The sequence below is a fragment of the Scaptodrosophila lebanonensis genome, unplaced genomic scaffold (genome assembly GCF_003285725.1).
Source record: "Scaptodrosophila lebanonensis strain 11010-0011.00,11010-0021.00 unplaced genomic scaffold, SlebRS2 tig00000001-arrow-pilon, whole genome shotgun sequence".
NCBI classification, from domain to species: domain Eukaryota; kingdom Metazoa; phylum Arthropoda; class Insecta; order Diptera; family Drosophilidae; genus Scaptodrosophila; species Scaptodrosophila lebanonensis.
In genome coordinates this window covers 29,341,338-29,413,426 of record NW_022060529.1, presented here as the reverse complement: position 1 = coordinate 29,413,426, position 72,089 = coordinate 29,341,338, and the positions used below count along the sequence as shown (strand labels likewise).

At 38.8% G+C, this 72,089-nt stretch overlaps 4 protein-coding genes across 10 annotated transcripts; 3 read left to right on the top strand and 1 right to left on the bottom strand.

Moving 5' to 3' along the window:
- Positions 1–284: 284 nt before the first annotated feature.
- On the top strand, positions 285–754 carry LOC115633993 (protein PET100 homolog, mitochondrial). The gene has a single exon (XM_030531515.1). The coding sequence runs from the start codon at positions 354–356 to the stop codon at positions 582–584; it is 231 nt and encodes a 76-aa protein (XP_030387375.1). The 5' UTR covers positions 285–353; the 3' UTR covers positions 585–754.
- Positions 755–18,791: 18,037 nt separating this feature from the next.
- LOC115632830 (transmembrane protein 164) lies at positions 18,792–22,734 on the top strand. 5 transcript variants are annotated; one of them, XM_030530096.1, is made up of 4 exons: positions 18,792–18,891; positions 21,361–21,700; positions 21,751–21,943; positions 21,995–22,734. In XM_030530096.1, the coding sequence occupies exons 2-4, from the start codon at positions 21,371–21,373 to the stop codon at positions 22,522–22,524; spliced, it is 1,053 nt and encodes a 350-aa protein (XP_030385956.1). In that variant the 5' UTR covers positions 18,792–18,891; positions 21,361–21,370; the 3' UTR covers positions 22,525–22,734. The 5 variants fall into 5 exon arrangements, with proteins under 5 accessions (XP_030385956.1, XP_030385964.1, XP_030385979.1 ...); XM_030530104.1 differs by lacking the exon at positions 18,792–18,891 and adding an exon at positions 20,505–20,639; XM_030530119.1 differs by lacking the exon at positions 18,792–18,891 and adding an exon at positions 20,669–20,776.
- Positions 22,735–23,332: 598 nt separating this feature from the next.
- On the top strand, positions 23,333–52,726 carry LOC115624658 (sterol regulatory element-binding protein cleavage-activating protein). Of its 3 annotated transcripts, XM_030519442.1 has the most exons (7): positions 23,333–24,236; positions 44,499–44,852; positions 44,922–45,105; positions 47,399–49,718; positions 51,724–51,923; positions 51,994–52,348; positions 52,409–52,726. In XM_030519442.1, exons 1-7 carry the CDS (start codon positions 24,016–24,018, stop codon positions 52,585–52,587), a joined length of 3,813 nt encoding a protein of 1,270 aa, XP_030375302.1. In that variant the 5' UTR covers positions 23,333–24,015; the 3' UTR covers positions 52,588–52,726. The 3 variants fall into 3 exon arrangements, with proteins under 3 accessions (XP_030375302.1, XP_030375319.1, XP_030375310.1); XM_030519459.1 differs by lacking the exons at positions 44,499–44,852; positions 44,922–45,105 and having other exon boundaries at positions 24,138–24,236; XM_030519450.1 differs by lacking the exons at positions 23,333–24,236; positions 44,499–44,852; positions 44,922–45,105 and adding an exon at positions 46,324–46,377.
- Positions 52,727–57,533: 4,807 nt separating this feature from the next.
- Positions 57,534–61,779, bottom strand: LOC115625761. Its single transcript, XM_030520924.1, has 5 exons — positions 61,620–61,779; positions 61,161–61,498; positions 58,114–59,314; positions 57,896–58,053; positions 57,534–57,838 (listed from the first exon to the last, which is right to left on the bottom strand). Exons 2-5 carry the CDS (start codon positions 61,344–61,346, stop codon positions 57,725–57,727), a joined length of 1,659 nt encoding a protein of 552 aa, XP_030376784.1. The 5' UTR covers positions 61,347–61,498; positions 61,620–61,779; the 3' UTR covers positions 57,534–57,724.
- Positions 61,780–72,089: the final 10,310 nt, after the last annotated feature.

The following is a 72,089-nucleotide window of genomic DNA, read 5'->3' as shown; positions in this document are numbered from 1 at the left end:
CGGGCATAGGGTTGGAACCATACACCCAAGGAGAAGTTCCGATGAGCCAGCCGGCGTTGCCCAACGGAATAGCGTAATCGTAACATGTGCTACCCAAATTACCTTTTTTACGCATGCATCTACGTTTCTTCATTTACATGATATACCGTTGCAAGCCGCATGTATATGAATTATATTTATCGAATAGTCTACAACTGTTAAACATATGGTTATCGAACTTTTCGACTTTATTGTCATGTAGTTATCAAACACTGCAATTTAATTGTCGTTATCAAACACTTATATATTCAGCTGATTTTGTTGACAGCAAAAAAATATTTGTAAAGAAATAAACTATCCAAAAGCATAAAATTATGGGCAGTTGGGTGTTGGAAGTAGCAAAAATGGGGATGTATGTGGCTTTTCCGGTGGCTCTCTTCCACATCTTTAACCAACCAGCCTACTTCGAAGAATGGGTAACCCAAAAAAAACGCGAGCTCTATCCTCCGGAGAGCAAAAGTCATCATGATGAGTTGCAGCGTGCCATTCGTGAACACCATCAGAAACGCGACGCCCAGATGATTCGTGCTCTAGAACAAAAGTAGAGGCAATACTAATATTGTGGTTTAACATTTTTTGTAGACCATAATCGAACGGTTTTATTTTTCCTAATAAAATATATGTATGTATATTAATGTGCATATGTGTGTACCCACTACATATTCATATGAATGCGGACAGTTGGAGCATGTAAATAAATTTCAAATTCTATTGATACAGTTGCTAGTTATTCAAAGTTAAAAATGGGACTAATCTTAGCATGGCATGGTCGGCATAGTTCTGGCAGAGCTTGAAAAATCTGCAAAATTGGCATTTTGGTGTAAGGGTTCTTGTAAGCATTAAATTTCGGATTTGGGGCGGATATTTGTTTTATTAAAATCTATTGAGTTCAGGTTGAATAACATGTTTTAGTACTTATCTAAAACTTCTTCCGCAGATTCATAGGTAGTAGTAGTAGGCATTGTAAAGTTTTGGATGTCGAGTTGATGGATTTGATTTTATTATTGAATACTTGTAGTATTGTTTCCTGAATATTTAGGGTTGGTTTTTCTTTTTGCCGAAAATAGATTTTAAATATAGCACAAAGTTATCTAATGATGGCGACGTGGTGTCTCTAGTATTTGTAAGGCTTCTATCTATAAGCGCTTTGCATCTATAAGTGGTATTCCAGGTCTCATAATTGTTGCTTCTTTATGAATTCTCTGTCATTTATTTTAATGGTGTCTTCCAAAAATGCACTACGTATGTGCCCTTCAGTTATTGATTGATATTACTTTGACAAACGCTGCTACTGAAGTTGTTAATTATTATTATGCAATTGACTATTTCATCTATTGCTTAAATATGGTCCACGTTACTATAGCCACGCAGCGATTCCTTTCGCTGAGTTTTTTTGTTACAATTTTTACACTCTGCACATGAAATGTACAAGAGTATATTAGGTTTGCGGGAGCTGAAAAATGTAACAGGCAGAAGGAGGCGTGGCAGACCCCACAAAGTATATATATTCTTGATCAGCATGACGAGACGAGTCGATCTAGCCCTGTCTGTCCGTCTGTCCGTCCGTATAAACACCTGGATCTCAGAGACTATAAGAGATAGAGACACCAAATTTTCCACAAAGATGCGTTATGTGTGTATTCTATACGAGTTTGTTTTATTTTTTGGATTTTCCCCCCCACTTCCCCCCTATGGGGGTTTTCCCGATTTTCCATTCGTATAATCGCCTATATCTCGGAGACCATAAGACCTAGGAACACCAAATTTTAGTCCAAGGTGCCTTGTGTGAATACGCAGAAAATGTATATTTTGGAATTTCCCTCCCTCCCCCCTCTCCCCCGCAAATCGTAACTCCCGTATTTCTTGGAATTTCGAAATAAAATTTTGCAAATACCCCCAGTTAGTAATTATGTGTCCGTATGCCAAGTTTCACTATGATAGACCGATTTACCAAGTAGTTATAGCCATAAATATATTTGCTGCTGCAGCGCTGCTCAAGCGCTGCCCGCGGCTGTTGTTGATGTTGCTTACACAGACACGAATTGATGCGCATAGGCATACATACACTCACACAGACGCAATTGCTATGTAAATGTGCAATTATACACCCTTTACGTGAGTTCGAATACCGAGAGAGGTAAAATCGATCCAATTTTTTTTAAATTTATTTTTTTTTTATTTTCTATAATTATTGTAATCATATGTACAGAGTATTTCAAAGCCGGGACACCCGACTTTAGTTTTTTTACTTGTTTGTGGTATAGCTTTTTATAGCCTGTACCCAAAGGGTGAAAGGCTATACTAGTTTTGTGTGCATCTATGTAACACACAGAAGGAGGCGTGGCAGACCCCACAAAGTATATATATTCTTGATCAGGGTGACAAGCCGAATCGATATAGCCATGCCCGTCTGTACGTCCGTCCGTCTGTCCGTCCGTCTGTATGAGCGCAAGGATCTCAGAAGGTACAAGAGCTAGCACAAAGCTACTGACGGACTAGCTAGGGTTGTGCCGAAAGGGAAAGCTGTGGCGGTGAACAGGGTGGGTATCTTAATCAGACCAAACCCAGAAAAAGCCAGATATAACAAGAGATGTACAGTGGATCGCATCGTCAGATATCATGCTACTGCACCGATCACTGCAAAGCAGACGTCAGGATCTAGTTAAAATCCAAAAATCCTCTTGTTGTCGAAGCAGGAGCAATTTCAATTTTAACGTAGGCATACGCTGTTGGAAGGCAATCCACACTTACCTGCACCACAGCAAGGCAGCCACCACTGTCTTAATGCTTCGCCTGACAGTGGGGGATGTGGACATATGGTAACGGTAAGCTGCATACTTTTATTTTATCGAAGAAATAAATTCACGCTAATATATTTTCTCAATTTAGGCCCGCTGACACTGACAGTATGAAGTTAAAATGAGGGCACTACCGTTCTCTGGATGGATTCGTACTATCTTTCCTCAAACTACCAAAGCAATCGCCCTCGCAATTGTTTAAGCACTTGTTAGAGTGCGCATAAAAAGGTAAGGTAGGCACAATCCTTAGAGGAGGTGAGAGTCTGTAATCCTACATAATTAGCAGTTATTATAAATTTGTAATACGGAAAACCACTACATCTGTGCAACAAAGCACCACTTCGAGGTGTTATACTTGTATGTTGTTTGCGTCTGACTTGCTTGCTAATAAATATCATGATTGGAGGAGTTAGATGAACATTCGTTCTCGGACCACAAACAGGGGGGCAACTAAACTGGATAGAATAGTTGAAATTTTCCCCAAAACCTTCTCCGATGCGCATAGCAAACCCGGTCCTAACACTGTTTATAAAACCAACTACATACATCCTAGGCTGGACAAACTCACACTAAACTAAGCTGGAGAAGCTCAACGTCTGCTAACTTTTGTCCGTCTAAATACTTACTTCACCGAACATATGTTCTAGAAAAAGTGTCCGCCTAAGAGGGGCGTGCAGATAGGGGAGGTGTCCGTCAAGAGAATTGTCACTGTATATATATACATACATACAAGGTGGGTTCCAAAGTAAGCAGGACTTAAAAAAAAAAAAAACAGAACAAATGGTTTTTTTGATCGTACATTTAGATTTAACTTAATATTTTCAAAGATCATTCATTAGGTACAACGAATAAATAAATATAAACTTTTTATGAAATTTATTCATTGGCGCCCGAGCAGGGACTTCGGTTTTCTTAAGATTATTTTCTCGTTTGTTTGCGGGCTTTGTGGCTTGGTTTTTGTGCGCGGTCGTGTGATTACTACTCGTTTGTTTGGGGCTGGTGTCGATTGGATACCATCCTGCTACATTTATTTGGATTTGGAGCTTGGTGCCTTGGTGTTCTGGATACCTTCAACTGCAACTGCTCGTTTGGACTGTGGAGCTGCTGTCTGCCCTACTTGTGGTACTATCCTTTGGCTTGGCTAATGGGTGATTGTCGCTCGGAATCCAGAGAAGTTTCGGTGGACTCTTTCGAGAGTTTACAGGCTTACTGTGCCAACAATTGAGCATAAAGCTCTAAGAAGTTTAATTGCTGCAAATTTATGCAAGCAAAAGGTGTTTAAAACCTATTCACATACGTACATACATATGTATATATAGTACGTGTATGCTTATGAGGACTCAATTTTTGGCACTTAAACTATTCTGTTTAACAACTTTACATGCACAAATACATAATCATACATATGCATGTACATACATACTCGCCAATAACCACATATTATATACGTACATACATCATACCTTGCACAATTTAACACATTATACACCCTCATAAACATAATTATTAACAAAACCTCGAGGCAAAACAAACAACAATAATTAAAAAAGGGCTGTTAAGCTGATTTTTAACATAAAAAACAAATACGTAATCTGCGTGCATTTCAGTTTGTCTCTTGCTGTTTTAGCGCGTTGTTATTTGCGAGGGCTGTTAGGAAAGTTCGGTGTTCATTTTCTTTGAGTTGCAATTTGTTTAGGGTTTATTTTATTTTATTTATTTATTTATTTATTTATTTATTCCTAGTGCTACAAGAATGATTCTTATAAATTAATGCACTAGTCACATTAATTAAATTTCCTTAGATATTATTAAAATTCAAGTATGGTTATACTCCATGTCGGAATCTGAGAAGCAACAAGTAATAGCTAAATCTAGCACTAAACTAGTACAATGCTTGCAGAAATTTGAGAAGGTTAGCGCTGATATTGCTCGTATGAAAACGGCATTTCAGTTAAAGACAATTTCATTTGAAAAAACAGAACTCGAGTGTCGTCTCGAGCTGTTAGAAGGTTACATAAAGAAAGCTATGGCGCTTCAGGCAGATTTGGATAGTCTCAATCCAAGTAACGATAGTAGAGGGGCACTTGAGGACTTGTGAATTTTAACTAAGGCGTTGTATGTTAAGGCAACGAAACAAAAAGTTGAAAGTCAGACTTATCATGACTGTTCTATGATGGCCAGTCAACGATCACAGTTACCCAAAATTCGGCTGCCTACATTCAGTGGGAAAGCCTAGTTCATGACGATCCTTCGTTGACCAACGTCAAGTTTAATCATTTGGTGTCGTGCTTGTCAGGTGAGGCTCTAGGAGTTGTGAATCCGTTCCAGTTAACGGACTGCAACTACTCGAAAGCCATTGCTAGCCTCAAGTCTGTGTACGACAACAAATGTTTGATATTTTTCGACACTATCTCGCAATTGTTCGGCATCCCAAGTATGACCAAACCTAATGCGTCTAGTTTGCGGTCCATCATTGACACTGTTTCTGCCATTTATGCGTCTTTAGCTTCGTTGGGAAGTAAAAAGGACATTTCGAACGCAATGATCATACATATGGTTATGGCCAAAGTTGATCATGTAACCAAATCTCGTTTTGAGGAACAGCTCGATTATGACAAGTTGCATTCTTGGGATGACTGCGCTAAGCAGTTAAACAGGCGTTACCAATATTTAGCGGCTAAAGAGACAACTCGGGTTCCAAATAAACCGCGAGTAGAACCTGCAAGAAATAGTAAAGCTTCGTTTTCTTGCACAAAGGGTCCTTCAAAGCCTTCAAAACCGATTTCGGAGTGCACATATTGTAGTTCTGCGGATCACAATATTTATTCTTGCCCTTCCTTCGGTTCTATATCTGTTATGCAGCGATTTGAGTTTTCTAAGACTCAAAAAATGTGTCTCAATTGTTTGAATGTGGGTCATATAGTTTCCAGCTGCGAAGCTTCCAAGTGTCGGGTGTGTTCAAAACCACACCATTCGTTGTTGCACAGATACACCTCCAGAAGCGTACTTATGTCACGTTTTAAGTGCCGATCAAGTAATTTTTGCCACAGCAGTGGTAAAAATTAAAGATAGATTCGGCCATTACCATCCTCGTGTATTACTTGATGGCGGCTCACAGTTGAACCTCATGACTGAGAATCTTGCGCAGCGCCTTCGATTAAAGCGTAAAGACACAGCTGTGAGTATTGTAATGGCAGGTGGAACCACTACTGGTAGTAGGCACAAGGTGTGCGCTGATATTCAATCTCGTTTGAATTCTCACAGCTTCGGCACTGGTTTTTGGGTTCTTAAATCCATATCTACTTGTCAGCCTGGTAACTTTGTGCCCACATCGAATTGGAAAATACCCGCAAACCTTGAGTTGGCTGACCCAGAATTCTATAAGCCAGCCAAGGTTGATATTGTCCTAGGCGCTGAACTTTTTTACAAGTTATTATGCGTTGGGCAAATCGGGCTCAATTCTTGTCTTCCATTGTTGCAGAAGACATTGCTGGGATGGGTTGTTGTTGGTAGATATACAGGGCAAATACCTCCTCAACAATTCAGCGTTAACGTTGTCGCTCAAGTTAATGATTGTTCTCTCGACACCTTAGTTCAACGCTTTTGGGAACTCGATCGGAGCCCAAATGAGTCGAAGGCTGTGCGCCAGACAGCTGAACAAAGGGCCTGTGAAGCACACTTCACAAATTCAGTACAGTGCCTGTCTACAGGTCATTTTCAATTCGAACTTCCGTTCAAACCCGATCCCACTGTACTAGGTCTTTCCTTTCGAACTGCTGAAAGGCGGTTCCTACAACTTGAGCGTAAACTCACAAAAGATAAAACTCTCCATGATATGCACCACGATTTCATGAGAGAGTATCGTGATCTTGGGCATATGTCAGCCCTTGAATCTCCTCCTCCAGGGCAGCACTATTATATTCCTAATCAATGTGTCCTGAGGCCTGAAAGTACCACCAAATTGGGTGAGGTGTTTGACGCTTTTAGTGAGACGTCAACGGCTCTATCATTAAACGATACGTTAATGGTTGGGCTGACTATTCAGAGGGAGCGTTATTCAACATTTGTAAACTTTCAGTTGAATAAAACGCAATAACTGCCGACATCTCCAAGATGTACAGGCAAATAAACTTGTCTGAGAAAGACAGAATTTGTCAGCTCGTTCTCTGGCGAGAAAGTGCGTCGCATGAGCTGCAGTCGTTCACGTTGAACACAGTCACATATGCTGCATCAGCGCCATTTTTAGTTGTGCACTGTTTGTTTGAATTGGCCAATATTTATGCTTGATGACACCATGTCGCGTTAAATGTCATTAAAAATTGTTTTTATGTTGACGACATGCTGGCTCCTCAATATGATGTATTTCGTTATCATCTACATGAAGATAGCTTTACTTCGTTGAAGCCGACAAAGCGGAATATATTATCTCGTTTGTCTGAGCAACTTGGACAAGAACAAAAATGTAACGGACTACTGAACAATTTTTTGTCAAGAGCAGAATATGTTCATTTAAATACCTTAAATGCCTTCCTACTGGTAACTTATAAGGTGAAAACATATGGGTAGGTTATGCACACACAAAATAAATACAATTGGAAACATTATATTGAGCCGGGTTAAGACGGGCAATACCTGCTAGTATTATAATATATGTATAGCAACTAATTTTAATAAATAAATAAAATAAAAACAAGATAGAACGCTACAGTCGAGCAAGCCCGACAGTAAAATAGCCTGTACTCTCCACAAAAAGGAAAAATTAAAAAAAAAAATTTTTTTTAAATTAAATTATTAAAAAAAAAATGAATGAATTAATTAATTAAAATTAATTAAATAAATTAAATTAGAATACATGTTTATGTTCAGTATTAACAGCATACATTTACATCACGTACCTATGCGTGTTTATATGCGTGTATGTATGCAGCACAAAGTTGAACCAAAGCAGCAACAACAACAACTGCTGCGGGCAGCGCTGCCGACAGAGCTGCAGGCAGCGCATGAGCAGCGATTTTACTTATGGCTATAACTTTCTTCAGAATTGACCTATCATGATGAAATGGCACACGGACACATTAGTACTAACTGGATGTGCCTACCAAAATTAATTTCAAAATTCCTAGAATTACGGAAGTTATAAGAAAAAACACGAATTGCGGGGGAGTGGAGGGGTGTATCAGAAAATATAAACAAACTCGATCTGCCTAGGGCTTATAGGAACCTTGATACCAATTTTGGTTATCCTAGCTCTTGTACTTACTGAGATCCTTGCGCTCATACAGACAGATGGACAGACAGACAGACGGACATGGCTATATCGACTCGTCTTCTCATCCTGATCAAGAATATATATACTTTGTGGGGTCTGCCACGCCTCCTTCTGTGTGTTACATACATGCGCACAAAAGTATAGCCTTTCACCCTTTGGGTACAGGCTATAAAAATTGCAATATGCCAAATGGCATACGGTCACATTATCACTAACTGGAGAAAATCACGATTTGCGGGGGAGAGTTGGGAGGAAGGGAAATTCCAAAATACACATTTTCTGCGTTTTCGCAAAAGTCATCTTGGACTAAAATTTGGTGTTCCTATCGAAAATCGAAAAAATTAAAACAATTTTCCCACATTGCCCGATTGCCTCAAAGAATAAACACTTTTGGAGGAAAGATTAATATCTCGCCGCCTTCCCTTCATGGCCATAAAACCCCTTGGATACGATCGCCAAAGTGGTCTTAAAGGAGCTGTTGTTAATGCCCCAATTCCAGTTTCAAACGTGATTAATTCTCTTCCACGAGCTTGTCATGAAGCAGAGGTTGCTCAGCTGGTTTCTTCTATATCCATTTATAGCGTATCAAGCAGACAGAGTAGTTGTTGAGGAAGGTATGCAAAATATTTCTGAACAGGCAGACTCAAACTTAGAGAGAGATAAATCCAGGAGGGAAAGAAACATTGTCAGACAGCACGCATGCACAAAAAATCTCTGTGCGTATCACAATTGCTCCTGGTTGCAGACTTTTATTCAGAGGAACTGTCATTTCCAACCATATTTGCTGGTAAGAAAAGAACAACTTCACAAAGTTTTACAACAGTTGTTAGATCTGAGCTTAGAAATGTTGATAGGAGTACTTGTAAAACTGATAAGTTGTTCTACAATTACAAGAAGCTAAAGTTGATTCATATACGTAATAATACGTCTATTTGCTTACGTAAGCACAGCGCCCCTCACGGCATCACAGCTGTAATGCACTCTGTGAAAGCCATATGGATCAATTAATAAGTCACGATGAAGGTTATACGGTATTAAAAGGCATTCGCACATCTCCTGCTCATTGGGAATCTGAAAAAAAGAAAATCATGGACATGATACGCCAATTTGGGCTCCCTACTTTTTTATAACTTGTCGGCTTCTGAAATTTCAAAAGAAGTAGCATCGACTTTATCCTGTGAAGAAAAGTCACGTTTAATAAGAGCAGATCCCGTTACTTGGGTAAGATATTTTGATTACCGTATTAGGCAGGTTTTGAAATTAACGATAAAGGAAGGCGGAGTTTTTGGTAGGCATAATGCTGTTAAATATTATTGGTGAGTTGAATTTCAGCACAGAGGTTGACCTCATATACATGGCATTTTTTGGCTGAAAGATGCTCCTATCGTCGATTTAACTGACGATACGTCTTTTCCTCCAGTAATAAATTTTATTGACCAATGTGTAAGCACAAATGTTCCGTGTGCTGAGTTAGCTCAGTACATTGAATACCAGAAGCATGACCATTCTAACTCATGCAAGCGAGAAATAAGGGGGAAACAAATCTATCGCAAAGGGGTATTTTCAAATTGATGCGTGATGCTGTTGCAGAAATTAATAGAGGCAATTGCAGCATTAAGCAAAAGCTACAGCATATAGGTCACAAATTTTTTTGTGGTACTGATATGTCTGCTCACAAAGCCGTTTACTGCTGTATGGGTATGTGTTTTTCGGAGACAAGTAACGCAGAAAGATATATAAATACTTCGTTAACAGAGCGTCGTGTCAGAATGCTAAAGCGTAGGCAACAGCTTCAAAATTTACGTGAAAATTCAACCGATATTTTCGTGGTAGGATTGCTTGACCATTATGTTCAGCGTTCGTCATAATATTGACAACGAAGAAGAAGAAGCGAAAAGAAAACTCCATCTACTTGTATAATATGGTATAGGAGATTCAATATTAATAATGATAGGCAGGGTTACTTTAAAGAATTAAAAATGTTATACTACCCTTTGAGAGATGAGAAGGTAGAGTTAATAGATTTAGATTGTGAAGAGTTTTGTAGTAGTAACAGGGAACAAATTGATACGAACATTTGAAAATATAATGTTATCGATGATAACGAATTAGAGTCTGCACTTAATAGAATCAGATACAAATGAGGAGAATTTAGATAATCAGGTCGTATTAGATGAGGAATTTAGGATTTTAGCTTTTCCCGAAATTAGCTCTCAAATAAACGTTTTGAATATAAGTGCCAATGTAGAAGTCCCAGATGCGTCCGATGGTGTTTTAAGGGTAATTAAACTCCCACCAGTTATATCCGCCGAAAATATATTAAATTTAACACGATCTTTAAATTTAAAGCAGAATGTATTTCTAACACATGTTTTGCATAACGCAAAATCAAAAACTGTGTTTTTTGAGTGTGTTGGTGAGGGAGCGGGGGTTGGCAAGAGCAGGCTTATATCAGCACTTTTTCACTTTAACTTCGCTATATAATAGCATTCCTGGATGTAATCCAACTTCTGTCAAAATTTTATTGCGTGCTTCGACAGGAAAAGCTGCTTTTGGAATGTGCAACTTTGCACTCAATGTTTGCACTCCCAGTTAATCAGTCTGGGACAACTTTTAAGGACAGAAACCAATTCCGTCGTCGGGATTGTCCGATTCAAGTATATACGGCCGACTGTTGACAAGATGTTCTGCCTCTGCAAATATGGTTTGAAGTGTTTTATCATTTGGGTTTGAGTTAACCGACATCACTTCTTCGATCGCCTTTTGAAGCAGCCCACTAGTCGCTCCCAGCATCCGCCAAAATTAGGCGCATTAGCCGGAATAAAGTTCCAGACAATTTTACTGCTGGCCAATGTGGACCTTATCTGTTGAGCATCCATTTCTTCGAAGGCCTCCAGTAATTCTCGTGATGCACCTTTAGTTGGTACCATTGTCAGACCAGATTGTTTGTACTTCACCGCGTCGTGCCATCCTTCTTCGTAACGTTATTATGCAAGAGTCTGTATTCAAGGAATGAGCTATTTCTACGTTGATCGCTCGGGTTGTCAGGCACGTGAAGATGACACCATAGCGTTTGTGAAGAGACTTTGAGATTCTGGTATATTGTGACGTTTTGACATAGAAGGGCCCAAAATAGTCCACTCCTATGGCAGTGAAAGGAAATTACCCATTTGTGGTTGAATAGGTTGCGCCTTTTTGCGTTTGCACCAAACACAGGTCTGTATTATTGATCGAATGACGTAGTTTATTTTTGGCATCCAGTACTTTGTCTTGAATTTGTGTACGACGACTTGCATGCCCACGTGTTGTGCATCGACATGCAGTTTATATATTAACATCTTGGTAAATTGGTGCTTACCATCCAGAACTATTTGATTTTTTGTTATTGATGGAATCTCCTTTGCACGTTCGATTCGACCAGCCACTCGCAAATTTGATTCTCATCTAAGTATATGTTATACTTTGTAAGACGTAGATTAGGTGACGCTTTACGACATTGAACTCTTACAATGTCATTTGGGAAGGATTGAAGCTGCACAATTTTATGCCAAGTTGAGGTTGCCCACTCAATATCAGCTACATCCAAATTTCTCGATTTGCGGTCCGCTTTAACTTTTTTCAAACAATTGTTGATGAACCTGCCGACCCAAGAAGTAGTGCCTACCAACTTTGTATATTTGGAGATTCTCTGCAGGACAGTGTTTAATGGGTGTTCCTCTTGTTGCACAACCATTACGATTTCCAGCTTTTTATTTGGCTCCTGTGGTAATGTTTTGTTTGGCCATTCAGATTCATGCTTTTGGAGAAATTCTGGCCCAATCTGCCATCTCTCTCATTTTTGCTGTTTTATCATCATTTTATGTCATCACGTGTTATGACATCAGCTATGTTGTTTTCAGTTGAAATCCAATGCCACTCAGATTTTGTCGACTTTTCACAAATTTCTCCCACTCGATGAGCAATAAACACGGCAAACTGTTTTCGCTGCGTATCCAAGTGCGGTTTGTGAGTCTACCCAAAAGTATCTTTGAGCAATATTGCTTTGCAGTTCTTGCTGAATTGTTCCCGCCAAGCGGCAACCCAGCAATGCAGCCATCATTTCCAACTTTGGAATCGTTAAGGATTTTAATGGAGAATCTCTTGCCCTGAATGCGACCAGTGTCACGTCGAATTTCGGGTCATCTCTCGTATAGTAATATCTTAGATATGCAGCGGCTACGTATGCCTTTCTGCTGGCATCGCTAAATATGTGAATCTCAATGCGATCGGCCTTTTGTAGGTTGACACTATAGCACCTGGGTATTTTGGTGTTTTTTATAGACGCCAATGCTACAAGCCATTTTTGCCACTTTGGTTTGAGATCTTCGTTGATCACATCATCCCAGCCAATGCCGGATGTCCATATGTCTCGCATAAGAATTCTGAATTTTATTGTTATGTTTGTCATCAGGCCCAGTGGATCGTATACCGAGATTACGGCTGACAATACCTTCCTCTTTGTAGGAAGTATATTGCCCATTAATATGTCCCTGCTCACGCGATGCATGGTACTCATTGAGTATGTAAAGTAGTTGCCACTTGCGTCCCATAGAACCCCAAGAATCTTTTCTTGAAGATCAATTTTGTCGCCAAACATTGGGACGGCGCTGCCAGAACGAAGTGCCAATGGAATTTGGTTCATCACCTCCTCGCTATTAGCAAGAAATTGTCGAAGTTCGAAGCCAGCTTTTGCATGAATATACCTTATAGCTTTTATAATGCTATTTACTTCCTCGATTGATGATTTCGAATCCAAATAATCATCCACATAGTGATTTTCTATAATAGATTTGACTGCGTCTGGCTATTCATTTGCGTATTTTTTGGCGTTGTAATGTTTTACAAATTGTGCCAAAAATGGTGATGATGTTGTGCCAAACAACATGGCTTTCATCTGGTATACCATTGGTTCGGTATTTGTATTTAGGTTTCTCAATAAGAAACACTGAGCTGCTGCATCGTTGTCAGCAATGCGAACCTGGTTGAACATTTCGCAGATATCTGCCACAAATGCAATTTTATGTAGCGAAAATCTCAATAATATGCCAACTATTGATGTTGTCCAGTCTGGGCCAGTCAGCAAATTTCTATTTAGCGACGTACCGTTACACTCAGCAGCCGCGTCGAATACGAGTCGTAGTTTCCCTGATTTGCTTGGGTTGCAAACTGCGAAGTGTGGTAGAAACCATAGCTTTGGGGACTTTAGAACTTCCTTGTCTTGCAGCTCACTTGCGTAGCCCTTTTGCAATAATTTCAGGATTTCAGGACACCTCAGACGCTGTATGGCCATTGCCTTGCTATCTGGGAGTTTTACCTTATCGTTTTTCCAAGGTAAGTTGGCGATGTATTGGAGATTGTTGTGAATTATTGATGATTCAGTCATTTTTACTGCCAGTTGATTTATCTGCGATTTATCAATGCTTGTTACGCACACACCGAAGTTTTCCAGACTAAATTGGCGCTTGATCATTTGTTGAAGATTTTGATCGTCCATCTGACAGAAGACGAAATTTTTCTCTCTTGAGCCCACTTCCACTGGACCATGTACTACCCAACCTAGTTTGGTTTTGGATAACATCGGTCATATTTCATCTCCATTGATGACAGCTCTTGTGGTGATCAAGTTGGCGTGGCGTTGTCCTATTAGTAGCAATGGTGCGTGGTTTTGTAACTTTTTAATGTTGACCAAGTTTCGTGACAATGAATTAAACAGATTTTCGTAGTTGATTTGTTGCGAAGGAAGCTTTAAATCGTTTATTAGCCATACATCATTTAATTCGTGTATTGTGCCTCTGGTATCACTTAGCTTGATATTTGCTCGCTCTGCTGTTGACTTGTATCTATATACTCCACCTATCCAGCTAAAGCAAAAGGGCTCATTGATTCCTTTTAAACCGATTTCATGAGCCAAACTCATATCCATGATTGTGGATGTACTTCCTTCATCCAAAAAGGCAATTATTTGTTTGGAATGTTTTTCTCCGTGAACTGTGACTGGTACCATTTTAAGAAGGACACTCTTCTTTGGTTCTGCAATGACTCCGCTAAAATTTTGCGGTGCCACTACCTTTGCCTCGCTTGCCTGTTTGTGTAGCAGTTGTGAAATTTCTCGCAATTATCAATTTTGCAAGCCTCTCTTAGATTGCATTGACCTTTATGAAATTTCAAGCAGCAATAACACGCTTTATGGCGGTTTGGGAGATCCCAGCGTTTCTTTACAGTAGAGTTGAGAAGACGTTGCATTTGATGACGTCGTGTTTATCCTCGTTGCAAATAGAACAAGTTGCTCTAGCCTTTGGATTTGGATTGGATTGGATTGCCAGCTCGTGATTTTCTTTTGCTGTATTGTTGTAATTATGTCTACTAAACGTACGAAGTTGTCGTTTGATGAGTATTTCGGTTGTAAACTTTGTTGCAAATGTTGCAAAATGCACGTCTCTCAAGCTTTGCGATTTTAAAGAATCAATGCGCTTGATTTGAGTATCTTTCCACTTTCACATTTTTACTTTTTTGTTAAAGTTTATTATTTATAGCGGACTGCATAACTATAGGTGGTATCACTAATATGATCCGGCTCGAAGGACCACTTATGTGTTGTATGTTTATTGGTACATCGAAATTAAGTTTTTTAAGCAACGACTTATGCGCACATTTATTTTTTGTTCTTCCCAACTTCTTCTTCTTGATCAGAGTGACCAGAATGGCCAAACTCAAAATACTAAACAATAACGATAAATTTCTTAATACTAGTTTTCGCAGCGACAAGAGGCATCCTTATATTTATTAAAAATTAAATATTCGATGATTACATATATAAATTTCCGTCTAACCCATTGCGTACATTTTCAAGAGAATTTGAGAGCTTATTTCAAAAGCACTCATTTTTGAATAGCACGTCTGTAGTTTTAGGAGATTTTAATATGTGCCTTTCTAGATCTCATGCCTACAGGACATATCAAATCTGGTTAAGGAAGCAATTCAGTTCTCTACTAGACTTGAATTCACCTACCACTACTTATAACACACATATTGATTGGGCATTTTCAAATATTTTAGAGAACAGACCCATTGCAAACATGTTTAATACGCTATATAGTTACCATGACGCAGTTTCGGTCAGTATTCGAGATGTTATTTAAAATAAAATGTATAAAAAATTAAATTAAATAAAATAAATTATATTATTAATGATCTGATTGATATATTTTTTGTAGTTTAGTATGATAGATCTGGTCTGGGTACAGAGTATTTCACTGTCGGGCTTGCACGACTGTAGCGTTCTCTCTTGTTATTTATTTAATTACACCAGTTTTACAAATTTTACAAGATTTTGAAACCCTAAAATGTACATATTTTCATATAAAATATCGTCCAATTTGTCAACTGACATTTTTACCAAGAACATATATTAAATTAAATAAAATATTTTTAAACTAATATTTTTAAATTAAATAAAATATTTTTAAACTAATATTTTTAATTAATTTAATTTAAATGCCAACTGACATTTTTACCAAAAAATTTTAAATTAATATGCAAGTCAATCAAACAAATCAAGTAAAAAATAAAATAAAAATAAAATAAAATAAAATAAAAAAAATATATGTCTATGTAAACATGATCACAGTCAACCAAAGCACCAGCATTAACAGCCGCGGGCAGCGCTTGGGCAGCCCTTGAGCAGCGCTGCAGCGGCAAATATATTTATGGCTATAACTTCTTGTTAAATCGGTCTATCATGATGAAACATGGCATACGGACACATAATTACTAACTGGGGGTATTTGCCAAATTTTAGTTCGAAATTCTAAGAATTACGGGAGTTAGTGAAAATAGCGATTTGTATGGGAGAGGGGGAGGGAGGGAAGTTAGAAAATACACATTTTCTGCGTATTCACATAAGGCATGTGGGACTAAAATTTGGTGTCCGTAGGTCTTATAGTCTCCGAGATATAGGCGATAATACGAATGGAAAATCGGGAAAACCCCATTGGGGGGAAGTAAGGGGAAAATGAAAACAAGTAAAAAAGCTAAAGTCGGGTGTTCCGACTTTGAAATACTCTGTACATATGTGTAGATTAAATTTGCGTGTATGTGTGTATTTGAGTGTGTCTGTATGTCTCGTGTGCCTGAGCAAAGCAGTAACAACAACAACAGCTGCGGGCACTACTTGGTCTTATGTACATATATGGCTATAACTTCCTGTTAAATCGGCCTATCATGATTAAACTTGGCATTTTAACTTATAATAACTAAATGGAGGTACTTGCCAAGTTTGAGTTCGAAGTTCTAAGAATTACGTGAGTTACGACATGCGGTGGAGAGGGGGGAGGAAGGGAAATTCCAAAATACACATTTTCTGCGTATTCACATAAGGCATCTGGGACTGGGAAATTTTGTGAACCTAGGTCCTATAGTCTCCGAGATATAGGCGATAATACGAATGGAAAATCGGGAAAACCCTCATAGGGGGGAAAAATAAAACAAACTTGCACAGCGTACACACATAAGGCATCTTTGTGCAAAATTTGGTGTCTCTAGCTCTTATAGTCTCTGAGATCCAGGTGTTCATACGGACAGACTGACAGACGGACAGACAGACAGGGCTAGATCGACTCGTCTCGTCATGCCAATCAAGGATATATATACTTTGTGGGGTGTGCCACGCCTCCTTCTGCCTGTTACATTTTCGGATCCCGCAAACCTAATATACTCTTGTACATTTTATGTACAGTGTGTAAAAATAGAAAATAGTCGATCAACAAAATTGCTTGTGCATAAATACAAGTTGAGGTAGGTCAAGGCTACTCTCTGCATATGAACACTACATTTGCACACAGACATACTTACATATGTATGTATGTGTGCTTTTATAGGCATTATTAGAAACCCATACACTGTTGACAAAGTTCACTTGCATACGCATCCCAAAATACAATGCGACAGAAGATGGCAACAGTGTATGAAATTCTCATTACCCATGTAGCAAGTAAAATCTAAAAACGAAATTGAAGCTGCTGCAAACATTCAAAGAGCATAAGCGGCGCAGACCGACCGTCTCTGTTGACTGCCTCTCTGCGAATGAAATGAAATTCGCTCACAGAGAGCACGAATGCGACAGCTCCCAGTCGGCTCAGCCGAAGTGCGACAGCTCCCATTCGGCAAATACAAACAACTATGAGAGCTGTCGCTCACAATTTTGATGGGACGTTTTCGTTGTATGAAATGAAGCATCTATATGTTGTATGCCCAGCAGTACGGCATACCGGCCCGCCGCGCACCACCACTAGTCCGAACTTCATGCCATGCCTCCCTTCGTTTTTACACACGATGTCATACGAAGCGGACAATTGTCCCGTTCTCGCCAACATCGGACTGGTAAATGGACCGGTACCTTTTATAACGAGTGGACTACTCCATGGACCGGTCCGTTTTGGACTACTTTTGGACCGGTCCGTTTTGGACTTCTTTTGGACCGGTGTTGGACCGGTCCGTGACTACCCCTCTGCCAGGCACAAAATCAATACACAAATAAAAATTAATTCTTTATTGGCTACATAATAATTTCTTTATACATTACATTAATGTGTACATATATTTTTATATTATAGATTATATTAGATTATATTATATTAGATTATATTATATAATTCGTTTTTCACTACGCACTTTGCAGCAAACTAAATGTCAGAACAATACAAAGCAATCGGAGGCAGGGGAAACGCAAAAGAATAGAAAAGTAGCTAAAAAAAACAACGTCATTTCCCCAATATTTGTTGGTGTAATTAGACGACCGAACAAAGTAGCAAGACTTGTCTAATATTTGTTATTGTTACTTGATGACGAACACAGCGCACGAGCATCAAATCGTTTCTTTTAGCACTGTCGCACTGCCTTTCGTTCGGCCAACGAACTGTGAGGCAATATTTTTTCGTAATTCTGTTTTGTGTCCTACCGGTATGGCAATGCCTTCATAAAGAGACTGGTGTTGACACTGGTTGAGCTCTGAACCGGTCCATGGGTAGCCCATAGCGGATAATTGCCACAAGCCGAACTGAAGGGTGGTTAGTGGTTCAACTTAGTGCTGCATACATACACGCATATAAACAAGCAGAGACACGATTCTGATGTAAATTTATTCTATTGAAATTGTACATAAACAGTTATGTATGTATGCAAGTGTTGAATATTTTATATTTAACTTAATTATTTAATTAAATTAATTAAATTTTTTTTAATTATTTTTTTTTTAATTTTCCTCTTTTGTGGAGAGTACAGGGTATTTTACTGTAAAATAGTATACATAAGTGTTGATAAGTATTGTTCATTTTTCTTTAATGTGTCGAAATCATATATACATACATAAATACATATGTATGTAGGAGGCAAAATATAGAGATTGAATGCACTGGTACAATTAGCTGTGAGCCACTGTATGTACAATGTGGCAATGTGCAGTTTTCTAATTAAGAATTTAAACCTCTATTTTGTTATTACCTTCCGTTTATCATGTATGCTTTCTAGGCTTCCTCATTTGTGAATGGTGCTCGCGGCATTCGGTGTATTGTCGGTCATGAGTGCACATTCATTTGCAATGTGCCGTTAATAAGATTTATATATACATACATACATACATGTATATACATACGTTATATTACATTTGTTCTTCAATTACACATTTTATGAGTAAACGAGCAGAAGTACAAAAGTACCAACGTATATACTTGTATGTACATTCATACATAGGTATGTATACATGAATTACCTACTAAATTTCTCTTTATGAATGACTAGTTGTCATTCTGCAACATTCCACATTTCACAACAATTTCAAACGGAAAGTTAGTTTTAATCAGTGGTATTCGCATTTCTTAATGCATGACCTAAGCTAGAAATGTTATCGTTACAAGTCGAGACTCACTAATTAGGAAGCTGAGAAATCAATATCAAGAGAAAAAAGAACGGGAATTCATTCAGCTTGTGCACTCTTAAGCTATAGTATAATTGCAATTTCTAGTTTCAGACTTAGTATTACAAATTTTAAAGGTAATTTATGCATTTAATTGTTCAAATTCAAATCCCTGCGATTATTTATGTATGTATATTTGACTACAGTCAAAATTACATACGAACGAAGAGACATATGTATGTATGTACATATGTACATAAGTGAGATGGTTTCGAAGACAACAGAGTTTGTTCCTTAACTAACAAAAATATCAAAATTAAAATGAATAAGATAGCTCCCCCTATATTCATAAAATTCGTTTAAGGAAATTACTTTTTAAAAGGACGTCAATACCCATTTAGCCTTTTTTAGCGTTTAAGGCTTTATTGTTGTATAATATCACCTATGTACATACATATGTATGTATGTATGTCGACAGCTTGTGTTTGTCGACAGAAAAAAAATACATAAAATATACATACATACATATGTACATAATTAGATGAATGATAATTAATGAATTAGAATTGATTCCGCAGCATTGGGAATGCAATTCTAATAATTTTTCTGTGATATACAGCAGTATCGATTTTACTAACGCAATTTTTTCGTCTCTATCAAAATAATCCTTAAATATCCAATAAAGCTTCGAATGTCGCTTAATTGCACTCAATTTTGCAATGGGACGGACTGCAAACGACAAAATTGTTCTACTCGGAAGTTTGTTTTAGTACAGGGTATTTCATGCAGGCTTGCTCGAACATTCTAAAAGTACCTCGTTGCGTACAACAGCTGTTTTTACTAATCGACTTGGCAGGCCAATGTGTATGTTGCTACCCTTTTTATGCTATCTTATGTACATACATATGTATGTACAGGGTGCGCCATCTTTTATGTCGGTATGTAGATATTGAATAACTTTGTCATTAGTGAACCGATTGACTTGAGTAGACCAGTGTTGAAAACCTCAGTTCAAGAAATTGTACAGAACCAAATTAAATAAAAATATCTCATACTTGAAAATCGGTTGTTTATTTTCAAGGATATTCAATGTTTGCATACCGACATAAAAGATGGCGCACCCTGTATGTATGTACATATGTACATACATATGTATATCAGTTCAGGTCTAAATGAGAGACCAGCAAAACCTTACGCTGATTATTCGACACCCTTTTTTGTATGGAAACTTCATTTATGAAGAATTTACGAATGTATGAAGACTAGTATTTATTTTTTACTCAATGTATATTAAATACGAATTACATACTTCTATGTACATATCTAAAAATAAAGACCCTGCACAGCTGCATACGCATTACATACATATGTATGTGTGAAAATGCATAACACATAAAAACATACATATCTATATACATATGTACATATTCATATAAACACTTGTCTGTAGTCTAACCGCTGCCAACAACGTTTAAAGTGTTTTCTCTTAACAGTGTAGAAGAGAGCATAACGTTGTGTGCTCTTTCCTTAAGGATATTACGAACAGTGAAAGGCCACAGCTAGAAATCCTCAATGTTGAATTGGGGTAAACACGCAGAGGGCGACGCCGTAACGGCCGAGTCAATTTTATTTTCTGTATTTATAAAAATCACTGTCCTCAAAGACAAAATGACACATACATATGTGTTTTCTTGTGAGTGCAACAGTGCGTGAAAACTAAAGGTGCCTGTTAACATTGTATGAATTACAATCCTCTTACATAAGTGCATTTGGATAGCAGAAACTGTAAGCTGCAACACGTGAAAAAATCGAAATATAATTGTGCAGTGTGTGCACCCCATCCGCAATGTTTTTTCTACAGGTGACAAATATAGTCCCTAAAAGAGGTCACAGCCGTGAAAGTAATATTTGTGGATTAATTTTGTTAGGACACTAAGATATACATACATATGTACATAGGAATGTGTAAAGTTAAACTTGAATTTGTAAGCTTATTGGAAAGATGTGGTGTTCTCTTTGGACCGGATTTAATTCCTCCCTTGCATATACATATGTATATATGTACGTATGTATGTGTGTATGTATATACAAATAAGTATATGTATACATATGCATATGCATGTACATTCATACATATGTATATGTATGTATAAAGTAGCAAATCCTACTCTTGACAATGACATGCTTCCCCCCACTCCCTGCGTTTAACATTATATTATTATTTACACTATATATATGCATATGTAAATGTATGTATGTATATACATATGTATATGTATCTATTTAAAAAAAATTTGTGCCCATAGATCCACGAACATGGATTGGGATTGGGCAGTTGGCGGTATAACCGATGAAATACCACGTACAACCGGTCCGGAGTGTATCAACTATATGACTAACCGCCGCCGTTGGATGGAGGCTGTTTTTCTCTCCGCGCTCTTTGTGTACATTATGTATAGATCTTGGAAGAAGCTAGCGCCCATTAGACTCCCAGAACCCCATGAATTAGAACGTCCACATACTGCGACACGCCTACTGCTTCTTATCTTCATGACTGGGATTTTTGGGATTGAAATGGGCTTTAAGTTGGCTGGACGTTCAATGATCTTTGCGCTTAATCCTTGCCATGTGCAAACTTGCGTGCAGGTTCGTTTTTTCATTTAACAGGTATAGTCGTAAGTTTTACACTTTTACAGATCTATCTGTTGGCCGCCAAACCCAGTAAAGTGACGACGGCGCTATTTCGAATTCAAATGAACAACTTAAACGGACCTTTCTTGGCTTTCCTTTTTCCCGAGGTCGAAGGTCGCACGTATCCGTTGGAACAGGCGACCTATTGGATACAGCATGCTTTACTCTACATAATACCAATTTACATACTAAAAACTGGTAAGTAAACTTTTTCCCACGTGTGAATTTGTGTAATTTGGCTTTTTGCAGGTACCTATTCCATCGAGACAATTGGCGATTTCCAATGGGTGAAAATTGGCACTGCTCTAATGCTATTTTATCACTTTTCCCTATTAAATGCGCTTTCTATAGTAACGGGCATAAACTTAGATCATATGCTATGTGCTGCTTTGTCCGACCCATTTCAGGGACAAAATTATCGCCTGTTTGCCTGTTGCCACGAGGCTTTGCTTTGTCCTTTGCTTAACAAAGGCACAGTATTGCTTTTCAGTCCACGCAGCCTTTCGACAATCTCAAGGGGTAATTGTTTCAGCAATGTGAGCAATACAAATATGACAACAAAAGAAGTACAGAGGAATTTTGATACAAAACCTGTAACCGAGGTCACTTTGTATGATCAACTCACGTCGCAAAAAAATGCAACCCGTGAGGAAGCAAACGAGAGTTTACCTCGCCAACGTTACAATATGCAAACGACAACAAGTCACCACACGTTAAGCGACAGTGTCGCCGGAACAAGAACGGCCGAATATTCTATGCCAACGACAAAAATTGACTAAACATTTGGGAATATGAAATCAATAGCAGTGTTAACACTATCAAAAGAAGTTGTACTTGAAAACGAAATCTATAATACACCATAGTGTCTTTAAAAAAAGTCAATTTACATTCATACATATGTATGTTTGTATTCATGTACATATGTATATGTATTTGTTTTCATGTACATATTATGTACATATGTATGTATGAGATGTTTCTAAGTCATTTAAAATAATAAAATTCGGGTCTGATGTAAAGTATTAAAATATTACGTGTAAATACATAGACATATACATACATACATATTTAAAATAAACTATTCAGATTAAATTCTTTTTTATAGCATGTATCCAAAGGGTGAAAGGCTATACTAGTTATATATGTATGTATGTATGTACATGCATATACAATCATATGTATGTATGTATGTACATACGTATGTATGTATGTACATACGTATGTATGTATGTACATACGTATGTATGTATGTACATACGTATGTATCATGTCATACATGTTATGCTAAAAACTAAAAAAAGAGGAAAGTTCTAATTAATTATCTTAAGATTCTAATATATGTATGTTTGTGATTTAATACCAAGTAAACTAATGTGTAAAATTTAAAGGAACAATGTGAATAAAGCGAAGTGTATGTACATAGATGTCTACGTCAACGACTTCACTCAGTTAAGTTCACTGTTTCTCATGATGTGGTAGCACTAGTATATCAGCTGTATATCGGACTCTGACGAACTAGTTCTGTCAGCTGCCTTCTGATTCATATGTTACTGATTCTTGTGTTGTGAGGGAAAAATTCTGTGAAGCAGGTACAAAAACGTGCCTTTTTATATTAGTAAAACGTCAATAATTATTTTTGAGCCACATTGGTATAAATCCCAACGATATTAAACACGGTGAAAGAACTGATCGTTTGAATCGTGTGGACCGAATGACCGACCGGCCAAAGCCGACTATAATAAGTTTTGTTGCGCTTTCATTTTGGTTATTGAAAACAATATCTACATATAAAAGTCAACATAACGCGCGCTAAATATATTTAAGCCAATAGTTTTTACATGTCAAATTGGAGATTGGAGCAATAGCAATTGTATCGGTTCGTATAAAACAAACTGTACAAAAGTAATAACAACAAATGTACAGAAGAGAAAATCAATATCATACTTAAAAACTTTTGAAAAATATGGCAAAAGGTACAAGAACCCAACGCCAGAATAGAAGCAATGTTATTAAATAATATGATGATTCCTTCCTTAACATCAAAGACGGGCACCCGAATCGAAATTAGATGCGTTTCAGTGTTTGCAAAATTGCGTAATTTTATTGTTGTTTGTACTGTGTGCGCTTAAAACGCAGATAATAAACATACATACATACATATAAAGATTCACTAAAGTTGTTAGGGCAAAGTTAAAGTGCGTGTTTGTTGATTGTGCTGAAGTTGTGTATGTGCGGCAATCCCGGAGTATTAAAAGCATAACGACAACGCTATGGCAGCTGCAACAGATGGCTCTAGACAGGCGGCGGGCGCGACGCCTACATCTGTACAGCGTGCGCCCAATGCTAAAAACAAATCACCAAATTCATCAGCATCTACGTCGCCCAGTTTACCTGCCTCGGTTTCGCATTTTTACTACAAACACGGATTATTTCTGTCAAGTTATCCAACTTGCGCATCCAGCATTGCCGTAATGGCGATATTGCTATCATGGTATGTATTATTTATTATTATTATTTTTAGACACTTACAGATATGTATAACTTTAAATACATGCATTCTTGATAATCTCAATTGAATACAGGTAGTTGTGCCAGATTTTTGCTGTATCATTTTTTTTTTTTACTAGGTTTCAAGTTATGGGGTTCGGATATACCCACTCCCTGGAGTAATCTGTAACATATTTATCTTTGCCCATATTTTGATGGTTGTGTAAAGTTGTATAAGACTTATCACAGTGTACGTCTCCTGCCGTAGGGCGGCTTCGTGATATGACAAGATCTCATTTTAATAACACAGGCATGTTAATATTGTAAGTTTTAACAAAATTGACTTGCACGACACGTTTGTATGCTTACATATGTATGTAAGTAAGTACATATGTATATACAAAGTCCTGCTGATCTGTGTTTTGATACTGCATAGTTTTTTAGGTATGAAATGTTTTTTTTTCTAGTTATAAATATGTTTATTATACTACTATGTACAAGGTGCGTTCCAAAATAAACAGGACTTTTTCAATCTAGCGCCCCTGGTGGCGCTATCTATATGTCGACTGGTGCGTTAGAATCTGCTATCTTTATTGATTGTCCAGTGAGAATTTCATGACATTTCATCGATTGGAAGTGAAGTTATTGCGTTTTAAGTGTCAGTATATTTGTGTTATCGGTAAGAAAATTAGCTATAGCCAACATTAAATTTTGTTTTAAAATTGGTAAAACTTTTACCGAAACGTTTCAATTGATGGAACACGTTTATGGCGATGATTGCCTATCCCGTAACAGAGTGCACGAGTGGTTTCAACGTTTTCAAAGTGGTCGTGAGGACATAAATGACGATCAAGATGTGGGGCAATCAAAATTCGTGATCACCAAAAATTCCATCGAAACTCTGCGTAAGTTTCATTCGCCGTATTCACCTGATATGGCACCGTGCGACTTCTACCTTCTCTGAAAAATGCATTTGCCCATGAAAGGAAAGCGTTATGCAGACTTTGGCCATTCAGAGGCCATTCAAAAGGCTTGCACCGGCCATACCGGCCAACGAGCTAAAAAACTGGTTCGACATTCTTTTGGATCGTGCAAAAATCTGTATTGAAGCAGAAGGAGACTATTTTGAATAAAATAAATTGATTTTGCCGAAAAAACCATTTGTTCTGTTTTTATACTCTGTACATGAAATGTACAAGAGTATATTAGGTTTGCGCGAGCTGAAAAATGTAACAGGCAGAAGGAGGCGTGGCAGACCCCACAAAGTATATATATTCTTGATCAGCATGACGAGACGAGTTGATCTAGCCCTGTCTGTCCGTCTGTCCGTCCGTCCGTCCGTATGATCACCTAGATCTCAGAGACTATAAGAGCTAGAGACGCCAAATTTTGCACAAAGATGCCTTATGTGTGTACGCTATACGAGTTTCCTTTATTTTTTTGATTCCCCCCCCCCACTTCCCCCCTATGGGGGTTTTCCCGATTTTCGATTCGTATAATCGCCTATATCTCGGAGACTATAAGACCTAGGAACACCAAATTTTAGTCCAAGATGCCTTGTGTGAATACGCAGAAAATGTATATTTTGTAATTTCCCTCCCTCCCCCCTCTCCCCCGCAATTGCGATTTTCTCTAACTCCCGTAATTCTTGGAATTTCGAACTAAAATTTTGGAAATACCCCCAGTTAGTTATTATGTGTCCGTATGCCGAGTTTCACAATGATAGACCGATTTAACAAGAAGTTACATCCATAAATATATTTGCTGTTGCAGCGCTGCTCAAGCGCTGCCCAAGCGCTGCCCGCGGCTGTTGTTGATGTTGCTGTTTAGCTGCTTACACAGACACAAATAGACGCGCATAAACATACTTACACTCACACAGACGCAATTGCTATGTAAATGTGCAATTATATACCCTTTACGTGAGTTCGAATACCGAGAAAGGTAAAATCGATCAAATTTTTTTTAAATTTTCTTATTTTTTTTTTCTATAATTATTGTAAACATATGTACAGAGTATTTCAAAGTCGGGACACCCGACTTTAGCTTTTTTACTTGTTTTTTAAAGTCCTGTTTACTTTGGAACACAGCTTGTATACTACCTATTTCTTTTCTCACATTGTGCGCATTTCTAGAAAAATTTGTATAGAAAGATCAAGTAATTTCTAGAATTAAAAGATGAATAATTTGACCACAATTGTTAAACTTACGCACAACCCACAATTTGCATTTCATATTTTCAATTCGAAGACATGAGCCAATTTCATAAAATTTGCACTAGACCAAAGATTTTGAATGCAATAAACACGGCAATAAACTTAACAATTTTAAAACCAATTTATATTATCAAACTTAGTTGATTTTCTAAAAGAATTTGGATGTTCCACAGTTGAATAGGATTTTTTGAAAGCTCACATAGAAGGGGAGCCGTCGCACTGTGAGGCCTTAGGCCGAAACAGCTTGCAAAAATCAAAAATTTTATAAACGCTTTGGCGATTATGGTTAAGATACGTTTAACAGTAAATTCCCTAGAGATAACGAATTCTCAAATAAATCGAAATTATAGTTTAGGAGATATGTGTACTCAAAGTCGACCCTTTTTTTAGTCCGCAACAATATACTTAATTTTATGCAAATACTGCATCTTTCTAGTATTATGTTTGCTAAATTATGTGACGAATCATTGTTGTTTTTATTTACATTGCTATGTGTATTAATTTTATGCATAATTCAATTAAAAATATGTCTTTATGTTTTCTAGAATATTTTTAGCGTATTTTTCACCTTCTGTGAACAATAAAAAAAACTACTCTTCTACCTCGCCCATATTTTCAAAATATGTTCCCGAGATACTCCTTTATAACTTTAAAAACCTTCATCCGTGTTGATCCGTATTTGGCATCCAGAGCAAAAAACTGTTGCAGCTTCGCGAAAAAAAAAAACAGCAAAAAATGCTATGCCACGGGTATAACAATGCAACCAGATAGATTCGCTGTTTGGAGAACATGCATCGAAGACTTCAGACCTGTTATTTAAAAAATATTCGTGCCGTGAAAAAAGCGTACACGGTTGATAAAATTTTGACTCATTGTAAAATTTTCATAAAATATCAGTGCCTTCTAATCGATTAATGTTAGAGAATGTTAAATGTTTTTTATACCCTGTAGCCAAAGGGTGAGAGGGTATACTAGTTTTGTACGAATGTATGTAACAGACAGAAGGAGGCGTGGCAGACCCCACAAAGTACAAGATGCGTTCGAAAGTAAACAGGACTTTTTGAATCTAGAGCCCCCTGGTGGCGCTATCTATATGTCGACTGGTGCGGTAGAATCTGCTATCTTTATCGATTGTTCAGTGAGACATTTCATCGATTGGAAGTGAAGTTATTGCGTTTTAAGTGTCAGTATTTTTGTGTTATCGGTGCGAAAATGAGCTTCGAACAAAGAGCCAACATTAAATGTTGTTTTAAAATTGGTAAAACTTTTACCGAAACGTTTCAATTGATGGAACACGTTTTTGGCGATGATTTCCTATCCCGTAGCAGAGTGCACGAGTGGTTTCAACGTTTTCAAAGTGGTCGTGAGGACATAAATGACGATCAACATGGGGGCCAATCAAAATTCGTGATCACCGAAAATTCAATCGAAACTGTGCGTGAATTCATCAAAACTCAGCCAAAATCATCATTGAAATTGATGGAAATGGAATTGAACATCTCCAAAACATCGATTTATCGCATTTTGACCGAACATTTTGGCTTACGAAAGGTGTGTGCACGGTTTGTTCCTCACAAATTGACTGACGACCAAAAATTGCTCTCATCGATCGACGCTTGTGACCGATTATTTGACCAAAAATCACATTTTAACCATTAACCACTCGTGTTCACCTGATGTGGCACCGTGCGACGTAGAGGCCATTCAAAAGACTTGCACCGGCATACTGGCGGCTATACCGGCCAACGAGCTAAAACACTCGTTCGACATGCTTTTGGATCGAGCAAAAAGCTGTATTGAAACAGAAGGAGACTATTTTGAATAAAATAAATTGATTTTGCCGAAAAAATCATGTGTTCTTTTTTTTTTTTTTCAAAAGTCCGGTTTACTTTCGAAAACTCCTTGTATGCGCATATCAACGTAGCCAGACATCCCGATTTTTAAATTAAAGTTAAATGTCCCGGGCACACGGTTGTTTCTGGAACCAATCTACCGTGTAAAAACAGAATTAGGTGTATCTGCTTTTTCAATCAATTTTTTGCATTGGGGCTTTATTGGTGCAAGAAAAATGTATGTATTTATGAACATATGTCGAAGCGAGGTGTTAGAAGTAACACTGGCGTCTGATCTTCTCAGTGATAGGATACTAACATGGAAAGTCTTGAGAGATCACTCGTTCTCGGACCATAGACTCATCCAGTTCAAGTTAGGGTACCTTCGTCCGGCCCCCGTTAAGATTATTAATCCTAAAAGGACCAATTGGGGGTATTACCTCAGACTGCTATCCAAAAATCTCCCCCCAGCATCGGGTATGGAACCTGATACTGGGGATGAGCTGGATAACCTAGTCACTAATTTTACTAATTCATGCGTCGATGCCCTCAACATGGCCAGCCCAAAGCTGTCCTCAGGGAAGGTCGTAAGCCCCCTTGGTGGGCCCCTGAGCTAGATACACTAAGAATCAATAGCAATTTAAGATTTGAAAACACTGAATCTAGCTGGTCCAAATATAAACGAGAACTTGCCGTGTACAAAGCGGCTATTAGGAAAGCCAAGCGCACTTCACGCTGCTAGACTGCGTAAGGTCCTATCAAAAACACCATCCTCAGCGTCACTATTGCAAAGGAAAGACGGAAGTTGGACTGAATCTTGCACTGGACCTACGAACGGGCACCCATTTTCCGGGGTGCTCTGATTGTCCCATTAACATCTACCCTCTTTCTCCACGTACAGTTGCAAGGTGTCTGATAGATAGTATAATCACTGAGGAACGCATAACCTGGGCCATTAAAACTTTTAAGACCTACAAATCCCCTGGACCGGACGGTATTATCCCTGCTCAGCTCCTACTCTCTTTAATGCAAATAATGTCGTGGATTCAGGTAATGTTTAGGGGCTGCCTGAATGTCAACCACATCCCGATCTGTTAGAGGGAGATAAAGGTGGTGTTCATTCCCAAAGAAAACATCGCACCGAAGGACTTTAGGCCCATCAGTCTATCATCTTTCTTGCTTAAAACACTTGAAAGACTGCTAGAAGCTCATCTCAAAGAGACCATTAACCTGGCAGTGCTATCAAATTCCCAGCATGCCTACTGCAACGGAAAATCTACTGCCCTCCACGCTCTTGTGTCAAAAAAAATATAAAATTCGCTCTCTACCAAGGAATATGCCCTAGAAGCCTTCCTAGACATGGAGGGCGCTTTCAACAATATTTTACGATCAGCGATCATACGATCTGATTGACCTTATCGACCAACAGCTCACTAGCAGGGCGGGGGTCTAATCACTCGCAAGTTCGTTTGTAGGGGCACCCCACAAGGGGGGGTCTTGTCCCCGCTACTCTGGCTGTTAGCAGTTAATCAGCTGTTACAGTGAATTGGGTCATATGGTCACAGCGTATGCGGACGATAATCTTGGCGGTAATCTATTACTATCTCTTTGCGTCAGAATCCGGTAAGGATTTCTTTGGAACTAATAACAATGGGAATATATAATTCAGATACAGACGGCTCAACTATACCGTCCCCAATAAACTTGTCTACCTGCCTCACTATCTCCTCTCGATGACTTTGTAGAATTCTGTAATTCTTAATATGTACTGGCTCATCGTCCTTTAACCTCAGCTTCTGCCTGTAAAAACTGTTTGCACTTATTGGTTCACACTCCAATCGAAATATATCTGTATATCCCGCGCTTAATTCCAAAAGTGAATCCTTGAAAAGTGGTGGTCAATTCTTCCTCAATTTAGAAAGCACCTCTTCGTTTCTGGCCTTATTTTCTTTACCTAAGATTTGTTAATCATTCATTGACTCAAATCACAAGTTATTTAGGTTAGTTATCTGTAGCGAGAGCAGACTGTATTAATCATAAACATTAAATGTAAAATAATTACGTACAAGCTTGCTCGAGCATACAAATATAAATATGTCAACTCAACATAATTTTGAGTTCAACGGCTCCAAGCTTAGTGCTCGTGGCTATCATGCGACGGCCAAGACCGCCGCGCATGCATTTATTGTTGAGCCACTCGAAGTATATACGCATGAGAGTAGCAAACGCTCATGCTCACATACTTAACAAAAAGTACACTCAAACGCTCTCTCGCTCACTAATACTTCTTTACATTTAGAAACTTAAGGTTCTTAAGTAACTAAGGGAATAAGTGAATAAGACATTAATAGAAAAGATGGACAAGAAGACACTTGTGTCTGATTTGGGTCTGGGAAATGTAAAAGTGAACAATCTATATCAGCGGTGGGCACGTAGTGGCTCTTTGGGCTCCCAGGGCTCTTTCCGTTATGTTTTGGTAACTGGCGACAGCCAGACGCACAAGCAGAGTACCGATCTCGAGCAAACTTACAATAACAAAATACACGCAGTTTTGTCGCCAGCCAGACGCACAAGTAGAAGACCGAACTTACAAACCTATCTCGACAGAGTTTACAAAAACAAAATACATGCAGTGTTGTCGCCAGCCAGACGCACAAGTAGATCGATGCAATAACAAAATACACACAGTGTGTGTACTGATGATTGATTTGCAATACCCGCTGATGGTCACTTATGCACTCACATTCAAAGTGTATTGACAAATTATAAATTATAGTGTTTCAGTATCCATTATTAACATCTTCAATGCTTCAATTAGAAGCAAGTTTTGCCAGCACTTATGTGTGCGAAGCTGCATTTTCAAACATTAAATATATTAAAAATGTATATAGGAATAAATTAAGTGACATAAATTTATCAGATTTATTACGAATTGCTTTAAGTGAAGAGGAAATAGACTTCGAAAAATTATTAAATGAATGTTCATAAATGCGATCAAAATTTTTTTCGGTGTACCTTTTTTTCCTAATTTTTTGCTCGCAGTTTATGATGTTCTCATAACCCAAGCGGTAGTTTTTGTTGTAGATGTTGTTGTAGGACTCCCAAACTAAAATTTCGTGCCCACCGCTGATCTATATATATAACACTTTACATGGCGACCATGACCTCACAAGGATTGTGAGGATAAAGATAATTAATTAAATAATTAAATGTGAAATGAATTAAATGTGACTATTGGCAAACAGTAGACCAAAATCAACTTCAACAGGAACAATAGCGGTCTACTACTGGATTGAAGCACGGCAACAACCAACAACATTCATCTTCACCAACTTCAACAGCAGCAGCTTCGGAAATAATCAACACCGTCAACAACAACAATGGAAGGAATTAAAAAAAAGTCTGAGTGAGTAGAGTGCGAGTAATGGGAAGACGCGGAGGTATTCACCAGAATATTAAAAAAAATAATAGCTCACATAAAGTGGCTATTGTTTACAAGCAAATCACGTCCCGCGTGGGCAACAGCCCAGAAATTACAAGCCGAGCTTGATTATCTCAAATCAACCTCAACTCTCAGCAATCATTAAAATAATAAACGAAAAATCAATTATGTGCAATGATTCCACCTCCCCATTAAATACCAAAGGCAGTAAAAAGCTGCCCCAGAGACTGCAAGGGAACCCTTATCTCAACACAATGCGATTACACATTCCAGCATTGTACTAAATAAAACGTCACCAGGATCAACAAGTGCGAAAGGCATAGGACCGCCTTTTGCACCAACGAGAGGAAACGACATGCAAAGCTAAGAACAACAAGTGCAAGAGGCACACCGCTTGCACCAACGAGGGAGCATCAGCGTGCCACATCCGGCGACGCCCAGCTGATGCTGCGGGATCCATCAAATCTGGAGTAGGAGAGACGAGGATGAACATAAAAATACATAGTCTGTACATATGCTCAGAATAATTATTGAAATTAAAAAAATAAAGAACATTTAAAAAAAAAATGTTGATCGATTTTACCTCTTTCGGTATTTGAACTCACGTAAAGGGTGTATAATTGCACATTTATGAGTCTACGTGAGTGTATGTATGTTTATGCGCGTCTATTCGTGTCTGTGTAAGCATGTTTGCAGTGAACCAAAGCACCAGCATCAACAACAGCAGCGGGTAGCGCTTGAGAAGCAAATATATTTATGGCTATAACTTCTTGTTAAATCAGTCTATCATAGTGAAACCGTATGCCAAGTTTCACACATAATCACTAACAGGGGGTATTTGAGTTCGAAATTGCAAGAAATACGGGAGTTACGATTTGCGGGGGAGAGGGGGGAGGGAAGGAAATTCCAAAATACACATTTTCTGCGTATTCACATAAGGCATCTTGGTGTTCCTAGGTCTTATAGTCTCCGAGATATAGGCGATTATACGAATGGAAAATCGGGAAAACCCCCATAGGGGGAAGTGAGGGGGAAAATCCAAAAAATAAAACAAACTCGAATAGCGTACACACATAAGGCATCTTCGTGCAAAATTTGGTGTCTCTATCTCTTATAGTCTCTGAGATCCAGGTGTTCATACGGACGGACAGACAGACAGACAGGGCTAGATCGACTCGTCTTTTCACGCTGATCAAGAATTTATATACTTTGTGGGGTCTGCCACGCCTCCTTCTGCCTGTTAAATTTTTCAGCTCCCGCAAACCTAATATACTCTTGTAAATTTTATGTACAGAGTATAATTATGATATATGTACACCAAATTTGTAAAGTAATTTAAGATGCAAGTATAAGTAAGATAAGCCAAGCAGAGATAGATTAGCCATGCAAACGTGGCACAATTGCAAAGAATTTAAGTAGTATACCATATGTAGTCCACTGGCTTTATACTGCGATAATTAGACCCATACTGCTGTATGGGGTCTCAATTTGGTGCCCATCACTGTGCAAAAAATCATCTCTCCAGAGACTAAATAAGGTTAAACGACAGGCTGAACTAACCATTTCAGGTGCCTTACGCACTACTCCAACCGACGCTCTAGATGCGATCCTGGGAATACTCCCACTAAATCTCATGGGCAAAACGAAAGCCACGCTGACGGCTCTTCGCATGAGAGAAACCAATCAATGGTCAGAGGAACACTTCGGCCATGACAAAATTCTGAGAGGAAATAACATCATCCCCTCAGTCACTGACTATTGCACCAAGAAGTACCTCCATACTCCTTTTCACACCATCATTCGCTCAAGGGAAGATTGGAATTATGTCCCACCGGGTCCCAGCAACTCCATAAAAATATACACGGTTCTAAGCTAGACAATCGCGTAGGCGGTGGCGTCTACTGCGAAGAACTAGGTATCAAAAAATCGTTCAGACTTCCGGACCACTGTAGTGTGTTCCAGGCAGAAATTCTAGCCATAAAGGAAGCTCTTCTCACACTGCAATTTTCAGCAGCAAACACCAGAGAAATCTGTATATACTCGAATAGCCAAGCGGCAATAAAATCCCTACTCTCCATCACATCGAACTCGATGTCAGTGCAGAACTGTCGCAAATCTCTTCACGAGATGGCTGCACAGTTCTCTGTTTACCTCATTTGGGTTCAGGGACATAGAGACATTGAGGGAAATTGCACAGCAGATGAGCTGGCAAGACATGGTACCACTGTCTCTCTCCTTCCGGACAAGGAGAGTGTCGGTATACCAATGGTATACGGTAGACTATCAGTTAGGAACCACTTTGAATCTGTAGCAGATCAAATGTGGACCTACGGTTCAGACTCCAGAATTACGCGTCTAAAGTGGCCAATTTGCAACAAAAACGCTCCTCAGCCCTCTGCAATTTAAGCAGAATCCAATGCTCAACCACAATAAGAGCTATCACTGGGCACTGGTACGCCGCCAGACTGGGGCTCTATCACAGCGACTTCTGCAGAAGTTGTAAAAACGTAGAAGAGGAGGAAACTGTTACCCACCTCTTCTGCGACTGTCCAGCCCTATTAAGGACGAGACAGCGTTTTCTAAGGGCTATCACTTTCCCGGACTTATCGGAACTATCTGAAAAGAAACCGAGGGACATTTTCAAATTCATCCAGGCATCTAGACGGATGTAATATAAAAGAAGACACGCAGTTAACCACGGGAAACTGGAAGTGGATCAGTCCACGCGGTATCACAATGGGTCAATCTTCAGGGCCTAAGTGTGTCAGGGTACTTCAGCCTGGCTGCCGCATCTAACCTAACCTAACCTAAGTAGTATACCCAAAATGGGTGCATTTTTAAAAAAAATTAAAAAAAAAAGTCGGGTGTCCCGACTTTGAAATACTCTGAATGCCCCTGTTAGTGATATTGTGCCCGTATGCCAAGTTTCACTATGATTAATATATTTGCTTTACGTGAGTTCGAATACCAAAAGAGATAAAATCGTCGATATAGCCATGTGCGTCTGTCTGTCTGTATGAACGCAAGGATCTCAGAAAGTATAAGAGCAAGAATAACCAAACTAGGTATCCAGATTCTCCCAAGCCCGACAAAGGACGAGTTTGTTCATTTTTTCTGATGCACTATTATTCATTATTCTTATTCATGCATTATTCTAAACATATGTACAGAGTATTGAAAAGTAGGGACATCAGACTTTAGCTTTTTTACTTCTTTTAAATAAAAACATAAATAAATAAATAAAAATAAATAAATAAATAATAAATTAAAAAAGAACAAAAATTTAAAAAAGGGGTGTTTGCTATGATTAAAATAAAAACAAGTAAAAAAGCTTAAGTCGGGTGTCCCGACTTTGAACTACTCAGTACATACGTTTACAATAATTATAGAAAAAAAAAGAAAAAAAAAAATTGGATCGATTTTACCTCTCTCGGTATTCGAACTCACGTAAAGGGTGTATAATTGCACATTTACATAGCAATTGCGTCTGTGTGAGTGTATGTATGCCTATGCGCATCTATTCGTGTCTGTGAAAGCATTTTCGCAGTCAACCAAACAGCAACATCAACAACAGCCGCGGGCAGCGCTTGAGCAGCGCTGCAGCAGCAAATGTATTTATGGCTATAAAATCGGTAAAAATTGGTAAATCGGTCTATCATAGTGAAACTTGGCATACGGAGACATAATAACCAACTGGGGGTATTTGCAAAATTTTAGTTCGAAATTCCAAGAATTACGGGAGTTAGAGAAAATCGCATTTGCGGGGGAGAGGGGGGAGGGAGGGAAATTCCAAAATATACATTTTCTGCGTATTCACACAAGGCATCTTGGACTTAAATTTGGTGTTCCTAAGTCTTATAGTCTCCGAGATTTAGGCGATTATACGAATGGAAAATCGGGAAAACCCCCATAGGGGGGAAGTGGGGGGGGGGGGGAAATCAAAAAAATAAAACAAACTCGTATAGAATACACACATAACGCATCTTTGTGCAAAATTTGGTGTCTCTATCTCTTATAGTCTCTGAGATCCAGGTGTTCATACGGACGGACAGACGGACAGATAGACAGACAGGGCTAGATCGACTCGTCTTGTCACGCTGATCAATAATATATATACTTTGTGGGGTCCGCCACGCCTCCTTCTGCCTGTTACATTTTTCAGCTCCCGCAAACCTAATATACTCTTGTACATTTCATGTACAGAGTATAACAAGAGAGAACGCTACAGTCGAGCAAGCCCGAGGGTACCCTGTACCCAGATAAACTTCCGTCACTGAGTTATATGCACCCAAAAAGAGGAAGAAGAAGAGCGAACTTGTTGCTGCAGTTTGGGGGGTTGTACTGGCGAGAATTTGTTTTGCTAATAACTTTTCTTAGAATTGACCGAATTGAATAAATATATATATATTTGTACAACAGTAGACAATTATATATAAATTATGTGTGCAAAGTTTGGTTTAGGTAGCATTTGAAATGTGGACGCTATTGACAAAATTCTGTAGCGGGGGAAGGGGGGGAAATTAAAAAAAATAAAATAAACTCGTCCTTTCTCGGACCTAGGAGAATCTGGATGGATCTTTGGTTATTCTAGCTTTTATAGTTTGTGAGATCCTTGCGTTCATCCAGACGGACAGACGGACGGACATGTCTAGATCGATTTCTCTCGTCATGCTGATTCAGAATATATATACTTTATGGGGTCGGAGATGCTTCCTTCTTCATGTTACATACTTTGCACAAACCTAATATACCCTTTTTACCCTACGGGTACAGGGTATAAAAGCCTTGCGGAGCTTCTGAATTTTCCATAATACATGGATTGGAATGCTGTATGCAAGAGGGTAAATGAGTTGAGATCTGAGTTCGACAAATCGTACAAAAGCCTCACTCAAAATAGGCCGATACAGGTAGGCACATTAAATAGGCACACAATTAAATTGGTGCAATATTATAACGAGATCCGAGAGATATTCCTAGAAAACAAATATAAACTCACGGGTCTCCGTTGAATTCAGGCTTCGGACGTTGTCAAACGTCTAAGAGAACAGCTACAAGCTGTAAAAGAAAAACATGGCTTGGATATATATATATATATATATATAGCCATAAATGCGGAGGAAGTAATGTCAGTAAGTCCAACACCAAAATCGCCAAATATGGCGTACGTAAACATAATTTCGGAAGAAGATTCCAAAAGAAGACTTACTCCCAATAACAGCCCCGTAAGAAGCGAAACGGCTGATAGTTTCAATATAGTAGAGAACAGTCCGCAATTGCCAAAAATGTCGCAAACGCAAATACAATTTTTAAAGACGGCGTCATCTCTGATACCAGACTTTGATGGCAAAGCCGAAAACTTGAGCTTCTTGGACGCGTTGGTGGACTCAATTCGGAGGACACACGAGTCACAGGCAGTTCAATTAATAAAAACAAAGCTCAAAGGCAACGCACGTAATTTAATTAGCAATGAAAACTCAATCGCAGAAATTGTTTGCAAACTGTCTGCCACTGTAAAAGGTGACACAGTTGAGGTTATGGGCCACGCATGTGCATATGAAGCCAACGCAGGCAGCTATTCTTAGCTATTGTTAGAATAGCGGCCGCGCATGTGCACAAAACAACCACCAACCGGGTGCCACGCCTACCTACACCTACGCTGGATATGCACGCACCGACTCAGCTAGCTGCATACAACACCCCAGCCACGATTTATTTTAAGAATCACTTATTAGTAATAATTAGACCTACGCACAATCTCAATTTTGTATATAAACCCTTGCATTTCAATCAATAAATAGACAGAAACACAATAACACTCGTGCAGCTCTGATCTCACATTCCCTTTTAGCTCCTCCGAATTACACTTGGTTCAAGTACCGATTGTAAAACACTCAGCTACTAGTTTATTACTAGGGGCTAACTCAACAAACAACAATAACGGCAGAAATAACAATATACGAGTTGCACAAGGTAACTCGGAAAACCGACAAGACCCATATCATGTGATGGAATAATCGGTATGGATTTTACAAAGAAATTGAATTGTCAATTGCATTTTCAAGCGGAACATCTACTTATACTTAGACCACACAAATTATCCAATTAATATCCCAATAGTAGACACAATCGACAATAACACAACAATATTGCCATCACGTTCCGAAGTTGTCCGACAAATTAAAATAAATACTACAGATAGTCTAGTAATAATTCCATGTAAAGAAATTGAAGACGGAGTGTTCGTGGCAAGCACAATATCCGATGCTAAAAACACATTTGTCCGAGTTTTAAACGTAACGAATTCCAATAAGATAACTAACCTAAATAACTTGCGATTTGAGTCAATGAATGATTACCAAATCTTAGGTAAAGAAAATAAGGCCAGAAACGAAGAGTTGCTTTCTAAATTGAGGAAGAATTGCCCGTCACTTTTTAAGGATTCACTTTTGGAGTTAAGCGCTGGATATACAGATATGTATATTTGAATTGGAGAGTGAACCAAAAAGCTGAGATTAAAGGACGATGAGCCAGTATATATTAAGAATTACAGAATTCCACAAAGTCATCGAGAGGAGATAGTGAGGCAGGTAGACAAGTTTATTGGGGACGGTATAGTTGAGCCGTCTGTATCTGAATATAATAGCCCTTTGTTATTAGTTCCAAAGAAATCCTTACCGGATTCTGACGCAAAGAGATAGTAATAGATTACCGCCAAGTAAATGAAAAATTGTGAGCTGATAAATTTTTCATAAATAAAAACAAAGCACACTAAGACCCCTTTAACAGACCCCTTATACAGAGTCACCAGACAGAGTAATGGTCGACACAATTGGCCCCTTACCAAAGTCTGAAAATGGTAGTGAATATGCAATCACACTAATATGTGCTTTTTATAGCCTGTACCCAAAGGGTGAAAGGCTATACTAGTTTTGTGCGCATGTATGTAACACACAGAAGGAGGCGTGGCAGACCCCACAAAGTATATATATTCTTGATCAGGATGAGAAGCCGAGTGGATATAGCCTTGTCCGTCCGTCCGTCTGTCTGTCCGTATGAACGCAAGAATCTCAGAAAGTATAAGAGCTAGAATAACCAAACTTGACTAAGACCGAGAAAGTACGAGTTTGAGTTTTTTTCGATGCACCCCCCCCACTCCCCCGCAATTCGTGTTTTTATACCCTGTACCCAAAGGGTACAAGGGTATATTAGTTTTGTGCGAGTGCACATGGAACACACAGAAGGAGGCTTGGTAGACCCCACAAAGTATATATATTCTTGATCAGCATGGCAAGCCGAGTCGATATAGCCATGTCCGTCTGTCCGTCTGTCTGTCCGTCTGTCTGTCTGTATGAACGCAAGGATCTCCGAAAGTATAAGAGCTAGAATAATCAAACTTGGTATACAGATTCTCCTGAGACCGAGAAAGGACGAGTTTGTTCATTTTTTCTGATCCACCCCCCCACTCCCCCCCTATTAACGATTTTCTATAACTCCCGTAATTCTTGGAATTTTGAACTAAAATTTGGTAGTCACATTAGGTTAGTTATTATATAACCGTATACCAAGTCTCATTATGATAGAATGATCGGAAAGAAAGTTATAGCCATATAACCAGGCCCAATGCACACATACATACATATGTACAAGTACACAAACACGCATAAGGCACGATTCTGATGTAAATGTAAATGTATGTATGCATGCATGGAATATTTTATGTTTAATTTAGTTAATTAATTAAATTAATTTAGTTAATTAATTAAATTAAATTAATTAATTAATTTAATTACTTTTTTGTGGGGTGGTACAGGGTATTTAAGAGTTGAGCCTGCTCGACTTTAGCATTCCTTTCTTGTTTCTTATAACTTCCGTAATTCTCGGAATTTTGAAATCATTTTGGTAGGTACATCCAGTTAGTACTAATGTGTCCATGTGCCAAATTTCATCATGATAGGTCAATTCTGAAGAAAGTTATAGCCATAAGTAAAATCGCTGCTCATGCGCTGCCTGCAGCTCTGTCGGCAGCGCTGCCCGCAGCTGTTGTTGTTGTTGCTGCTTTTGTTCAACTTTGTGCTGCATACATACACGCATATAAACACGCATAGGTACGTGATGTTAATGTATGCTGTTAAAACTGAACATAAACATGTACTCTAATTTAATTTAATTAATTATTTTAATTAATTCATTCATTCATTTTTTTTAATAATTTAATTTTTTTTTTTAATTTTTCCTTTTTGTGGAGAGTACAGGCTATTTTACTGTCGGGCTTGCTCGACTGTAGCGTTCTATCTTGTTTGTTATTCTTTATTAGGTCAGATGTTCTCTGTAAAAGATGTTTGATGTTTTATTTTGTGGTAGCAAAATAAATTGATTATCGGAAGCTCCGAGCCGTGATGGTTAACATACCGTAAAACATTGCTTTCGTATGTCGGTTCTACTAATTCGAGGGCTTGGTCATGGAACTACCGGAAATCGAAGCCATATAACGATCAAATGGGATCATCGGTATCCTCGTTATTTGAGCTAGTTGACCAGTTGCTGGGCGTTCATAATAGTTCCTACACTTAAATTGTCCTGCAATTCCTTAATAAGCAGCCTCGTCCCATTGCACATGCTTGGAAGGCTTTAATTTCTCAAAAGCATGATTGCAATTCGGATTTTACCGTCAATTCATGTGGCGGCCGTCCAGAAGGGCTTAGTGAATTTAAATGTCTTCAATATTAATCACGGTGTCGATCGATTTGTAATTATACTCTGTACATTAAATGTGCAAGAGTATATTAGGTTTGCGGGAGTTGAAAAATGTAACAGGCAAAAGGAGGCGTGGCAGACCCCACAAAGTATATATATTCTTGATCAGCGTGACAAGACGGAGTCGATCTAGCCCTGTCTGTCTGTCTGTACGTCCGTATGAACACCTGGATCTCAGAGACTATAAGAGATAGAGACACCAAATTTTGCACAAAGATGCGTTATGTGTGTATTCTATACGAGTTTGTTTTATTTTTTTGATTTTCCATTCGGATAATGGCCTATATCTCGGAGACTATAAGACCTAGGAACACCAAATTAGTCCCAGATGCCTTATGTGAATACGTAGAAAAGGTGTATTTTGGAATTTCACTCCCTCCTCTCTCCCATGCAAATCGTAACTCCCGTAATTCTTTGAATTTCGAACTAAAATTTTGCAAATACCCCCAGTTAGTAATTATGTGTCCGTATGCTATGTTTCATCATGATAGACCGATTTAACAAGAAGTTATAGCCATAAATATATTTGCCGCTGCAGCGCTGCTCAAGCGCTGCCCGCGGCTGTTATTGATGCTGGTGCTTTGGTTGACTGCAAATATGTTCACACAGACACGAATATACGAGCATAAAAATACGTACACTCACATAGACGCAATTGTACACCCTTTACGTGAGTTCGAATACCAGAAGAGGTAAAATCGATCAAATTTTTATAGCCTGTACCCAAAGGGTGAAAGGCTATACTAGTTTGTGTCCGTCTGTCTGTATGAGCGCAAGGATCTCAGAAGGCACAAGAGATAGAACTATTCTGATACACCCCCCCACTCCCCCGCAATTTTTGTTTGTTTTTATAAATTCCGTAATTCTTGGAATTTTGAAATTAATTTTAGTAGGTACATCCAGCTAGTACTAATGTATCCGTGTGCCAAGTTTCATCATGATAGGTCAATTGTGAAGAAAGTTGTAGCCATAAATAAAATAGCTGCCCGCAGCTTTTGTTGTTGTTGCTGCTTTGGTTCAACTTTGTGCTGCATACATACACGCATATAAACACGAATAAGCACGTGATGTAAATGTATGCTGTTAAAACTGAACAAAAAAATGTCTTCTAATTTACTTTAATTACCTAATTAATTTTTATTTATTTATGAATTGATATTCGCTCACAGAGAGCACGAATGCGAAAGCTTCTAGTCGGCTCAGCCGAAGTGCGACAGCTACCATTCGGCTCATAGCCAAAAGGAGCTGTCGCTCACAATTTGGATGGGACGTTTTCGTTGTATGAAATAACTCATCTATATGTTGTGTGGTCATTGGTTGGAATGCCCAGAAAAGGCGTAGTCATAACATATTAACCTGAAAATTGCAGTATTAACATAAAATTGAGTAAATCGTTGCAAACTAAGAAAAATTGTCCACTTTGGGTTTGGGATTATGGGAGCCACAGAAATCGCTTTTGGGATGTCTCAAATCTTGTATTGTGCAACCTGATGGAAACTGCACTCTCAAACTGGGCATCCTCTACCGGCCTAGGGGTAAATCCCTCTGAAACAGAGCTTGTACAAAATTCTGGAACTTACTGCGCCAACGATAATCGGGGTGGGTTTAACTTTTAGCAACAATGCTAAGTACTTGGGAGTTATCCAGGACAGAAAACTGTTATGGCAGGATAATATCCGCGTACGGGTGAAGAAGGCCACGAACGGCCTTTACGCGTGTAAAAAGGCAATTGGCACCAGATGGGAATTCTCACCCCGGCTAGAGCACTGGATATATTCGGCGATAGTGCAACCCATACTACTGTATTGAATCATAGTATGGTGGCCGGTACTAGGTAAAACTCCAAATGATGCATTTAACATAATTTTGGATGTACCTCCCCTGCACATCATAGGGCAAGAAATAGCCGCTAATACAGCCCTGAGGCTTATGGAATCCTTAACATGGAAAAACTCTGCGAATGGGCACGCATAAATACTTCATCTTCATCCGGGGGTTCCGGCCCACACGGATTATCACATGCCGGTGGTCACCTTTGCCAGGCACTGCACGGTTAGAATACCTACTCGTCTAGAATGGGACCACCTCCCCCACTTGAGAAACAACGCCATAAATGGTTTTTACTGACGGCTCAAAACTCGCAGGGTGCGTCGGAGGAGGAATCTTTTCATTCATTCTTTTCCTTTTTAGAAACTTAAGAGAGTGTCGGAAGGAAATATCATATAGTAAATAAACGTATAATTGTAACCACAAATACTGAGCCAGCAAAGACAGACAAGACCTGCTAGTTATAGATAAAGCACACCCTTCGTTCGTTACAATTGTTTGCAATGTTGCATCGAAAACAGCGCTTGCCTCCCTGGATGCTTTCTTTGTTATATCCTCTAGGCCTTTCTTGACAAAATTCGTTCCCTATTTAAATGAAAATTTGTCTTTGTTTGAGCTCCTTATTTTCTCATCACTTATATTTCCAATTTTAGTTCCTTAATTGTTCTGGCTCGATATAAACATGACTTGTTGATGCGACTATCCTGTATTCCATCTATAAGTTCTCCTCATCTTTTCCTATTTCTATCACGCTATATAAGTATTCCATCAGAGTCTCAGTGTTATGTTTCTGTCTGTGTCTTAATAACTTGTGCACGTCCGTCGCGCAAATTTGCTTTCTAAACTCCTCCTTTAACATTGACTGCAGCTTACGCCGACTTTACACGCCTGTCAGCCCTATAACAAATATTTTTGCAGCTCCACCTAATAATTTTTTAGCATAAACATATTTTTGGAAGTCGTCCAACGCAACAGTGATCGCAACATCCTCGAATTCACTTAGCCACTAATTAATGTCAAGTTGACCCCTACCCAAAAATAACTGATCCCTATGTTATCACGAGCGGCTTCAAATGCTCTTCCTCCTCCGCTATTGTTGTTTACTACTTCGTTTGCGTCTTCTTCTTTTGATTTTTTTTAATTTTTCATTTTTTTAATTTAGTGCCAGGCTTGCTCGACTGTAGCGTTCTCTCTTGTTTTCTTCTTGGTGGGTACAGGGTAGCATTCCATTCTTGTTTTCAAATGAAAAGTATGTGTTATAAATTTTGTCCGATCGATTTCAAATTTTTTTTAAGTTATCTGTATTTATTACTTACTATGCTAGCCAGTTATAGTTTTTTGGAATAAATAGAGCGATAATTATCGATTCCAGTACGGGGTGGCCGCGAAGCAATACGTCGCACGGGCTCTGACATCCTTTATTATGCTAGCACTGCCTTAGCTCCCTATCCAGTTTTCGAAGATCTCCCATAACGTCAAGAGCAAAGCGGCTGGTTGCGTCCAACTCCTGCTTGCTCCGAAGCAACAGACCCACAACATTATTCACCAAGATGGAAGTTCCCACGCAGCTTTCGAGCTCCCTCCGTACGAATCTGGGGCACTCGAAGAAAATGTGCCCAAACCGACAGAGGTAGCTCCTGAAACAGCCATGCCCGCTGAGGTGCTTCGTGGCGTGGAAGTTTACTTATCCATGTTTGCGCTCAATTCACGTTTTTAATAAAAGATAAGCTGCAAAATATATATATTTTATAATATTCTTTAGAGAGTAGAAGAAATAATTATGATAATGAAGGTACTTACATGTAGGAGTGGTAGCATATTATACAGTAGCCCTGTTATACAGCAGCCCTGTTTAGGAAATGACAGTCGGCATAAGTAGAGAGACAAAGAGAATGACATGGAAAGAAAAACATAAGTAGTAGAAGTATTCATAATGACCTTAACATCTGATCACTGAAAATAACCAAAATAGTCAAAATTCCATGCAAATATTGATAAAGCTTAATTGCCAGCCCAGCATCTATTTAAGGGTATCTATTATTAAAGTGGTTGAAATATTTCATATAAGAATTGAAAACTTATTGTGAGTTGAGACTCCTAAGGAATGATAACATAATATAAGTAAAATATTTATGAAAAAAAAATTTGACAGATCCTTTCATGAAATTTTTTCTTGAATGTTTCTTTCTTCATAGCTATCCACTCATAAATATACCTCTTCCTGGAACCATTCCTACTAAGATTGTTCTGCCCTATGGAGGCCGATTCTCACTTTTTGATGAAACTCAATTTTCTTCTGAACCGAATCGAACGGTCCACATCCTTTCACAGACCCAGAAGAACAGTAATGCGGATCATCAAACTAATGTGCCATTTGAACCACTTCCATGGGCGCAAAGTAGGCCGGCGCTCTACGTTCAACAGATAACACTGCGGGCTAGTGTTTTACCTTGGAGCGATGATATGCAGCTAATGGATGCATTTCGTGCGCCGCTTTATGAAGTTTTTAAATTGCTTGAAATTGTGCGCAATCATCAAAGTAGCGAGAAGTAAAATTATTTAGAATTTAGTCCACCTAAAATACTCATAATTTCACAAATTTACAAATTTTTTTTTAGCCAACGCACTTTGGAGCATACCTGTTTGCATGTGGAGAATGTAAAGCGAAACGTGCAGCAACAGCAGGAGCTAATCTTCCCTGAGTACGGTTGTTTGCTGCTCTCTCCGGCGAATTTGTGGGCACAAAATATCCAAAACTTTACACATGACACGAACATATTGAGCACAATATTTCAGTATCATGTAAGTTGCATTTTTAGCAAAGTAGGTTAATTCGAGACGATTGAGTATGTGACATCTGTTATAACGCTTGATCATTATGACAGCTCCGTGTCTTTATAAATGTTTTTAAACAATGTGGTTCTCTTAATCAATGTTCGCCTGCTTCAACTGAGTATATATTCTTGGAATTTCGAACTAAAATTTTGCAAATGCCCCCAGTTAGTTATTATGTGTCCGTATGCCAAGTTTCACTATGATAGACCGATTTAACAAGAAGTTATAGCCATAAATATATTTGCTGCTGCAGCGCTGCCTGCGGCTGTTGATGCTGGTGCTTTGGTTGACTGCACACATGTTTACACAGATACGAATAGATGCGAATAGGCATACATACACTCACACAGACGCAATTGCTATGTAAATGTGCAATTATACACCCTTTACGTAATTTTTTTTATACCCTGTACCCGTAGGGTAAAAAGGGTATATTAGGTTTGTGCAAAGTATGTAACATACGGAAGGAAGCATCTCCGACCCCATAAAGTATATATATTCTTGATCAGCATGACGAGAGAAATCGATCTAGACATGTCCGTCCGTCTGTCCGTCTGGATGAACGCGAGGATCTCAGAAACTATAAAAGCTGGAATAACCAAAGTTGGTATCCAGATTCTCCTAGGTCCGAGAAAGGACGAGTTTATTTTATATTTTTAATTCCCCCCCCCCCCCCCCCCCCCCCCCTTCCCCCGCTACAGAATTTCGTCAATACTGTCCACATTTCAAAAGCTACATAAGCCAAACACGCAATCTACATGCAATCTACTTTTGGTTAAATTTTATTTAATTCGGTCAATTGTAAGAAAAGTTATTAGCGAAACAAATTCTGCCCAGTACAACCCCCCCAAACTGCAGCAACAAGATCGCTCTTCTTCTTCCTCTTTTTGCTGCTGCTTTGAGCGCATATAACTCAGTGACGGAAGTTTACCTGGGTACAGGGTATTACACTGTCGGGCTTGCTCGACTGTAGCGTTCTCTCTTGTTTAATTTTTCTTTTTTGTGGAGAGTGGCTATTTTACTGTCGGGCTTGCTCGACTGTAGCGTTCTCTCTTGTTTATATAAGGTTAGTTTAACAATTTATGTTCACATTTCACTTTGTTACGGTCTTATTTAAAAAAAAAATAATATTGCCGTACCAATTAATTATGGTCAAAAATATTTCGTGTATTATGAAGTTGTCTTATTTAAATTGTTTTTTTATGTGAAACGTGTGCATGTGTTGATATGAAATTAAAGGTAATTAAAATGCCTTTTCAAAAAGTATAAATATGTTTGTGCAATCATCACCCACAAATAAAAAAGGTCATTGAAAGTTGCACTATCGAAATCGAGAATAGGGGGATATGGGGGGGTGCATCTGGAAAAATGAACAAACTCGTCTTTTCTCGGGCTCAGGAGAATCTTGATACCAAGTTTGGTTATTCTAGCTCTTATACTTTCTGAGATCCTTGCGTTCATATAGACAGACGGACATGGCTATATCGACTCGGCTTGTCATCCTGATCAATAATATATATACTTTGTGGGGTTTGCCACGCCTCCTTCTGTGTGTACCATGTACACTCGCACAAAACTAATATACCCTTTTACCCTTTGGGTACAGGGTATAAAAATGTCGATGTATCCTCTTAACCGGACACTCCCCTTGGCCGGACAAAAGTTGGTCGACGGTGAGTATCCGGCCAAGAGAGGTTTCACTGTAAATGTATGATTTTGAAATTTCTAATTTGATAGATCACTTATGAAGAAAGTTATAAAAATAATCTCAGCCGAAGCTCTGCCTGCAGCTGTTGTTGTTGTTCGAAATTCCAAGAATTACGGCAGTTATAAAGAAAACACAAATAGCGCTGGAGTGGAGGGGTATCAGAATATAAAAAAACATATTTGACCTGCCTAGGGCTTAGAGGAACCTGGATACCAAGTTTGGTAATTCTAGCTCTTGTACCTTCTGAGATCCTTGCGCTCATACCAACGGACATGGCTATATCCACTCGGGTTTTCAGATAAAAAAAATATACTTCTATATATGTACCTTGTAAGGTCTACCTCCTGTTACATTTTTCACCTCCCGCAAACCTAATATACTCCTGTACATTTAATGTACAGAATATTAAAATTGCACCTTCAGTTTTATTTACGTAAGTTTATTCAAAGGCTTACCAGCCACCGCGACTCGATCCTTTCCTATTTATTTTTGAAACTTTACAATTTATGTTTTCTCATATATATTTTTTAATTCTTCCGGTTATTTTCACAGAATCTTCAAAAATCTAAAGTCTCCACTGCAGAAATGCTCTTTGGGTTACCCATGCAAGATACAGGATTTAAGCGATACCCGCTACGTGCCCGCTCTCGCATTATTCAATATGCACTTACATTAATGCTTAAGCAAAATGATGTGGAGTATTTAGAAACGCTGAAGGAGAAGCTGCTGCTATATTATCCTCCGCTTCATGCCGATGTAGAAGAACCGGAATCCGTAATCAATGAGAGTACCATTACGTATATTTTCTACCCAAGTGAAACAAAGATTTGGGAGTTTTTGCCACTATCAGTGGCATTCTTGCTAGTATTTTTTTACGTGTACTTCTCGGTTCGCAAGATCGACGTTTTCAGATCGCGCATCGTGCTTGCACTGTGCAGTGTTTTGACTACTCTTGGAAGCCTGGCTATGTCTCTGGGACTTTGCTTCTTTTTCGGTTTAACTATATCGTTACAATCAAAGGATATTTTCCCATACTTGGTGATTCTTGTGGGCCTAGAAAACAGTTTGGTTATAACAAAGAGTGTAGTGTCTATTGACAATACCTTTGATGTAAAAATTAGAGTCGCCCAGGCTCTCAGCAAGGAGGGTTGGCACATCTCCAAGACACTGCTTACAGAGATTACCATCTTGACAATTGGTTTGGCCACCTTTGTACCTGTTATTCAAGAGTTTTGCGTATTTGCCATCGTCGGGCTGCTCTCGGATTTTGTTTTGCAGATGTTACTATTCTCAACTATTTTAGCCATGAACATCAAACGCACCGAATACACAACAGAAGCCAAGCATCTTCCTAAAATTATGCTTAGTTGTACACTATCTGGCGCCCGGAATGACTTTCATTTCTTTGGCTCCCCACCCAATGCCACAGGTGGATTTTCACCGCAGCCTTTACCTTCGACACAGATGCCATTTGTATCTGGAACCTTTAAGCGCTCACAGTCACATCCAAAGCTGTGCTTTGCTGATTTAAAAGTCGCTACGACCTCCGATGTAAGCAATCGTTCTCAAATTGTTAACGGTCACTTATCGCAGGAGCCGCGGATACCCAAACGTATTAAAATAGTTAACTTCTGGGCCCGTACGCGTTTCTTTCAGCGCGCCTTTATGGTTTGGATGAGTGTATGGATCTGCTCGATTGTGTACAATTCCGGTTATCTGGAGCAGTTGTTTACAATACAAGCTAATAGCACCACGCATGCTGCCTACGAGCTGCATCGCAAATTACAGGCTGGACGTGGTGTTGTAAAAAACTTTTTCCACTCTCTTAAAACGGGCGAGCTGATGGCAGACGGCAGCACATCTTCAGGTAGTTACCCCACACCGCTGGAACCGCAGCAAAACGTTAATGATACAATCGAGGAGCTGTTACGCTTACGCTATCCAAATTTCGAGTTAAATTTCTTCTTATCTAACTTTCACTGGTCAACCATTATGAAGCAATACAACATCTCGTTGAGCGGTCACTATGTCACTTTGTTGCCCACAATTAAACTGACACATGTCATTACTCCTAGTTTGGCCAAGCTTGTACGCAATCCATACGAGAAGGTTGTTCAGCAGAATTTTCAGTGGAAGGCTTTTGCTGCTGCTCTCGATCCGTTAGATTTCAATGATGATGAGCGAAGAGAGTCCCCAACTATAATGCTCGGCGGAACGCCTCTTGTTCCAAAGAGCCCAATGGAAATATTTTTTGCTATTACACTTTGCTGTATCAGCATATTTGTTCTCTGTTACACAATGGTTGTATTTTATCGCTGTATCTGCACGCGTAATTACGCAGAGTGGCGGTCCAGTTGGCATGAATCAGAGGCGACGGTACGCCACAAACAAATCGAACAGATACTTGAGGGTGTGCCTACAAAGATTGTGGGTCACAAGCATCGTATCGAGTGCCTTGTTTCTGATGGATCGTACATCATTAGCTGCTGCTTGAAGGGCCAAATTAAGGTGTGGGATGCACGAAGTGGAGAGCAGCTTACATCGATAAATCGTAACGAAATCCAATTGGCACAGACACCAGAAGATACCCAATCCCTACGTTGCTCGCCCATCTGGTGTTTGGACTATTTTGATAATCTCATTGCCGTGGGCTGCGCCAACGGACGCGTTGAGCTGTGGGAGTCACCGGCTGGTGTTCTTAAATGTGCCTACCAGGAAGAATCCAAACGTAACCAAGGTATCACACATATACATTTGAATGGCGATCGTGTTATTGTTGCACGCCTAAATGGACGCCTGGACTTTTACCGCCTTGAAACATTTTATAAAGGCAAACAGATCGACTGGAACTTTACAGCAGCCTACAGACGCAGTGAGTAAAGACTAGATTCCTAGCTATATATATATATATATATATATATATTTTGTTTTTCACTTCAAACCGTTAAATTTGCAGTGGTTATACGGCTAATATAACTAAATAATATATAATAATATATATAATAGAGAACATAATAATATAATAAATAAAATAACGGACAGGTACGCTCTTTGGCTATACGAGTATACCTGAAGATCTTCAAAATATCGTATATTTATAATTACTGAAATGCGGGCCATATATGCTTTAAACTCATAATGATACCTATAATCAAGAGCAGCGGTGGGACCACCACAACAACCTCTACAATAACAAGTGGAGAAGCTAAAGTCGGGTGTCCCGAGTAATTATAGAATTAAAAACAAAAAACAGTAAAAACGATTTTACTTCCTCACATAAAGGGTTTATAACTGCACATTAACATAGTGTGCGTGTCTACGCATGCTAGTGTAAAAAAAATAAAACAAAATCGTGTAGCGGGCGCACATAAAGCTTCTTTGTGCAAAATTTGGTGTCTCTAGCTTATAGTCTCTAAGATCCAGGTGTTCATACGAACAGACAGAAATACAGGGCTAGATCGACTCGTCTTGTTATGCTGATCAAGAATATATATAGTTTGTGGGCTCTGCCACGCCTTCTGCTGCCTGTTATATTTTTCACCTCCCGCAAACCTAATATACTCTTTACATTTTATGTACAGAGTATAAAAATCACCAGTAGAGTTACGAGGGGTACTATTTATATTTCGGGAATGGTAAACACTGCTTGCTAAATGTCAAAAGTAACATTACCATAGTGAAGTATGAAACGTCCTTACAACGTTTAGATGTACAAGTGCTATTCGTTTCGTAGTGAGTTGAAATTTAAAGAGATGGTTTTCGTTGAATAAGAATGTTTCGAAAAACTCAGTTCTTTTGATGGCGATCAAGCACCATCAAAAACCACAGTATATCGCTGGTATTGTGAATTCAATCGTGTATAAAATCGTGACAGGTGACGAATCATGGATATGTGCGTATGAACCGGTACAAAACAGCAATCGCCTGTGTAGGTGTGCCAAGACGAGCCAGATCCAACAAAAGCTCGCGCTCGAAGCACTGCTAAGCAATGGGAGCTCTCACAGATCTCGTCACACGTGTCAAATTTTGAGTAGTCAAAACATCGAATTGATGAATCATTCTCCTTACAGTCCTGATTTGGTACCCAATGACTTCTTCTTGTTTTCGAATATCAAAGGAAAACTGCGTGGTCAACGATTTGCGAGCGCCGAAGAAGCAGTTGAAGAGTTTAAAAACCACGTTTTGGAAATATGTCAAGAGGAATGGAAAAACTGTTATGAAAAATGGTTTGAACGAATGAAAAAGTGAATTGATCATCATGGTGAATATTTTGAAAAACAATAAAGCCCTTTTCATAATGAAACTTTTGTTATTATTTGCTATTCCCGAAACATAAATAGTAACCCTTGTATGAGTAAATCCTACTGAAAATCAAGCAACGACACATGCACTACGTGTGTTTCGTTTTTGCATCAATCTTCTTGTGCGCCTGGCTTGCGACAACTGCATATACATACATATGTTTTTGTAAGCCCGGTCGCATTCGGCAGTCTGCTAGATGGCGCCAGATCTACCAAAACATAACGGAAAGAGCACTGGGAGCCGAGAGAGCTACTACGTACCCACCGCTTTTGATGTATAGTATTGTTCGCATGATTAATACGTTAGAGTTGTGTTGTGGTGAGTTGTTTTCAGTTTTTTTTTCATACCCTGTGCGCAAAGCGTTTATGTTATATTAAATTTGTGTGGAGTACCCATACAGGAGGAGTAGCAGTCATCATAATGTATATTTATTTTAGATCAGTATGACGAGACGTGTCGTATAGAGCTACTATCATTTGTGTGCTTAAATAACCAAACTCCCAGACTATTAAATTTTTTCCCACAACTCTCGTAATTCTTGGAACTGATTACAATATTTACATCTTCCATTGCAGCACATGTGCGGACGGGCTCAACTGGTAGTTTGGGTCTTTTGTTGCAGCAACAGCGCAATCAGGAGACTGCAAGTAAGACGACTAAGGAGGAGATGAAAATTTCGCTACAGAGCGTACGTTTGGCGCATCAGCAGCCCATCACGTGCATGCAGGTGGCTAACGACATTGTCTTTACGGGTAGCCAAGACCACACGCTTAAGGTTCCTAATGTATTTATTGATACTAGGTTAGCTACTTTTGTAAACGTTTTCTTTTTTGTTTTGGTTTTAGGTATATTGCCTAAGTAAGTCAGATGTGGAGTACACACTTCATGGCCACTGTGGGCCAATTACCTGTCTGTTTGTTGATCACTGGCAGCCTGGCACCGGCGGCTCTGGCTCGCAGGATGGCCTTCTCTGCGTTTGGGATCTCTCCACAGGCGCCTGCTTGTACAATATTCGGGCGCACGATGGCGCCATTAGCTGCCTTGCCTGTGCGCCTAGCTACGTGATCTCTTTGGGAACTGACGAACGAATTTGCGTGTGGGAACGATTTCAGGGTAACCTACTTACTACAATAAATATATCGAATGCTTACTCGAGCTTGTTAATGCTGACACCGTCGCTGTTGGTTACGAGCAAACTAGGTGCGTATGAGTTTTGAGTGTGCTTGTTCTACGCAGATTTGTATACAAATATATTTTTAGGATCGCTTATTGTGTGGGATGTGCGGACAGGTCAGCCAGCACGCGAAGTAATATTGGACTTTTCCAATATGCAGCTGTGTCCCAAAATAATGATGCTTGCCTGTGATGCCATAGTTTGTGACTACGGCAATGAGATTCGCGTCGTCCGTTTTCCGATCGTGTCTGATAAATCTAACTAGCAGTTTCATGAACGAAAAATAGTTGCATACTTTTATTCCACATTATGCGAACGACAAACCAATAAGCTTGAATTTATTTTAAACGTTAATTTTAAGTAATTTTAATTTTTCCTTAATATGACCGAACTTTTTGAAAATACTTATTTAAAACTTGTTTATTCATTTATTTAATGTACTTTATGTTAAAAATATACAATTGGGCTAGAATCGGAATTACATAAAACTTGTAAAAGCCATAGTGATTTACGGCATTTTATATAACTATTATAAAAGTAACTACTATTTCTTGTACACGTAGGCTGACACACAATGACAACCGAAGTCCAATGAAATTTTATAAAAATGGATGTAGTCTTAAAAAGAAGAAGCCTTTTAATATGTTATCATCGCCCTATTTCACGGAAGATCACTTAATGATCTCATGTATATTACACTCGACCTTTTGAACCCGTTAACAGAAGTTTCGGGTTGGTAACGTAGCAGTATGTGGCAACATTGCTGAGGTGTTCCTTCAGAACAACATTTACTAACTTCTGTTCCTAAGGATACAACGGTAAGTGGACGAGAGTTAATTACATACTCGGTTTTCATAAGGGCGCATGTAAGTAATTCGTCGTTGTATTTTCCTGTTGAGCAGAGCGATAGAAGCACCGATTTAATAGTATGTATTATGAGTACCCAAGCTCTTCTTGCTACTGGCTGTGGCGCCATTTGGGGTGTTTATGGCAGAACTAATTTTGCATCTTTGAATTGCTTTCATTACAGCCTTGTACGTAATGTGCAGTATGGATTATAGTAATTACTTCTTCTTAGATTGATCGAGCCCTTGTGTAATAGGTGATGGATTCCTACATAACATTGTTTTACTAATAGACAAGTAGTGTAACTGTTCTTTGGGATAACGATAGGATCGTCATTTGGTTTTATTACTTCAAATTTAAACAGTTACCGACCAAAACCTATCGGACGGATAAAGCTGGAAATATGGCAGTTGCAGCAAAGAGGTCTGATAGCAATGAAAAAGATGTTTAAAAGTTTTCACGAATACTTTCTTAATTTGTATAAATATCTATAAGTTCATAATAAATGTATAATGTTAATGTAAATGAGTGCTCTTACAAGCTGTTTGACTTGTACATATATTATAAGTAGTATATTAAGGTGATTTGCTAACAAACAAGGCTTCCAGGAGAGTCTTCTATCAATGCACCAGATTCCCTTTTTTTTTGGCATCAAGTCGTACGTTTTTGTAAAATATATTTTTAATTTAACATAAACTTTTGAAAGGGTATACATTGGGTATATCAAATCAATAAAGAAAAACGCTGCATTTTTGCATCGCTAATAAAGTTAGATGTTTTGTCAGATGTATGCCTATTAAAATTGATGAGAAACTTTTACCCAACGTCCAAATCTTTGTTGACAAAATGGAACATAAAGGTCAAGGTATACCAAATATAAATGCTTCAAATTATTTTGAATTATGTGTTTAATGTTATAGATATGGATTGCCCTTGTTATGTCTCATTTTAGAAAGTAGTCGAAGTGTTTGTGCATTATGGAGTAAAAAAGTAATTATGCAAATGTTTACTACAAACTGTGATCTTAAACATGTTGTTAACACTTTTTCCTATTCTCTTCATATTTCGCATTTTATGGCAAGATTGAGGTTAGCCATCTGTCCTACTGGATGTGTGGATAAAAGGAAATCAAGAAGAAAAAGCGTTATTTGATTGGATTGTTAGTGAATTTCATTTAAATGATATATCAATCGACCTCAAAGCCGACATTACTCGGAAAATAAAGAGTTTTAATCTTTTTATTATAGACAATCTACCTAAATGTAATCGAACAATTCCGGCATTTAAGAGAACGCATTCCAGTTGGCTTTTGTCAAGCATGATTGTGGAAGCCGAGAGCATCAACGACCAAGTTGTTTCAGGCAATAAAACAGGACGACCACGAGCGTCTTACAGTGATCCAGGATCACGGCTGAAAAAGAAAATGGCAAAGGAACTGACCGATAATAATGAAAGTAATACAAGTCTTCTTGTGCATGCAGCATCAATTTCAGCGAAAAAGGCCAAAATGAGCGATACTGCTTTCGTATTAAAGATTGGATTAGAAAGAATCTGTCATTCTCGAAGACGGTATCAGTCACTCCAAGTAAAGCTCTTGCATTTATAATTTACAACTCCTTAACCAAAGCACAATACAACAACATGGGAGTACTAAATATATCACAATTTTCCAACATTTATCCAAGCTATAATAAAGTAAGAGATGTCAAATTGGAGTGCAGGCCTTCGTGAGTTAATGTGACAGAAATAAGAGCCCAAGTATCTCTCCAAAATTTGCTTAATCATACGGCCAATCGAATTTTCCTTTTGCAAGAGGAGGTATTTAAGATATGAAAACATAACATATGTAAAACTAATCGCGGGCTATGGATTTGACGGCTCTATAGGAGAGTATGTACAAGCAAAGATTCCTAGGAGAAATATCCGATGCCAATGAAGACTGAAAATAATGGATGATTTTGGGACGCCCTTATGGATAAATAAACCCCCCAATAAGTAAAATTTTGCAGACCCCTAAAGATTGAATTTGCAAAAGAAAGCAAAGATCTTATGCAAAAAAGGCGGATTTGGAATGCCAAATACAAAACTTAACCGCCCAAAACTTAACTTAATTATAAATTATCAATTGACAGAAAAATCACTGTCACTTTTTGATCTACATTTGAAATAGATCGACGGCAAGGTGTTTAATATTTTAACGGGAACCAAATATTGTATTACGCTGTGCAAGTTTGTTTTACAGTGAAATATCCTGTAGCCAGGTAAACTTCCGGCACTGAGGTATATGAGCAGAATCAAAAGGAAGAAGAAGAGCGAACTTGATGCTGCAGCTTGTGGGCGTAGTACCGAAGAAAAATTGTTTCGCTAATAACTTTTCTTAGAACTAACCGATTTAGATGAAATTTAAAACAAAAGTAGATAATCATATAGAAATTATGTGTGCAAAGTTTAGTTAGGGTAGCTTTTGAAATGTGGACGGTATTGACGAAATACTGTGGCGAGGGAAGGGGGGGAAATTCCAAAAAAAATAAAATAAACTCGTCCTCTCTCGGACCTAGGAGAATCTGGATACCAACTTTGGTTATTCTAGCTTTATAGTTTCTGAGATCCCTGCGTTCATCCAGACGGACGGACGCACATGTCTAGATCGATTTCTCTCGTCATGCTGATTCAGAATATATATACTTTATGGGGTCGGAGATGCTTCCTTCTGCATGTTTAATACTTTGCACAAACCTAATATACCTTTTTTACCCTACGGGTACAGGGTATAAAAATGTAGAACAGAAGTCTCACTGATACTGGAATTGGAGGAAAGTACAGAGCACCTTCTCTGACACTTCCCCTCGGCAGGCGAAGATTAGCTACACTAGGGTGATCATTTATTAGCAATCTAACAGAAATACCAAGTATTGAGATTGCGAGCTTAATCAAATTCCTCACATGTTCCAAGTGGTTGAGGGAGCACCATCACAACCATAGAGATTATATGGCATCGCAAGAGGCCTCTTTTGGCCTATGTGGGCGGGTGTGAACAACACCCCAGCCATCTCAACCTATCCTAACCTAACAACAACCGCGGACAGAGCTGAGGCCGAGATTATATTTATGGCTATAACCATGTAGTGATTTTGTGTCCGTATGTCAAGTTTCATCATGATAAGTCTATTATAAAGTTATAACCATAAATCGAATCTCTGCCCGCAGCTGTTGTTGTTTCTGCTCTAAGTTACTACTGTACTGAACACATACACGCATAGACATGATTCTGATGTGTGTGATGTTGAAATTGAACATAAACACTTACATATGTATGTATGTTTTATTTAATTAAATTCAACAATTTAATTTTTTTTTAATTATTTAAGTTTTTTTTCATTTTTGTGGGAGGTACAGGTTATTTCAAAGTTGAGATCGGTCGACTTAAGCATTCTTGTTTCAAATGAAAAGTTTATGTTATAAATTTTGTCCGATCAAATTTGCGAGTTTTTTTTTGTGGCACATCGTTGCACTGTGTTGACACGACTGCTGTGTTTCATATTCCGATTCCGTGCGTGGTCGTGTTGACTTAGTAATGTACAAAAAGAATCAAATGTGAAAAAATGCGATAAAAGCAAAAACAACACGACCAAATACGACGGCGCAATATACAGAATATACATGTTTTATAGGGTCTACCAATCCTCCCTCTGCCTGTTACATTTGTCACCTCCCGCAAACCTAATATACTATAGTACATTTACAGTAGTTAGTAGTAATTAATAATAAGAATACTATTTATATTTTTTATTATAATTATATACTACTAAATAATTATTATTTTAATTAGTTACTACTCTTATTATAATTAGTTACTACTGTTATTATAATTAGTTACTAATAACAAAAGATGATTTCAAAACAGCGGTGGGCACGAAATTTCAAACAATTTCCGACAACAACATCTACAACAAAAACACCGGTAGAGTTCTGAGTAAATGCTACTGAAAATCGAGCAACGACACACAATCTATGTGTATTTTGTTTTTGAATCAATCTGCTTGTGCGTCTGGCTGGCGACAACTACATGTATTTTGTTTTTGTAAGTTCGCTCGCGATCGATCTCTTGCGTTGATGTTACATTGTATCGACCAATTTTTGGCTAGCTTTCGATGGTATTAGAAATTGAGCGATTCCCTTTACTTGTTCGAGGATGGCCTACAGTTTCTCAATCAAGTCTGGCGACTGTGCGTGTTATTCTCTATTATTTCGTACAAATAATTTGTTTAAATTAAAAAAAAATCGTAGACAATATCAACAGTTATCTGGTGGTAGCAGTAACAAACGAAGTTTTATATTGTAGCCGCCTAAAAGTAAATGAATAACTTGGGTTTTTTCATGTTTATTTGCAGCAAGTAAAGTTCGTAATTCTTTATATATGTATATATACTAATGCTTACAATTTTCACGACTGTTGAGCAAACTATACTTTAAAAAGGCATTATAATATTATACTAATAGCAGTATGGGTACAAATTCTTTGCGAGTTGTGTTATTGTTTTGTGTTTCCACGGCATTTAAATCTGCGAGCGCAAGCGTGGGCGCGGCAAATCACCAAAAACTGCCTCGCCGTGCAAGCTCTTTGCCAGCGCCTTAATGCTAGCTGCAATATCTACGGTGTTTTCCAAAATCTAAAAAAAACAAAAAATTTATTAGCCAACGTTAGGTTTGAACGCTGTGGTGCTTACTTCCTCATCCTCGACTACAAAATTGTTATTTGCGCGCTCCGCCAATGGAGAGTTGGATATCTCAATTGGCAGGCTTTTTGCAAAGTTTAATATATGCGCTTTCGAAGATCGTGATCCAGCGTTGTGTATTGGCATGGAGTTGTCCAAATTAAGAGCATCTGTAAGTGTAAGGATTGCATAATGAATTAGCGAATTTGATAAATTACTTTTACACTGACCCTCTGCTTGGTCAGCTGCTTCACTCTCGTCCAAGTCGCTCATATCGTCGTGTTGTCCATATTGAATTTGCAATTGTTGCTGTCGTGAAAATGGTTGGTGTTGATATATCTGGGAGCGCGCGAAGTTTAAGGATCGCGCTGAGTGCACCGGTATTGGATCATCAACATCTTCCATATCGAACTGACAGTTATCGGCCATATCACCTGCTATCATTGGATCAGTCGCCGATACCAACAGCGTGCTGTTCGACGGTGGCGCAGCCTGCTGCCTGAATGTCGGGCTATTACTAACACTCATGGGTGTGGCTTCTGGTGTGGCGGGCGGAGTATCAAAGTTGGACAATTTTCTTGATGTCAGATTGGACGTATTGGGTATCTGCTGAGAGAAAGGTTGTGGTTTTTGTTGTTTGTTGCGCTGCGTTGTCTCCTGTACTGGTAATGTCAGGAAGCTGGGTGGCTGCGTAAGGGAATTTGTGGGTGTGGTAGACACTGTGATCAGATCACTCCGGCTACTAATAGTGCTGCGGCGACGAGTAGCTGGAGCGGCAGTACTGGTGACAATGGCACTTCCCGTTACCTCCAGGGCCGATGGCATGCCACGGTCAAGCAGCTCAGTGGCCTTTTCAGGTACGTTCTGTATGACCCGCATCAGTAGTGCGCAATCCTGATCGCATTTGTCCCGGAAGCTTTTAAGAAGTGCAAACTGCTGCTCCGTGTACCGCTCAATGCGTGCGTTAGTTTCGGTAATCTCACGCTGTAGTCGCGCCTGCTGGTGCGCCTGCAGCTGACGCAGGCGTATCTGCCTGCCATCTAAAGGCGCCAAAGAGTTTGATGACATCGACCCAATACTTAGGTTCAAGGTCGATGGGACCATGGCGCCACTTTGACATGGAGTGCTGGCACTATTGGCATCGGGTATTTGTTTATGGTCCATAATGAGTAGTTCGAAAGTCTCCGAATAGGATTTGTCACTGCGACGCTGTAACATCTCTTCATTGGTGGTGAAGAGTGAGCTGTTGATAAGGTAAAGGGATGGCGCTGGCTTTTCTGAAGTTGTCAAACACTTGGCACATAACACAACCTTGCAATTGATGCATAAACTCAGTTGCCACGTTTGGACAGCGGCATTAATAGTAAGACTGTAGATTAGATCACGTTGATTGATGCTATTTATGGTTAGATCTGGAATAGGACCATAAGTCTGAAAAATGCAAGAAGAGATAAGTTTATTAAATTAATTAGTTAACTAAGACGGCAATGATAACTATATAATATTTAGATCTTAAGAAAAGTTATATGTTTACAGTACCGAAATCTAATTATAGTGTTTTTTGTATGCAAAAATCTAATATGTATATTAAATTTTTATACTCTATACATGAAATGTACAGGAGTATATTAGGTTTGCGGGAGGTGAAAAATAAAGATAGACACACCAAATTTTTTACACAGATACTATGTGTGTATACGCAGTACGAGTTTCTTTTAAAACAAGAGAGAACGCTACAGTTGGGCAAGCCCGACAGTAAAATAGCCGCAAAAAAGGAAAATAAAAAAAAAAAAAATGTAAAAAAAATTAAATTATTAAAAAAATGTAATTAATTAATTAAATTAATAAAGAAACTTTATTTAATACATACACAGAAGACATGTTTATGTACAGTTTTAACAGCATACATTTACATCATCGCGTCTATGCGTGTTTATATGCGTGTATGTAGTATGCACCACAAAGTTGAACCAAAGCAGCAACAACAACAAAACAACAACAACAACTTTCTTCCGAATTGACCTATCATTATGAAACTTGGCACACGGACACATAAGCACTAACTGGATGCTACTACCAACATTGATTTCAAAATTCCAAGAATTACGGAAGTTATAAAAAAAACACGAATTGCGGGGGTATCAAAATAAAAAATAAACTTGACCTGCCTAGGTCTTAGGGGAATCTCGATACCAAGTTTGGTTATTCTAGCTCTTATACTTTCTGAGATCCTTGCGTTCATACAGACAGACGGACATGGCTATATCGACTCGGCTTGTCATCCTGATCTATATATTACAGAAGGAGGCGTGGCAGACCCCACAAAGTGTATATATTCTTGATCAGCGTGTCAAGACGAATCGATCTATCCCGGTCTGTCTGTATGTCTGTCCGTCCGTATGAACACCTGGATCTCCGAGACTATAAGAGCTAGAGACACCAAATTTTGCACAAAGATGGCTTATGTGTGTACGCTGTGCAGGTTTGTTTCATTTTTTTTTATTTTCCCCTCCCCCCACTTTTCCCCTATGAGGGTTTTTCCGATTTTCCATTCGTATAATTGCCTATATCTAGGGTCACCAAATTTTAGGCCCAGATGCCTTATGTGAATACGCAGAAAATGTGAATTTTGGAATTTCCCTCCCTTGCAACTTTGCAAATACCCCCAGTTCGTATTATGTGACTGCATGCCAAGTTTCTTGTTACAAGATTTTGGCAAACTTGCAAATTTACTCTTCCATATTCCCATGGAAACTAAATACTAGCTGTATATAATATATACATACATATTATCCGATCAAACTTTGCAGATCGTTTCTATGGCTACAAATGTATGCACGCACATATGCTAGGCTAATAACAACAGTTACTATTTGCGTAACATGACCAGAGCAGATTTTTTATTACTGGATGTTCTTGTGCTGTTTTGAGCCACACAAATAAATGTTCGAGCTGTGGCTCCTGAAAACAACATTAGACGAAATCTGCAATTTAAAAGTGATCACATGACAACGCGAGACGAAGCGACTATATAATTAGCAGCTATACAATTTTCGACCATATGTACACATGTTTTACCTAATACAATAAATTGCATGTTTTAAATGAGGGAAACGGAAAAAAGGAGATCCGTTTAAATGTTTTAATACATACATATGTATGTATGTACATACATACATTCATAATAAATGTACATATGTATATGTACATATGTACAAACGTCTAACCGTAGGTAGCACTGGTATAACGCTTCATTATTAGGCTAAAATCAACTTACATGTTGGAAAAACTCCATACATTGTGTATAGAACAAAAAGTTCCGTGGCCATTTTTGCTTAAATACTTCAAAAACACTTGCGATCACCGACGCTTTGCCGACATTTGCATCCCCAGTTGTGCTCTTATTGCGCTGCAACTGCGGCGAGGTAGCAATAAAATTCAAGCATTTGCACGAAATAAGCATGCTTTTAAGAAGTTATTTTATAGTTGAATTCAGTCTCCAGTTCAAAGATGTTCAGATATGTATGTACATATGTCGATAAATTTATATCTGTATATTTGTGCGTTTTTTCCGTAATCTCGCCTATCGTTATGCGCGTACAAATAAGTTGTAGACTTAACACATTCACAAATTAGGAAATACAGAAAATGTTGATGTATCGATGTTTACATATATACCTACATATGTATGTATATGTGTATGTAAGTAAACAGTTCTAAATTGTTTTAAGCCTACTCAGCCGCACACGTATAAAACCGATTCGCAATCTAGAGATATTCACCACCGCGACCGACACGCAATTTCGACCAGGAACAAGAACAGTAACAAAGAATTTATAACACCAAAAATTCAAACTCAAGCACATTCGTCATGAATGAGAAATGAAACTATACACATTGCCTTATTTTAAATAGAGTTTAATGAGTGTAACAGGGATAGCAATAAAAGCAAACTATTGATGGCCGATATTTTTTATTGCATACCGACAGTCTTGATATCACGATAGCGATATACATTCACAGCTGACAAGTGTGGTTTGGTGGTTGGGATGTAAGTCGAAGAGAAAACATCGATGCCCATCGATGTCTCTTTAAAAAATGCATGGTCGATGCAGCGCAATAAAAACAACCAAAATTAAATTTTCTCAGAAACAGAGGATACAATTGAGGAAATCAACAGAGATGTTTTAAATAAAAAATGTTCATAAATCAAAATAAGCTGTCATAGTATTTTACTTCATGTGATTAACTAATAAAGTAATCGTATTCCTGACTTTTAATGAACTTGTATGGTTTACTTAAAAATAAACGTATAAGAGTAAATCAATTCGCCACTTTTGAATTACGCATTTTAAGAATATTAAGTGTGGATATTCGCATATTTTTATGAAATGAGAAGAATGTACAAGTGTATACATACATACATATGTATGTATGTATGTACATATTAGGTCTGCGGGAGTTAAAAAATGTAACAGACAAAAGGAGGCGTGGCAGACCTCACAAAGTATATACATATACATATGTATGTATTCTTGATCAGCATGATCTCTCTCCTAGAGAGAAGATCCGATAAATAAAGAAAGCTTAAAAAAAAAAAAGTTGAAGGCCTCCATGAGTTTTCCTCAGATTTCCCCGATAACAATCTTTAGGGAAGATTGGCGGCTAGCCCTTCTCCGTTTCTGGTACAACTTCAAGAGAAGGAATCCAATAGCTATGATGAAAATAATGGATGCGCTGAACATCGCCGGTCTTGTTGTCAACTTATCCTCTATGTCACCAATGTACCGCAGATTAACCTTTGCAGATATGGCAGCCTCAAAATTTCGTGGCGACCAGTGATATTCAGGAGTGCCGATGTTGCTGAGGCCGGGTGTCTTCGGACGATATTCATGTTTCTGAACAGAGTCCCGTTTTTCCAGAATTCTTCACCGAATGTCAGCAAGAACGTACCATGGATGTGCGGTACCACCGGAGTGGAGTTGTTGCGCACATGTCGTTGAAGATAGCTTTTTGCAAATTGTTGACGTGAGAGTAGCGGTGCAATTTCCGATTGGCAGGATTTTATTGCCTCAGTATGTGATATTATTATCTTCAGCAAAATGTAGGGTCATTTTTTTACAGACTAAGCTAGGATTATACAGTGCAGAAAATGATTACCTAATACAACACTGACATATGCTACTTCCATTAAATCTGTTATTGTAATACTACGAACGTGCGCCCGGCCTCTGCCTGGTTGCACGATGCTGCACACGGCAGCGCTGCATGCGAACCCTGGTTTGTTGTAAACCGCCTCTAGTGACCACGAATTCAAGATACTCTACTTTTTCTTTAAAAAAGTATGAACTTTCTCGTGAAACCTTCATTTTTGCGTAGTAGAGTTTTGTCAACACCCATGCGTAATGATTTACGTGGTCTTCCATGCTCCTCGAGAAATTTATAGTTTTCAAAATTTTATTTTTAAAATCCAGCGTGGCATTTACTCTATTTAGTAGGTGAAGTCCTATTATTCCATCAAATGTCAGAGTAGGGAATAAAAAGAATTCAGCTGTGGTGTTGAAAAGGTTCATACAAGGTGTGTTCCAAAGTAAACTGTTCCAAACTAAAACAGAACAAATGGTTTTTTCGGCAAAATCAATTTATTTGATTCAAAATAGTCTCCTTCTGCTTCAATACAGCTTTTTGCACGATCCAAAAGTATGGCCGCCAGTATGCCGGTGCAAGCCTTTTGAATGGCCTCTACGTCTGCATAACGCTTTCCTTTCATGGGCAAATGCATTTTTCAGAAAAGATAGAAGTCGCACGGTGCCATATCAGGTGAATACGGCGAGTGGTTAATGGTTAAAATGTGATTTTTGGTCAAATAATGGGTTACAAGCGTCGATCGTCTGAGCAATATTTGGTCGTCAGTCAATTTGTGCGGAACAAACCGTGCACACACCTTTCGTAAGCCAAAATGTTCGGTCAAAATGCGATAAATCGATGTTTTGGAGATGTTCAATTCCATTTCCATCAATTTCAATGATGATTTCGGCTGATTTTTGATGAATTCACGCACAGTTTCGAATGAATTTTCGGTGATCACTAATTTTAATTGGCCCCCATGTTGATCGTCATTTATGTCCTCACGGCCACTTTGAAAACGTTGAAACCACTCGTGCACTCTGCTACGGGATAGGCAATCATCGCCATAAACGTGTTCCATCAATTGAAACGTTTCGGTAAAAGTTTTACCAATTTTAAAACAACATTTAATGTTGGCTCTTTGTTCGAAGCTCATTTTCGCACCGATAACACAAACATACTGACACTTAAAACGCAATAACTTCACTTCCAATCGATGAAATGTCATGAAATTCTCACTGGACAATCGATAAAGATAGCAGATTCTAACGCACCAGTCGACATATAGATAGCGCCAGCAGGGGCGCTAGATTAAAAAGTCCTGTTTACTTTGGAACACACCTTGTATAACATTTTTGTTGGATAGAGTTAAAGCCATGAAGTGACATAACTAAGAAATGTTTATCTACTGCAATTACGTTTTTAGCTCTGTAAGTGGCTTGATATAACTTTTTGAAGCGTTCCTGCGAAAGTTGATTTACCCATTGTTGCTGACCTAGCCTGGCAGCCCCACTATTTGCTCTTTTTATACCCTATACCCCTACGGGTAAAAGGCTATATTAGGTTTGTGCAAAGTATGTAACATGCAGAAGAAAGCATAAAGTATATATATTCTTGATCAGCATGACGAGAGAAATCTATCTAGACATGTCTGTCTGTCTTCTCCTAGGTCCGAGCAAGAACGTTTTTTTTTTATTTTTTGCAATATTCTCCCCCTTCTCCCGCTACAGAATTTCATCAATACTGTCCACATTTCAAAAGCTACATAAACCATACGCACACGCACGCGATCTATTTATGTACAGTTATCTACTTTAGTTATCCAATTCGGTCAATTCTAAGAAAAGTTATTAGCGAAACAAATTCTCTCCAGTACAACCCCCACAAGCTGCAGCAACAAGTTCGCTCTTCTTCTTCCTTCTTTTTTTTGCTGCTTTGGGCGCATACATATAACTCAATGACGGAAGTTTACCTGGGTACAGGGTATTTCACTGTCGGGCTTGCTCGACTGTGGCGTTCTCTCTTGTTGTGGACTGATTTTGTTATGGGAGGTAAGGGGGAATGTTTAGGTTCGTTTGTTGGATTGATTGTCTAAACCGGGAGGAACTGTCAATTTTCATCGGTTGGGGTTGCTCCTCGAGGCCTTTTGCATAGTTATTTGCAAATTGGAAACGCTCATGATTTGACTCAACTTCGTGGGCTAAGGCCAGGGCTGATGGCAGGTCTTTGGGATGTGCCGAAAAAAGAATAGTAGTTTTTAGTGCCTGAAATAAATACTCTCAAGGCATCTGTTCTATATTTTTCGTTAAGGGGGGCGGCCAAGGTGGCATCGTACGTCATTATTGTCTTATTTATGAGGAGCGTAAGCTTCTGCTCGATCTCCTCATAGTATTGTGTTATTGTCAAGTTTCCTTGACGTAAAGTCGACAACTCTTGTTCGATTATCTGCATACGTAAAGTGAAGTCTGTTAATGATTGCTTTAAAGTTTAGTGGTGTATCGTAGGAAGACAGCAGCATATCGGCAGGGCCTTTTGATTTATTTCTGATTATACCTAGCGCCTGGTAATGTTTCGAACTACCTGTGTAATTTTCGAAAATTGTATAAGCCGTATGGGCGGTTTTACGCCACGAAACGTATTTTTATACCCTGTACCCTGTAGGGTAAAAGGGAGCATCTCCGACCCCATAAAGTATATATACTTGTATTCTGAATCAGCATGAAGAGAGAAATCGAGCTAGATATGTCCGTCCGTCTGTCTGGATGAAGGATCTCAGAAACTATAAAAGCTGGAATAACCAAAGTTGGCATCCAGATTCTCCAAGGTCCGAAAAAGGACGAGTTTATTTTATTTTTTTTGATATTTTACCCAAAGGGTAAAAGGCTATACTAGTTTTGTGCGAATGTATGCAAAACACAGAAGAAGGCGTGCCAGACCCCCCAAAGTATATACAAGCCGAGTTGATATAGCCATGTCCGTCTGTCCGTCTGTATGAGCGCAAGGATCTCAGAAGGTACAAGAGCTAGAATAACCAAACTCGGTATCCAGATTCCCATAAGCCCTAGGCAGGTCAAGTTTATTTTTTTTATTATTATACACCCCCCCCCCCCCCCACTCCCCCGCAATTCGTGTATAACTCTCGTAGTTCTTGGAATTTCGAACTAAAATTTGGTAACTACATCCCGTTAGTGATTATGTGTCCGTATGTTTCATCATGATTGGTCAATTCTGAAGAAAGTTATAGCCATAAATAAAATCGCGGCCCATGCGCTGCCTGCACCTCGGCACGCAGCGCTGCCCGCAGCTGTTGTTGTTCCTGCTGCTTGGTTTCAACTTTGTGCTGTATACATACACGCATATAAACACGCCGAGACACGATTCTGATGGAAATGTGTGCTGTTGAAACTGTACATGAACATGTATTTAATTTAATTGAAGAATTTAACTAATATAATTTTTTTAATTATTTAAAAAATTATTTTTTCATAATTTCCTTTTTTTGTGGGAGGTACAGGGTATTTAAGAGTTGAGCTCGCTCGACTTCAGCATTCTCTTATTGTTTTATATTCTTGATCTGCATGACAAGACGAATCGATCTGTCCGTCTGTCTGTCCATTTGAACACCTTGATCTCAGAGACTATAAGAGCTAAAGATACAAAATTTTGCACAAAGATGCCTTATGTGTGTATGCTGTGCAACTTTGTTTTATTTTTTTGATTTTAGCCCCTACTTCTCCCCTATGGGCATTTTTTCCCGAATTTCCACTCGAATAATCGCCTATATCTCAGAGAATATAAGACCTAGGGACACCCTCCCTCCCCCCTCTGTCCCGCAAATCGAGATTTTCTCTAACTCCCGTAATTCTTGGGCTCTTGGTCTCTGAGATCCAGGTGTTCATACGGACAGACGAACAGATAGCCTGCTTATTTAGCACGTCACCAACTTTCTGCACCCCTAGATTCTTTTCTGTATGTGCCGTTTTTATATACCAGGGAGCACCTGTTAGTAGGGGAAGGGTATCCGCTTGAAGGATTCGGATTTTCTTCTGTGATTTTGCATTGATTCCATATACTTGCAAGCCATATCGCCAAGAGGAAGCGATGCACGACTTATAAACAACGATTCTGTTTCTAAGTGATAGTTTTTTGCTGGTTAGGAGCAATCTCATTTTCTTCACTCTATCAATTAGTGTCTTTATGACACCGGATACGTGCTTCCGAAGTGTGAGGCGCCTGTCCAAATATTTGTAGCTGTTTGCTTGATCCGATAGTTGGTCCTGTAAGAAACGCCAGGACAGCTCTTCTTGCGCAATGCGTAGGTGAAATTGGCGCACTTGCTTGCGTTGATGCCAACGTTCCAGCGATTTGCCCACATTTCGAAGCTCTGAAAATATTCCTGTAGAATATCTGTAGTTTCATAAAGGCAGTTTCTTCTGACCAGGATAGCCGTGTCATCTGCGTAGGTGGCGACGAGAAGGTCATTCGGATCTTCAATTGGAATAGTAGTGCCAGTGGGCATATCGTGTGTAAATATATACCTTATAGAGGGTGGGCCCCGAGACACTGACTTGCGGAACTCCAGCTCTAATACCCCTGACACTAGATTCCTCTCCATCAAGCATCACCTGTCTGCGAGGTAGCTCCGTAGTATCCAGAAAATTTGAGGTGCCAGCATTAGTTTAATTTTGGTTAGTAGGCCATTGTGTCAGATTCTGGCAAAGACCTGCCTTATGTCTAAGTACGACGCCAGAACCTACTCCTTAGCCTCAAATCCCTCAAGGATGAAATTTACTACCCTATTTAATTGTTCTGGCGTCCCATGGAATTTTCGGGACTCAAATTGAAAGGGAGGAATTTTGTTTGTCACTTCTTTTAAGGACAACAGTCGAGTCAGCAGAAATCGCTCGTAGATTTTGGCTACTGTGGGCAGCAAACTGATTGGTCTGTAAGAGTGCAGGGAAGAAGGGCTTTTGTCAGTTATATGGATCATACAGATCCACGATTTCTTCCAGGGGGCTGCGTTAAACACAAGCACCAAGAACAACACTGCCTTGGCTGGCATCGCCTTGACGGTATAATTATCCAGGCCATCTTCCCCTGGTGCTTTTCTACTTTTCAGCCCATGTATCTGTTCAGTAACTTCCTCCACTGTGATGTGAGCCACAAGAGACATAACTGCTCAGGACTCTCGAGCGCCAGTTCAACATCTCTTTGTGTGGTTGTTGAGCTGGTACCAAATGGCTGGAACCGTGCCCCCGAGTCCAGTGCAAACGCCTCAGCTCTTTCCTTTGGGGATCTGGCCCAGGATCCGTCAGACCATTTTATTGGGAACTTAGGTGCCACTTGCTGTTTGTGCCTTTTCGCCAGAGTCCACAGTGACTTCAGCTTGTATCAGTGGAAGCATTTGCAAGAAGACGGTCATTTTCATTCTGCTTGTGAAGTACCAGCAGATTCTTTACCCTATTTGCTACTCTGCGATATACCCTGTCCACTATTGGATATCGAGTGCGACAAAATTGTCTTATGAGCCTTTTTGCTCTAAATTTTTTTAATTCTGCTGGGATCTGGTCCAAACCGGATACTAGCTCCTCTGGTTCATTATTACTCGTTTTCTCAAGTTAAAATTTTGTTGGTTTGAAATGGCCTATTTTATAAACACCCGCATAACAATTGTTTTATGTTTTTTTTTTGTTAAAATATTCTCTTAAATAGTCACTCTACTTACATGTCTTTTACTTATTGTCGTGTAGTGTTCTTTTTTTTTATAAAAAAGTACCTTTCGTCACTGTGGTCTTCCTTGGTTGGATCTTCTTGTTTAATTTTTATTATAGCCTGTACCCAAAGAGTAAAAGGCTATACTAGTTTTGTGCGAATGTATGTAACAGGCAGAAGGAGGCTTGGCAGACCCCACAATGTATATATATTCTTGATCAGCATGACAAGACGAGTCAATATAGCCATGTCCGTCTGTCCGTCCGTCTGTATGAACGCAAGGATCTCAGAAAGTATAAGAGCTAGAATAACCAAATTTGGAATATAGATTCTCCTAAGTCTGAGAAAGGACGAGGTTGCATTCTTTTCTGATGCACCCCCCTCCCCCCCCACTCTCTTGAAATTCTTCCATAAGTAACCGTAATTCTTGAAATTTTGAACTCAAATTTGGCAATTACATCCAGTTTGTGATAATGTATGTGTAATGTCAAGATTCATCATGATAGGTCATAGATGAAGGAAGTTATAGCCAATAATAAAATCGCTGCCCATGCGCTGCCTGCAGATCTGCCCGCAGTTGTTGTTGCTGCTTTGGTTCAACTTTGTGCTGCATACATACACGCATATAAACACGCAGAGACACGATACGGATGTAAATGTATGCTGTTGAAACTGAGCGTCAACATGTCTCCACTTTTGTATATATGTATTGAATAATTTGTATTTAATTTAATTAAATTATTTAATTAATCAAATTTTTTAAAAATTACTTAAAACAAATATTATTCCCCTGTTTTCTTTTTTGAGGGAGGTACAGGGCATTTAAAAGTTGAGCTCGCTCGGCTTTAGCCTTCCTTTCTTGTTATTGTTTGCCGGTTTGGCAATTTTTCTGTTGGTTTTAATGTGGTTTGATTAGATTACGGATCGTGGTTTTCAATTTCAAGTTTGCTGTTAGGCGAATAGATGGGACTCATAGTGTGGCACTATTTAAGTAGATTGTACACTGATTCGCTGTTGAGCGAATTAATATGATGCGTGGTGTCGCACTATTTGGGAAGATTTTATACTGATTCGCTTTTGAGCGAATTAATAATTAATAATGAGTAGACTTTTATGTAAAGTTTGGCGTAACTAACTCTAACTGACTAACTCTAAGTACAGAAAGGTTCTTAAAATGAAAGCTAGCACTGTGACCTATTTTTGCTGATATGGCACTTTCTTCAAGTGCAAGTGGAGGGTAAGTGCCCTGTTGTTGCTGATGCTACAGTGCGCCTGCACGAGCCATACGCTCAGATTAATGACCAAAATCGTTCTTATTCATGCATGATCGGGCGGTCACTGACTTATGACCGGTCGGATGTGTAAACTTGTACATAGGCACACACAAACACTCATAGACCCGCACAATTATTCTACACATACATATAAGTTGCGTTCCAAAGTAAACAGGACTTTTTGAATCTAGCTCCCCCTGATAGCGCTATCTATATGTCGACTGCGTTAGAATCTGCTATCTTTATCGATTGTCCAGTGAGAATTTCATGACATTTAATCGATTAGAAGTGAAGTTATTGCGTTTGTCAGTATGTTTGTGTTATCGGTGCGAAAATGAGCTAGAGCCAACATTAAATTTTGTTTTAAAATTGGTAAAACTCTTACCGAAACGTTTCAATTGATGGAACAAGTTTATGGCGATGATTGCCTATCCCGTATCAGAGTGCACGAGTGGTTTCAACGTTTTCAAAGTGGTCGTGAGGACATAAATGACGATCAAGATGTGGGGCAATCAAAATTAGTGATCACCGAAAATTCATTCGAAACTGTGCATGAATTCATCAAAAATCAGCCGAAATCATCATTGAATTGATGGAAATGGAATTGAACATCTCCAAAACATCGATTTATCGCATTTTGACCGAACATTTGGGCTTACGAAAGGTGTGTGCACGGTTTGTTCCGCACAAATTGACTGACGACCAAAAATTGCTCAGAATCCAACATTCGAAGGACATCATTAAAGAGGTCAAAAGGACAAAAACTTCCTTTACAATATTATGATTGTGCGACGTGGTGTTTCCAATATGATCCCGAAACGAAACGCCAGAGTGCTGAATGGAAGGCACCGGACGAGCCGAAGCACAAACAAGTAAAAAAGCTAAAGTCGGGTGTCCCGACTTTGAAATACTCTGTACATATGTTTAGAATAAATATAGAAATTAAAAAAAATTAAGAAAATAAACAAAAAAAATTTGATCGATTTTACCTCTCTCGGTATTCGAACTCACGTAAAGGGTGTATAATTGAACATTTACATAGCAATTGCGTCTGTGTGAGTGTATGTATGCCTATGCGCATCTATTCGTGTCTGTGTAAGCATTTTCGCAGTCAACCAAACAGCAACATCAACAACAGCCGCGGGCAGCGCTTGAGCAGCGCTGCATCAGCAAATATATTTATGGCTATAACTTCTTGTTAAATCGGTCTATCATAATGAAATTTGGCATACGGACACATAATAACCAACTGGTATTTCCAAAATTTTAGTTCGAAATTCCAAGAATTACGGGAGTTACGATTTGCGGGGTAGAGGGGGGAGGGAGGGGAATTCCAAAATATACATTTTCTGCGTATTCACATAAGGCATCTGGGACTAAAATTTGGTGTTCCTAGGTCTTATAGTCTCCGAGATATAGGCGATTATACGAATGGAAAATCGGGAAAACCCCCATAGGGGGGAAGTGGGGGAAATCAAAAAAATAAAACAAACTCGTATAGAATACACACATAACGCATCTTTGTGCAAAATTTGGTGTCTCTATCTCTTATAGTCTCTGAGATCCAGGTGTTCATACGGACGTACAGACAGACAGACAGGGCTAGATCGACTCGTCTCGTCATGCTGATCAAGAATATATATACTTTGTGGGGTCTGCCACGCCTCCTTCTGCCTGTTACATTTTTCAGCTCCCGCAAACCTAATATACTCTTGTACATTTCATGTACAGAGTATAAAAATCGCGCATGGAGAAGTCTAAAGTGAAGACAATGCTGATTTGTCTTTATGATTCCAAGGGTATTGTCCACAAATAATTTGTTCCACCCGGCCAAAACGTTAATGCGGTATTCTACTTTGGAGTTTTGAAGCGTTTGGTATGCCGTATTCGACGGCCCGAATATTGCGAAGATGAAAGTTGGCGTTTGTTTCACGATAATGCGCCGTCTCATCGATCGGCGCTTGTGACCGATTATTTGACCAAAAATCACATTTTAACCATTAACCACTCGCCGTATTCACCTGATACGGCACCGTGCGACTTCTACCTTTTCGGAAAAATGCATTTGCCCATGAAAGGAAAGCGTTATGCAG

Excerpts from the sequence above, each read along its gene's own strand:
- LOC115633993 (XM_030531515.1), top strand. The coding sequence starts at position 354 with ATGGGCAGTTGGGTGTTGGAAGTAGCAAAAATGGGGATGTATGTGGCT.
- LOC115632830 (XM_030530096.1), top strand. The coding sequence starts at position 21,371 with ATGGATTGGGATTGGGCAGTTGGCGGTATAACCGATGAAATACCACGT. Across the intron at positions 21,701-21,750 it reads ATGTGCAAACTTGCGTGCAG|ATCTATCTGTTGGCCGCCAA; the intron begins GTTCGTTTTTTC and ends ACACTTTTACAG. Across the intron at positions 21,944-21,994 it reads AATTTACATACTAAAAACTG|GTACCTATTCCATCGAGACA; the intron begins GTAAGTAAACTT and ends GGCTTTTTGCAG.
- LOC115624658 (XM_030519442.1), top strand. The coding sequence starts at position 24,016 with ATGGCAGCTGCAACAGATGGCTCTAGACAGGCGGCGGGCGCGACGCCT. Across the intron at positions 24,237-44,498 it reads ATGGCGATATTGCTATCATG|CTATCCACTCATAAATATAC; the intron begins GTATGTATTATT and ends CTTTCTTCATAG. Across the intron at positions 52,349-52,408 it reads GTTGGTTACGAGCAAACTAG|GATCGCTTATTGTGTGGGAT; the intron begins GTGCGTATGAGT and ends ATATATTTTTAG.
- LOC115625761 (XM_030520924.1), bottom strand. The coding sequence starts at position 61,346 with ATGCTTATTTCGTGCAAATGCTTGAATTTTATTGCTACCTCGCCGCAG. Across the intron at positions 58,054-58,113 it reads AGCAGCTGACCAAGCAGAGG|ATGCTCTTAATTTGGACAAC; the intron begins GTCAGTGTAAAA and ends TTACACTTACAG. Across the intron at positions 57,839-57,895 it reads TTGTAGTCGAGGATGAGGAA|ATTTTGGAAAACACCGTAGA; the intron begins GTAAGCACCACA and ends TGTTTTTTTTAG.